Source organism: Atractosteus spatula, chromosome 6 (assembly GCF_055471065.1).
Source record: "Atractosteus spatula isolate fAtrSpa1 chromosome 6, fAtrSpa1.hap1, whole genome shotgun sequence".
In the NCBI taxonomy this organism is placed as follows: domain Eukaryota; kingdom Metazoa; phylum Chordata; class Actinopteri; order Semionotiformes; family Lepisosteidae; genus Atractosteus; species Atractosteus spatula.
In genome coordinates, this window is record NC_142711.1 from 23,798,136 (window position 1) to 23,870,224 (window position 72,089).

At 35.3% G+C, this 72,089-nt stretch overlaps 1 pseudogene; it reads left to right on the top strand.

Annotated features, from left to right (window-relative positions):
* The first annotated feature begins 3,554 nt into the window (after positions 1-3,554).
* On the top strand, positions 3,555-40,734 carry LOC148832686 (uncharacterized; annotated as a pseudogene).
* Positions 40,735-72,089: the final 31,355 nt, after the last annotated feature.

Genomic DNA, 72,089 nt, shown 5'->3' on the forward strand with positions numbered 1-72,089 from the left:
TCTGAAAGTAGAAAATCTATTTATCCTGTGCATCATTGGATGGCTTTATTGCATCATCATTGACATCTTCCCTACCATCTTTAAGACTTTTGTATCGTCACTTTTGTCTTTGTCACTGTTTATCATCACAGCTGCTAGCAAAAGACTGACCAACCTTGAAACTACTATTGCTTAAATTTTAACCATGTTCATATATGCCCCTGTCATGATCATTTATCGTCTGTTAGCACAAGCCACACACAAAAACTAGCCTGATTATTTTAAATTCACACTTCCTACTGTATATATTTAAGTCTAGATTATGGTGTCCTTAATCAAGACATTCAATGCTGATGGGTTGGATACTACTTCACAAGAAAGAGGATATAATAAAGTTTCACTCAAATGTGCAGTCAGATATGTGGTTTTAGAGGCTTACTCATAAGTTAAAGTAAACAATTGGAAAACTCCAAAAACACTCTGACATAAATAGGATACATTGTCTTTAAGACTGTCATTCGAGGTTGACCTCATTAATCTGGTGTCTGTGTCAAGAGTTCCTGGCAACATAGAAAGAAAAGATGTATGTTTGCCAAATAGCAACTGACTCACAGGTCAAGAGGGACTACATACTGTGGCTGGATGAAACACAATACAGATTTTGCAGTCTCATCATCACTATGATTAGCACAGAAAGACAGATCAAGTGGAAAAAGAATGTCATTCCTTCTATGATGGTCAGATATTCCTACTGAGATACGCCTGACCCTATTTAAACACTACAGTAAGTACCCTCTCTGTGTTATACAAACTAAAAAAAGTGTCAATTAAATACTTGTTGCAGAGCATTGAATAATTTTGATCATCCTATATTTAGAAAACCCTTATGAAATTATTTTGGAGAATTGTTTTTGCAATACACAATGTATTGATATGAACGAAGTTGGACTCAACCTTGTACCTTGTGGCAGTCAAATACTCCCTTTCAGAGATCAGTACCAGATGCTATGAAATACGAGATTGAATTTCAGTGTTTTGTAACATTTTGTATTCTTACATTTTACTTTAAATACTATTTGACAAGAATGTCATTATATCTCACATAGTTAGTCAGTGGTTCATCATTTTCTCTACACAACACTGTGCTGCAATACATGTTTTGTTTCTATATTTTGTCTTTGTCTGAAATCCAAATTTCAACAACCAGTGATCAGTAAACAATTTAGCTTTAATTTTAAAACTTTAAACCATGTATTGTACTGTACAGTACTGCACAGTCCAAAGACTTACTGGGAGTTTGCTTCTGAGAACGTTTACTGTAGTTGGAAGAAATACCACACGTTCTGAGTGGATGCTCCTGTAGCTTGTCTGTTCTCTAATATTTAATGTACCTAAACTACCTTTATCATAGAAACAAAGAGTTCTTTGTGTTATCTTTTTCTTCAGGAGGTTGGTGGCCTAATAAGTTTCAGAAATACTGCTCCACACAGCTGGCAAAGCTATTATTGCCTTAAAGAAAGAAAGGCATACTTTGTAAGACATTTTGTTTTTACTTTGTTTATAAAATTAATTGGTATATCTTTAAGCATATTAAGGTAATATACGTAGGTTTTACAAAATCTCATGTACAATATTTTACAATGTTGCAATGTAAATATACAATTCAATTGCTACAATGTGAAAATGATTTTACCTTCAAATGCTGTATCCTACTTTAATAATACGTCTGTATGTTGAACTCAGTGTAGCGATTATAAAAAAATCTAACTCTATATGTTCTCATTTTTATAAATGCAAACAGTGATAACATAAAAATGAGCCATCATTTTGTATTTCTGTACAAATCTATGGTAATTAAAATAAAGATAGTCAATCTTATAAACAAGATAAAAATTCAGAAGCTGTAGCGTTAGAAGTATTATTAATAATAATTCTTTGCATTAATATAACACCTTTCATAACAAACAATCCCAAAATATATGACATTACTCAAATTGAGGTTACTCAAATTATCCACCACTGAAGAACAGTACCCACCTTGGCAAAATGTGGCAATCATAATGTGACATTAACCTCACTACACAAGAAAAGTATTTGTAAGACCATCAAATTCAGAGACATATATATATATATCTTTTAATAAAATTGGGAATGTATGAAAAAGAAGAAGTGTTTCTCAGAGCAGATTTTAATTTTCCTCACACAAATTGAGCAAACTCGCTAGGAATGACCACATGTAAGTTTAAAATGGTAGATATGTGTAACACTTGATTTCTTTATCATTTTGTCAGAGCACCTACAGGAGAGAATGTCTGTATTGATATATTTTTTTCTACATCAAGCCGAGTTTGAGAGAAGAATTATGGAAATGTCATAAAATGCTCTAATGTGTAGTCCTAACAAAGGTTTAGAAATCCAGGAAAGCCAACAATGAGAAAGACAGACTTAAGAGAAGTAATAAGTAATAGGTTTATTCAATGCTGTAAAAGGAAGAAAGAAAACACAACGCTTCAGCCATGGAGCCTTCTTCAGGTGTGAGAAAGACAGGAAAGTAATGTAGCGGGAGAATAAAAGCTGGGAGAGAGGAGGAGGGAGGGGCAAAAGCAGGGGACAGAGAGAGAGGCCAATCAAGAGGTGTGAAGTCAGGATAGGTGTAGAGAGGTGTGAAATGAAACCTACAATGAATAGAGAGAATTTAGAAGAAAAGTAGTCTGTCGTTAAGAGAAGGGGGGAAGGTATGATCCAAGCTGCAGGATAATTTTGGTTTCTGTAGTCATTCTGATGTATGAGTTCGGAAAACTGTCTTTGAGAACACAGATGGAGAGATTAGAGTGGTCATGGCCGTCAGAGGTGAAATGAGAAACAATGGGCTTGGAGAGATCTTTAATCTTCACAGCCCTAACATGTTCTCTGAAGCGGTCTCCGAGTATCCTTCCTGTTTTGCCATTGTAGATGGCTGGGCATTTACTGCAAGAGATATAGTAAATGAGGTTTCTGGAGGTACAAGATGCCATCTGGGTGATCCAGAATTGTCCTGCGGGGCCTTGAATGAGTGTGGTGTTAGATGTGTACTTGCAGGTGATACAGCAAACTCTGTTGCAAGGGAAAGTGCCTGGTGTGGATGGTTGCTGAGGGCAGTCAAGGGAGCTGTGAATAAGAAGGTTCGCAGATTAGGTGATCGGTGATATGAGATGATGGGGCAGTCAGAAAAGAGGGCCCCAATGGAGGGATCATCCTGTAGGATGGAAAAGTTGTCATTAATAGTCCTGGGATAGGAAGTGTGTTGGGGTGGAAGGGAAGCACTTTCCTCCAAATCTTTTTCTAGATCTCTTCGTCATACCTTTTCTTCCTCCCTAGGCCACTTGCCCACTTCTCTCAATAAACCAGCATTCCGTCTCTTCACAGCTATCTGTTCCAAGATAAGGCTTTCTAACCACCTTCTATTCCTTTACAGATATCGTCGACATAATATCATCCCTAAAGGATTTTGCCTGAAATTCAATACCTTTTCTTTTGACTCTGATACCACCCAGAGTAACACTTAGAGACTTCTTAAACAATTCTCTAGGAAACTAATGCTCTCTACCATTTTCTCCCTCAAAAAACAGATTATCCTTACTGACAACAACATCAAAGAGGCTAAGGAATTTCTACGGCTGACAGCTCCACATCATCTTCCCTTAATAACTAACCTCATTAGATCTCTCAACTCTAAACTTTACCAGTTTCTCACTACAGAGAAGGACATAAAACTCAGTCATCTTCTACAGAAGAAAACCATCAACACCCCAAACATCTTCACCAATCCTAACCTTGTTGTCACTATACCTTCTGACTTTTTCCTTTTACAGGATGAGCGATCCCTCCTCAGCAAAGGCATCAGTTTTGTACCAGGTCCCAGGAAGCTGGACATCCCCCAGACCAACGTCGACCTTAACCGCTTTTACTGCAGGATCTGTCTCAGAGCACATTTTGCTGACGATTCCTCTTCACAGGCAGCTGACAACAATCCGGTTATTGATGTCATTAACAATATTAATCCTAAACAGAGCTGTTGGACTCCCCCCTCTAGCCGTTTTCCACCAGTCAATTATTTCATTAACCAATGCACCAATTAAGCTCCCAAGACACTCTCTATACCCAGTAAACACAGGTCCAATCTCACCCAAGGAGAAATTCAGGCGCTCCAGTCTCTCCGCAACAGAGATGATATTGTCATCAAACCAGCAAACAAAGGAGGCGCTGTTGTGACGTGGCGTAAGGACTTATATATCTTTGAAGCTTCTAGACAACTAACTGACACTTCTGCCTACCTCCCTCTCCAACAGGACCCTAACACTGACTACCAAAAGGAAGTGGTATCCACCATTTCCCTTCTTAACAGCAGTATCTCTTGCAGTAAATGCCCAGCCATCTACATTGGAGTAACAGGAAGGAAACTCGGAGACCGCTTCAGAGAACATGTTAGGGCTGTGAAGATTAAAGATCTCTCCAAGCCCATTGTTTCTCATTTCACCTCTGATGGCCATGACCACTCTAATCTCTCCATCTGTGTTCTCAAAGACGGTTTTCCGAACTCATACATCAGAATGACTACAGAAACCAAAATTATCCTGCAACTAGGATCACACCTCCCCCCTTCTCTTAACGACAGACTACTTTTCTTCTAAATTCTCTCTATTCATTGTAGGTTTCATTTCACACCTCTCTACACTTATCCTGTCTTCACGCCTCTTGATTGGCCTCTCTCTCTGTCCCCTGCTTTTGCCCCTCCCTCCTCCTCTCTCCCAGCTTTTATTCTCCCGCTACATTACCTTTGCTTACTGCCCTGTCTTTCTCACACCCGAAGAAGGCTCCAAGGCCGAAACATAGTGTTTTCTTTCTTCCTTTTACAGCATGGAATAAACCTATTACTTGTTCCTTTGGTGCCTACGCATGCTGACGCAACTACCCACCTGAACTATTTAAGAGAAGTAGAATTGTACAAAATAGAACTGAATCAGTAGAAAATAGATGCCAGCAGTTCAATATACTTTATTATAAGTACAGAATAAAATAATCTTAAGAGTAAGCAATTCAAAAACTAGAAAGCAGCCTTCCAAGGTGTTTAATAAATTAATAAATTTAAGAAAAGTACAGATAAAGAAAAATGTGTAATTAATTGCATGCAGGAGTAAAAAGATATTAAAAAGGCAAAGATAGACCACATTATTGCAATGGAATCTATAATACATTGTTTTTCAGGACTAAAACACCAGAAGTACAAAGGATAAGATAAATTGTCTGAGAGTTAATTTTTTTTTAATAGGATTTTCTTTAAACTAAAAGGGAAATGACTACTATATAAGATTCATATTTCACTTAGGTGTTTACCAAGTAAAAATCAGAAACATGTGTCAGGCTGAGAATAGTATGGAAGCTTATTAAAGCCATAGAGATAAAGAAAAGAGAAAATCAATGCATTTTAATGAGAAAATGACTGTGTTTATATGAGAAAATTATAACGTTTAAATGAAATAGTTAATTGAGTTTAAAAACATATTTCTGCAGCTTCTCATCAAGAATACCATATGTTTGAAAAGCGGTGTAATTTCTACTGGCGAAATGGCGAAAACACTACACATACAGTATGATTGCTGACATGGTGTTGTACTTCATGTATACAAAAGACAGAACACGTGATTTTTTTATCCAAAAAGAGGAGTGTGATGATATTCTACTGTTGTTAAAGTCAGTGCTACTTTGAACGAGACAATATTATTACATATATAATGCAATATATTCCTATATTAGTCAACGTTGTTCACAAATTAACTATTGCGTTTAAACATAATACTTTTTGTTGTATAAACACAATACTTTTCTCATATAAATGCAATACTATCTCATTTGCATGACGCTAATAAGCTTCCATAGGAAAGAGAAAATTCTGTATTAAATAACATTAGCATATTAGAGCCAAAAATGTTGTAGGTAAATAAACAAGTCTCCAGTGTCCGTATTGTACCAGTTATACTTAAGGAAACAAGTGATGTTATTCATTATTAATCATTCAATACACTTTCAACAGCTGCTCAAGACAGGGGTAATACCCATTTAGTGGAAAATTAGTAATGTAGCACTCATCAATAGGATAGGCAATGAACTTGAACTAATTTAGTATGCCATTCAATACATTTACAATAAATAATTAAGAACATGAATTAGAACACAATCATATTTATTATGTTTTGTGTGGACACATGGTCAGGATTGGATGTCTAAATGGGAAAAGAATGATATAGATGTTTTTAAACCATAAATATGCACAGTCCACCCAGTAAGAGGCAATGACCTTCTAACATATTTCATATGTAGGTCTTTCAACATTTGCTTAAAAGAAATGTAGTGACATACTAGAAAATTGTTAATGTTGTTCCCATCCATAAAAAGGTGAACAAAAGTAATGACTATACCGTATATGACTGAAATGTTTTATTCTATTACATGTAAGGTCATAGAATGATGATTAGAAGTAAACTAGGGAATCATCTGTAAGACAAAAGGAACCTAGAGTGTAGAAAAAATGAATTTAGAAAAAAGTAAGTCTTGCATAATTACATTTTTAGTAACAACAGTAATGGAACTATACAGATCAGAAAATATGCTACATATTCTTTTTAAGATTTTCTGAAGTTCGTTATAAGATTAAAATTATACGTAGTAGGCTGTCAATGTAGTACATGTTTGTGGATTAACAACAGATTAATGAATATAAAACAGAATGTACAGATAAAGAACAAATACCTTATCTGGGGTGATATAATAAGTGGAATACCAAAGTGGTCTGCATTAATACCATAGCTCTTCGTTAATCATTTTTTAATCATATAGATTAAAGTACAGTGAGAAAAATAGTCTTGTTAACAGATGATACAAAATAAGAGAATTAGCAAAAAACTACAGAAAGAAAAAATGAACAAAATTCTGATAGATCAAATTTAAATTAAAATTGTGCAGAGTTATTACATGCCAATAACAGATACATAAGCAGAGGATAGGAAATACTAAAGTTGAAGAAACTATCTACTGTATACAAAATATATGTTTATATTTACACACATCTTCATCTTCAATTTCATTTAGATGGCATGGGAAAAAATAATATAGAACCTAAAGAGTAAGTGTACTTTAAAGTGTGTATCAAGAAATATGATGTTGTGATGTCATAATGCACTAGTATGGCCCCATTTAAGAAAATTATGTACAGCTTTGGCAATCATTACAAGAAAGACATTGTTACTTTGGAATCAATACATTGAAGAGCTAGCAGATACATTGTTGGATTCAAAGAATGACACACTATGACAGACTCAAATATTTCTTTTTTTAGTCTCGATCAACTGAATACAGGGGCACTTTTTTCCACAAAAGATTTGTGAAAGTTCACCCAGCTACCCAGCTAAGCTACACAGCCAATGGCGTTGAAGCAGGCAGCAACATGTCAACATTTTGCTGGATTAGATCCTCAAATTCATTAACTATCCAATGAATGACCTTGATAAACTGAAAGGTCTCCTGTAGTTTATATTTAAATCTGCTATATGTCCTTACGAAGGATTCTTTAATTGTATATGAACAGAAATGCAATTTCTGGTTTATTTGAGCTGTATTCAAAGTCATAAATTAAGAAAGGGCCCTGCTATTTGTTTGTATTTCACAGAATTTCTTAATTACATTACAATAGTAAAACTGACACCTACAATGAAGAAAGATTTTTTTTAAAAGTCCTGCATTTACAAATGGACAAACAATACAATGTTATATATATATTTTTCTATCCATCCATTTTCTAACTGTTTTATCCAATACAGGGTTGCAGGGAAACCGGAATCTCAGCAAGCAATGGGTACAAGGCAGGATATACTCTGGACAGGATGCCAGTCCATTGCAGGACACACACCAGGGCCAATTTTCCCAGAAGTCTATTAACCTGCCAGTATGTGTTTGGACTGTTGGAGGAAACCAGAGCACCCAGAGGAAACCCAAGCAAACAAAGGGAGAACATACAATCCCCATGCAGAAAGCATCCCAGGAATTGAAGCCAGGGCCACAGCACTATTAAGCAGCAATGCTTACCACTGTCACCCTGTTAGTATTTGTTTAATATATTTAAATAATCACAGTCAGTCACTGTGACTTGAGCTTAACAGAAATGAACTCTAAAATGTTCAACAATTAATTTAAAGTGTTATAGTATTATTGCTTTTTCCAATTCTGAGTTCATAACTTGATATCATAACATTTGTGTTAGTGCTTAGTTAACAATATAAGAAAATTAGAATTATTTTTTAATGGCAACACAGTATGTCATTTTTCTGTCAGTGGAGAAGACAAATCACTCTGCAAAATAACACCAAAAAACATAGAGTGAAAAAGCAGCCAGTCAATTAATGAGCTGTAAAATGCACAGTAGCAGCCTATTATCACACTACCAGATAAAAAAAATGCATTGGATAAAATTTAACAAAGAACTCTGCATGGAGCCATGGTTCAGGGAATATCACACACTGAAGCACTGCTGTGAGATAAAAAAGAAGATGATCTCTTATCAGGCACACATAGCTAATACTTTTTCACTCCATGAACATTGCATAGTACATTTATTTGATACATATGTGATTCCTTTATTAATAATAATCTATTTTTCATTGTTTTTCACTCACTAATTGTTCTCCCCAGTGTTCCCCATGTCTTGGTTTCCTTTGGGTACTCCAGCTTACTCCCAAAGTCCTAAGACATAATTATAGGTTAATTAGACATTCTGGGAAAAAAAACTTTTAATGTGTATGTCTGTGTGTTTGTCCTGTGATGGACTGGCTGCCTATCCAGGGTGTATTCCGCCTTGTGCCTGCTGCTTGCTGGGACAGGCTCTGGCTCCCCCACAACCCTGATTTATATGAAGCAGTTAAAAAGTAAATGGATGGATGTGATTTCTAGAAAATTGTCAAGAAGCATGAAACTCGCTGGGGTTAGGGATGCAGCAGATAGTGACTTCCCCCTATTCTTTCTAAATGATGCACCTCTGTGAGAGCACTAAAACATTAGAAATACTGCAGAAGTATAGGAGTGGATAACAAAAAAAGCTTCTTTTCCCCTCAGTGGCAAAATGCAAAGTAAGTATTTTGAGGGGAAGGGGATAGGGAGTATGCAAGGCCTTTTAAAACTAAAAAGAAACATTTTTTTTATTCCAAGAAATTCCAAGAAACATTTCAACGAAAAAGATTGGATAGGCCTTCGATTGTCAGGGCAGTCTGCATTCCAATTATATTAATAAGCATATTACCATTTACTGCATAATTACACATGATTACAAGTAATTAACAGCTTGAATTTAATTTTGTCCAAATGGATGAAAAAACAGCTTAAAGCTATTTCAAAATCATACACTGTGTTATGCCAATTAGGATATTAAAATACTTTGAGCCCTTTTAAGTTTTCTTGTTTTAATTATGATGCATGCTTTTCATGTCTAATTTTCAGGATTTTATAATTTTTAGAATTTTTAAAGCCTTACTTTTTTCTTTATTCATCCATTCTTAACCAAAGAATTTAATTTGCTCAATGGACATCATTTTAAAATTAAGTTCATCAACTTGTTTCTTTCCTGTGTTTCAGAAAAAAAAATTCTTAACAATGATAGGATTGGGTTTCTTTCAGTTAAACGTTTGTGTTCTTTTATGCTTCTTCAGTGATTGAAAGTAGCATGAAAGTGTTCCAGATGCTTAACTGTGAGGGTCACTATTCTCATCACTGTGCACAGTTGTTTTTTCTTAGTCGTTAACTTGGTTGTCCTTAGTGAAATTATATACAGTATACATTCCTTTTTTTGGCTACCCTTCCAATTTTTGAATTGTTATTTAGGAACTAAAAGATTAGCATATCTCTTACTGAGACTTTTAACTCTCCACCTGAAATATGTTTATTCCCCATTGAAGAACATAAAACAAATACTCAATACTGCAGCAGAAGGGCATGTCACAACCTGAACTAACACTCATCAGTAAAGGCTCTGTGCCAGTCCTTTTAATGTACTATAGACATTGATTGAGAAATTTGTAAACACTGTTTGGAAAGTGTTTTGAGATTTACAAATAAAAGGGTAGTTTTGTGGTGATTATACCGCTTTCTTATAGTAAATTATGGCTTTATTGATGGATTTAGTTTCTATCATTAAAGAGGGGTGTGACTTTTCTGTTAAGAAATTTAATTTGTTGCAGTCATACTGCAAGTTATTATAATGAAAGTGATTACCACTGTGAAAGGTTTGGATGATAGCCAAATATGGTGTATCTCTCTATACAATATATTATATATAATGTGTATATAATATTATATATAATATATGACACTCAAAGAAGGCTCCACAGCCAAAACGTTGTGTTTTTTTCTTTCTTCTCTTTTCAGCATGGAATAAACCTATGACTTGTTCCTTATTATACAGTATATAATATATGTATAATGTGAATGTGCTCTATATATTATAGTATGCATAGATGTATTATAATATAATGATTTTAATAAATATTATAAAGTGTAACACCTCCTTTTCCTACTATAGAAATAGATTTAAGACCCAGGAGGGGGGACTGGGAAATATATAATTAAACTTATACTGCTTTCCTGGCTTAATTTGATGTAAAATGAATCTACTGTATGATAGGTGTTTAGGACATATCTTTACTACTCAGATTACTCTGGCACTTCATACTTAAATCATGTGTGCTCATATTCTTAAGAAAAATAATTTCCTTTTTCAGATCCACATGAAAAATATAAGAAGCAAGATATTTCACACTTGCTCCTACACAACAATTAGGTTCCATATACATAATACTGGTAAGTGCTCATTTTTCGTGCCAGGGCAATGCTTGAATCATTACATACACTTAGAACCCTATATAAGTAACTCTGAACAGTAAGCACAGTCCCTCTTGTCCTTACAGTCCCTACAAAACTTGAGATGTTGATCTATTAACTGTAATGAAAATAAATCTTGAAGAATAATTAAAGTAATCAACACATCACCTACTGGCTAATTATACAATACCCCCCATACCCATTAATGATAGAAAATTAGAGGTGTTTAAAAAAAGATATCATGCAGCAGGATTTAATCACAACAGACTGCTGTTCTGGTTGTCGGTGTGTCCCTGATGTTTTACTGTTGACAGCAGCAGACCTTGTAAATGTGTCAAATTAGACAGGCTCAATAAGTTAAAGACAGTTGCTGGTGGACCAAAAAATATGAATATAACAGGACACACTTCAGACAACAAAAAGTTGATGAAGCATTGAGTGCCCTTATCTTGATGGACATTTGTTTACATTTAATGGAATCATTACCACAGCAGGTAGCAGCTTAAATTCATTTGTAAACCAAAGCAGCCTGCAGCCCTCATACAGATGCAGCCATTCAAAGTGTGCGTCACAGACACGTACCGCAGGTGACGTCGCTCAGTATGACGCAAGATGACGCGTGGCACCGCAGTAAGTGATTGGTTGACCGACAGGGGCACTCGTGGTCCGTTGGTCTGTCGTAGAAAGACTTACAGTAAAAACGTCTTTGCTGTGCCCGTTGTAGATATTGAATTTACCAATGAAGGGAAATCTTAGTAGCTGAGCATAAAAAGAATAGGAGCATACTGTAACGCGTGTGAAGGCCATAAACGATATTAATTTTGGAACATAAACATACAGTATATAGCTGGTCTTGGTACTTTAAAGAAAAAAATACACACCAGTATTCCATTTCTCCCTAAACATTTTAAGCTTTGAAGTCTTTAACTAACGTGATACCGGAGTCAACAAGCATACTTTTAGAATTTGATTAAAAGGGAATATAATATGGAATCGCGTATCTAAGGAATTTAATAATGGTATTCGTGTGCTGCGACAGGGCTGTGTAGGGCTGTTTCGCCTGCCTGTTCATGCGAGCTGTGTTGTAGCCGACTGGTCTAGGTGCGTGCCTAGCAACTGGTAGGTTGTGTGTTCAAATCCAGCTGGTACCGGACTTTTCTTTTAACAAACATTTCTTCGAAAAAATAGAATAGCGATATTATGGACAATCAATTGACTTTTATATTTCAAAATATCGCAACATGATCGATATTTGCGATATTTTGAACATATCTTCCCTTCTGACAGCGGTTCCTCCTTCTATTGTGTGTGTGTGTGCAACAGAGTAAATTTTTATAGAGAAATGGAGGCTGGACAGTATGCGTTACAATATAAACATTTATATTGATTTAAATCGTGTTCTGATTTAAATCGCAAACGCGTGTTTAATTATGTGTTTTTTAATCATAATCAGGCTAATGCATTTCTACATTTTCTGTATGAACCAGCTTAGAGGTTCATACAGAAAGACAGCTTGTGTTTAAATTGAGTGTAAGGTAATTTATGCTTCTAAAGTCATGGTCAGCATTTATTATCGTACTGTGCTGTAAACTTTTTCTGTGCCTAGTCACATTATTTTATAGCGTTTTTATTGCGTTATTAAATCTGGTGGCGCTGTGTGTTACAGTAGTTTCGTGACTCCCATGTCACATGGTCTGTGATTGAATCCCATAGAACTATGACTTTATTTTTTAACAAACATTTCTTTGAAAAAAATGAAACGTTTCCCTTGGTCAGAGATTAAATAAAACCTCACTCGCACCAAACAAATTTATATTTCTAAATATCACAAAATACGTTCATTGTCTTCCAATCGAGTCGAGTTGACATTGGAAGCCTGCCACACCCGGACTCTTAAACCAACGCATTAGCACGTCAAAGCCCATCGAGGGTATTGAGCCAGTATTGGCTTTAGTATTCCCCCCCTCTCCCCTCAATTCAATTCAATTCAAGGTGTTTTATTTGCATGACAGATGGGTACAAGCAGTGTTGGGTATGTATATTGTAACGCTTACGGCAGACAGGCACTGTGTAAGAGCCGGCGCACCAGAGCAGCGCACCGAGGGAGCGTCTGCATTTCTAACTTAGTTTTTAAAATTAGTCAAGCAATATGAAGCATCCCCTTTTACTTTGTGCCTGAGCATAAAAAGAATAGGAGCATACTGCAACGCGTGTGAAGTCCATAAACGATATTAATTTTGGAACTTAAACATACAGTATATGGCTGGTATCGGTACTTTAAAGAAAACATACACACCAGTATTCCATTTCTCCCTAAACATTTTAAGCATCGAAGTCTTTAACTACCGCGATACCGGAGTCAACAAGCATACTTTTAGAATTTGATTAAAAGGGAATATAATATGGAATCGCGTATCTCAAGAAATTAATAACGATATAATTATATTCATGTTGCAAAAGAACTGCAACGGACATAAAAACTCCCTTGCTTTTAATAGAGCGTTCCATAATTTCTAACTACGAAAATGGCAGGTGAAAGGATTTGTAAACATATTTTGTTAAAGCAAGTCAGTTTTTTCCGCAACACACAAAAGACATTTTTCCAAGAAAGTTTAGCCTTTGTCACTAATGAAATCACTAAATAAAGACATAAATATAGAAATCTTAAGATTTGTTTTATTTAATGTTGGTAGCAGGATGAACTGTCAGAGTGTATATTTTGTCGCAGAGTTGCTGCAAGATGTTAACAGTGAAAAAGGTATTTAGAAATGAGTTATTTCAAGATGAAAATTTTCAGAATAATTGCAAATCTAGCAGGATAGAGAAAGCACAGAAAACTGGCAGTTAGATTGATCAGATTAGTATGAAAAGTCATTTAGCAAAGGGAATTAGAAGAGTGACAAACTAGTATACTTTAGATCTTTTTTTTCTGAACCAGGGACAATCTGATCATGTTTCCCTATAACAATAATAAAAAACTTTATTTGATATATCACCATTAAAGGTGGCATCTCAAAGCAATACAGTAGATGTAAAAACAGATAAAAGGACCACAGATTACAAAGTAAATGCATATAAGAAAGACAAGCAGGTAGAGGTGCTACCAAAATTAGAAAATGAAGCAGATACAGACACTAAGTCTTCTGAAAAGAAAGGTTCTGAGGTTAGATTTAAACTGGCCCTGGTGTGTGTGTGTGTTTGTGTCTGTCCTGTGATGGACTGGCGCTATGTCCAGGGTGTATTCTGCCTTGTGTCCGTCGCTTCATTCATGTGCATCCAACACACAGTTCAACGCTAGCAACTACACAAAATCTAAAATATGAGCTCTACTTGCCACTTACAGTACCAACAGTACCAGCTAACTTTAGTAGTGACATTTTCATGGATCTTTTTAACAATAAAATTTACAACATCAGACTTCAGACACAATTAAACAGGCCTCAAAAAAGTCTGGTACAAACATTTTCAGCATGGAATAAACCGTTACTTTAATGGTATAAACCTTAAATGGATTCATATTCTCAATAAGATTTGGTGCTCAGTAACATGACTTAGAAAATGACAGAAGACATACGTATCATGCTTATCCTTCTATTTTTCATAATCGTAAACTCCTTAAGGCAGTTACATTTTCTCTGTTCTGACCTGGAGTTACAGAGAAATTTAAATTCTAATAAGAGATTTGTAATGAGGAAAGTCATACCAATCACTCATACAGTACCAGGATTTGCAATTACAATACAAATACTTTCTTTCTGTATGTGTTTATTTTGCAGTTTGAGTCTATGGCATTCCTTTGGGGGTCTATACTCCAAGGCATGACTTTTTTATGTATAAACATCAGTATTTACTGCTATTAATTACTGTACGATTTATAGTTGAAATCTGAGCCTAGATATAAAGTTAGATATAAAGTTAAAATCTCGACAAAGCAATGTAGGAAATACAGAGAAAATAAATCCTTTCTGACATCTAAAATCAGTTTCGATCAAGGTCTCTAAAACGAACAAGAAAAAGAAGATTTTCGGAGGGCAATTACGCTGTGTTTATATAGAATAGGTGATTTATGAGCAATCTAATTTCTTGTTCGTTTAAAACAGTGAAATGTCAGCTGTAAAAGATCGCACCAGAAACAGCACTCTCTCTGCCTGTCATAGACGTTCAGGAAAGGCTGAATGAAGTCATGTCAAGTACAATAATTCGGAGATCAATAATACCAGTTGTAGGACAGTATATAAGGAGGATAAGGATTTTGAAGTTGACTCGAAATCTGATAGGTAACCAGTGCAAGGACTTGAAAACAGGTGTAATGCATCCCTGATAGGATTCTTGCTGTCATATTCTGAACATATTGAAGATTGCTCAGTGTGGATTTAATTTCCCCAGTGAACAGGATGTGCATTTATTAATTCTAGAAAAAAAGCCTTTCTTGATTTCTCTAGTTCTTAGTTTCTCTAGTTCCCTTTAAAATAAACTATTATTCCACAATGCAGAGTATTACATGGCCAGTATTTACACATGATATTTGTGATTTAAAGAAATTAACACAAGCAGCTTTTGGAGATTTAAGTGTTGGCTGAGTTATTGCAGGATAAAAGACTAGAGATGTTGGCAAGAAGAAGATAGTTTGGGGAAAGCTGAGGAATACACTTATAACAAGAACACTTCCTAATGGGGTTAGGCATACTTTTGATGAAGATGATGAAGTTAACAGACTATATGTTTACATAGATACTGAAATAAGGATTGTATTTTAGATTATGTGTAGTTGCTGGCATTGAACTGTGTGTTGGATGCACATGAATTGAAGGAATGGGCAAACATAGCTGATGCGGATCCACAGAGCCAGCATATTAAGATGTTTATAATTAGAGGCAATTTGTTTAAATAACTAGGTATGGATACTGATGTGCAAGAGAGGTGGAAAGGCTGTTTCCTTAAGCCAGCAGTATAAAATATTTTATTCTCAGTGAGATGCTGCCATTTCATAGTGGGTTTCTAACACTGTGTATAGTTCCATCCACACAGTGCCTTTACTTCCATTTCTAATCTCTTTATCCAGTACAGAGGATTTGGAGCCTATCCCAGTAAGCAACGGACACAAGGCAGAATACACCCTGGACATAGTGCCAGTCCATCACAGGACAGACAGACACAAACACACACAGACCAGGGCCAGGTTTCCCATAAACTAATTAACTTACCAGTATGTTTTGGAGTGCGAGAGGGAGTCATATCACACATATGGAGAAAAACCATGTAACCCAGAGAGAACATGTAAACCCCACACACACAGGATGGCAGGAATTGAACCTAGGACCCCAGTGCTGCAAGATAGCAATGCTAACCACTTTGCCACCATTATAAATGGATGAATATCTTAGTTATCTTTCTAGTTCACAGGTTTGCATGCATAATTTAATTTTGAAAGCCACTGAGACATCAGGTACTACTGTTGTATTTATGAAAAAGAAACAAAACAAAAAACATACTAACAACTGTGCCATCCTACTCCTTAGCTAATACATTTTATTATTCATAAACAGTTAACATTGTTAGCAAAATATTTTGAATTATATTTAACCCTATTTTTTCTTTAGTTTTGTATTTAACTTATTATATGATAGTCAGACTTAATGTATATTTGAACAATGAAAATATATTTTTACAAGATTTTACATTAAGCACTTAAAATTAATATGGTTAATAATAGTAAACTGTAACATGCTGTAACAAGATCGGTTAAACAGCGAAGAAAATGCTTTCAGAGAAAATGTTTCAGGTGTGAAGAACATAGATCTCCAATGCAATTTCAACCAAACCTGTTCCCACACACCCTGCCCCCACTACCATTAGAATATACACAAAGCACTCAAATCTTTCGAGCTAATGATCAGGTGACCCGAGAGAGAGCGAGAGAAACACCAAGGGGTGCGGAACCAGGGAACTATTTACATGGAAAACGGGCGATCTCCCCAGACTGTCCGCCCGTTTCACTGTTACCTGGATACCTCTTTATTTAGAACTCACTAACACTGATTTTTAGTTTAGAAGGATTCAAGTAGGGTTTTAGATGAAAGGCAGCGACCTTAATCAAGCCCAAATCACAATTGAACCCATTCAGAGCTTACATTACATTTTAGCGTTTCATTCTGAGCAGAAGACCCTCACACCTGAAGAAGGGGGAGGTGTTTTTCGCTGGAAATCTCGCCTGCTTCTACTTTACAACCGGAGTGCTGGCTGTGACGAATTAAACCGGTATTACAGGTTTCAATCACAGACCATGTGACATGGGAGTCAGGAAACTAACACCGCGCCACCGGATTTGATAACGCTATAAAAACGCTATAAAATAATGTGACTTGGCACAGAACAAGTTTACAGCACAGTACAAAAATGCTGACCATGACTTTAGAAGCATAAATTGCCTTACACTCAATTTAAACACAAGCTGTCTTTAGCCCTCTAAGCTGGTTCATACACAAATGTAGAGATCCAGGCTCAGAACACACAGCTTCATTAGCGAATACATATGCAGGACAACTAGAGAAGACGTTTTACAGAGGATGGATTTTTAGAAACATCCCATCAGTGACATCACTGAAGTCAACTCCTAGGTACTGTAACTGTCGTGTGGATAGTTTCACAAGAATCAGACAAAGGTTTAAGCATCGCTTGTTCTAGATAAAACTGCAAAAAAAAAACAACCACCCATAATGTACTTCTTTGCGGCTCTGTTTGCCCAAATCATATATTCACAACGTGAAATCTAGAACATAATATTACGTAACCAAAATCCGCAATATGGAAACAGAACCTGTGTAATTGTTGATAGATGATGTACTCGTAACATTTTTTCAAGACGAACTACAACATTTAAAAAATGACTTGTATGTACTTGATATCTCTAATCAATCCACGGGTCCCAGCACGAAACGAAACTAAAACGCATACCGTTTCGCGCTTCTTATTAGTTGCTCAAAAGTAATTTGACCGTATGAAATGCATAATATAAACCTAGAAACATATACGTGAGTAGTACTTAAGCACTGTAGTATCTGTGTTAAGACATCAGGATGTCTTCTATCTTCTTCAGGATGAATAAAGTGGGCCTATTTATCTATCAATCATATTTAAATAACTAGTGTTCTGTACCGTGGTACCCCTAAAAGTACCACACTTGTACCATACAACAGTAGTACCTGATGTCTCAGTGGCTTTCAAAATTAAATTATGCAATAAATAACCACATGTAAGACTCTGATGTTTAGGGAGAAAGTGGAATACTGGTGTGTATTTTTTCTTTAAACTACCAATACCAGCCATATACAGTCTGTAACGTAGGGATTTCTATACGTCTTTATTTAGTGTTTACATTAGTGACAAAGGCTAAACGTTTAGCTTCAGTAACGTGTACATATCTCCCCTTTTTATAAAACGACATGGTTGAAAACTGTTCCAGAGCCACTGTTGTTTCATCAGTGAAAAGTACATCATGAAATGCCTCTCCCTGTTCAATCCACTGGAAAAAAGAAAAGGAGCATAAAGCTTCTGATGGTCATAAACGATATTCATTTAGGAGCAGCATCAGAGGTATGTTTTTAACTGCACTGCATTGGAGAGAATACCATAGTGTGTTTTTTTCCCTGGCGGAAACTGGCTTCCAGAAGAATCAGTATGGCTCAGAGATTAAATAAAACTTCACTCGCACCAAACAAATGTATATTTCTAAATATCACAACATGATCGAATTTAAGTCATTTTAATAACAATGAATAGTCACCTATGCGTTACAATATAAACATTTATATTGATTTAAATCGCGTTTAAATCACCTTTATTTAAAACCCATAAATAAAGCTGATACTGTTTAGACTTCCAATTATTTAAAACTGTATTAAAGCAGCACGATACACAATGCAACGTAAATCGCTATCTTTGTCTTCTGTGTGATAATGTTCACCTCTCTGTCCAGCAAATTTACAGGTTAAAAACAATACTGTTAGGCTGGGAAAACGATTTTTCTCCCCCCCCCCCTCAAAAACCCAGTAAGTACAGTACTTACTAGTTAAAGGCTAGGCTCCCGACTACGGCGAAAGGAACCCTTCTTTCATTAGAATACAATGAACATATTTTAGCCCTGAATGAATAAATAGCAAACATGGTTTACATAAAAGACATTTTTCCAAGAAAGTTTAGCCTTTGTCACTAATGAAACCACTAAATAAAGACATAAATATAAAAATCTTAAGATTTTTAAAATGCATGACTTTGCTAAAATTTATTTGAAAATAAAAACAATTACAACCGCCAGGGGAGAGAGAGAACAGGGGAGGGATGTTGGTTTTGCATAAGGGGCGGGGCTATGGAAATTAGGTCTGTTTGGGAATGTGTAGTTACATGTTCTGGCTGTTTGTGAATTATCGTTGTTGAGTATGGAGTGTTGAGGTATTGATTTTGTGTAATGCTTTATGTTGAAAATTGAGGTGGATTTTGTTTATGATAAACAGGATAAACTGGGATGGGAGGAAGGTTTGGTTTTGCATAAGGGGCGGGATTATGATAATTGGAGGACTTTGCGAGAGTAAAATGGTTTGATATATTTGATTTTGTATTGTGGTTGTTATCTATGTTTTTGGTTGGTATTATGTTTATATGGTTGTTTTTGTTGGTTGGTTGTTATTATGGTTATTAATAATACGATCTATAGTTGAAATCTGAGCCTAAATAAAAAGAAAAAGCAAGTGATTAGGTTTATGAGCAATCTAATTACTTATTCGTTTAAAACGCTATATAAAATAAAGTTTATTATTAATTTGCTGCACAGAGCGGTGAATATTATTATGCATAAGACAAAGATAACGATCCTGATCAGTTTAGAAATCTGTGTACGCTGTAAGGTTTTTACTTCTTAAACTTTTAAAATACACGTTTTGAATAGAAAGAAATCCTCTTCCTGTTACAGTATGTATAGCAAACTAGCACGTCTTTTTTCTCCAATCAGAGGGGTGTCAGATGGTGTCAGCCAATCACCATTCTGCGTTGGGTAGCAACGGGTGACTGTTCTCAGGCGGAAGATGTAAACAGCTTAATGTTCGTGTTAAATAATTTTTTAAAATTCAATTAAACGGGCACAGTTAAGACATTAAATATACATATACATACTGTATACAGTACAGTTTGCATACGGTAATATGTTACGCGATTAAAAAATAAATAAATAAAACTGGAAGGTTCAGCACCAGCTGGATTCGAGCACACAACCTGCCCGTTGGCAGGCACGCACCTAGACCAGTCGGCTACAGTCAGCTCGCATGAGCAGGCAGGCGAAACAGCCCTACACAGCCCTGCCGCAGTACACGGATATAATCATACCGTTATTAAATTCTTGAGATACGCGATTCCATATTATATTCCCTTTTAATCAAATTCTAAAAGTATGCTTGTTGACTCCGGTATCACGTTAGTTAAAGACTTCGAAGCTTACAATGTTTAGGGAGAAATGGAATACCGGTGTGTATTTTTCCTTGTGATATTTTAAGCTCTAGTTGAATGATAGGTGTCGCATTTTAAATCATTTTCGTAGTTAGAAATTATGAAACGCCCTGTTAAAAGCAAGGAAGTTTTTATGCCCGTTGAAGTAAAACAAAATGCCTGACAAAGTATGGTTTGGACAGATTCCAAGTGCTTGTACAAATGTGCTAAAGAAATTATACTTTGAGTATACAGCTTGTCCAAAGTCATCCATTATTAATACTATTAGTAATATCTTCGGTAAAGGCTTTGATGCATAAATATTTCTGATAAAGGTAGGTTGTGTACTTTTGTCCAACTGAGCAATCTTGCTTTCATAAAATATACCAACATTTTAATGACTGAAGATTAACATGCTGTAATACACTGTTCAAAATTAAAGGCTCAAATGCTGTACATGAGAGGTTAAGCTCCCCCTGGCGGTTTTACAAGGTGACGCCGGATAGTTTCCGGCAGAGCGTCAAATGACGCGCGATTAACCACGTCACACTGCGTGACACTGCGTGATGCCGCGACACGCCCACCGGGGTATGCCGCAAAATAACGCACGCATTTTGAATGGCTGCATCTGTAGGTCATGAAGTAAACATGGTTGAAATCTACAAAACAGACAATACAAAGTGTGTAAATTGCTTTCAGGTAGATTTTAATAGTTGTCTGGGCTTTGGTATACTATTACCAAAATATAAACTATATTAGTCTTTGCTGTGTGACAAAAGATATATATTTTAAGAATTCACGTTTATTTGGTTGCAAAACACTGTAATTGGCTTATAGAGTTATGATAATGTACACCAGTATGTTAAAAGTTTTATATTTATTTGATATACACAGAACATAGTTGCACATAATAAACCTCATGCTTGTTTCTGTTTTATTCGAAAGGCTTTAATTTAATTGTTATTTTTCAGGGAGATAATAATCATATATAAATTACCAAATGAAACTGTTTCATTACTTACTCCTGACCTTTCTTTGTTTCTCTTCCCTCTGTGTACTTATTTATGAGAAACAAAATCACTCAATGTCTTATTATGTTTTTTTCTATTTGAAACAGATGTACCATAGTTGCAAATTATTCCATAATATCTTCCTCATTATCACAGGTTGTGTTATAATTATGACATGTATGCTGATTGTTTACATATTTTTCCATTTGGTTTCACCGGAACATCTTGATTGACATCTCAAGGTTTCAAATTAGAAGCTAAGTAAGTTGGTCATTTAAATTTACAAATGAACTTTACAGTTCATTGTGCAACTGTTTGTGTATTGTTTTTTTAAAAATGTGTTTCATTATTTTAATTGATAAGATCCTTTGGAGTAAAAACTTTTTGTTTTCTGAATATTAAATAAATCAATAACAATTTAAAGGTTATTTTCAGTAAATAGCATTACCGGATATTACCGATAAACAGTAGAACAACTGATTTTAAGGTTCAGTGGTCTTAAGTATAAAATTCGGTGATTTCAAGTATAAAATGATTTGCTTCAAAATACAACCAGCTAGCAAATTTCCTTGTGTGACAGGTTGTCATGGTAATATGAAAGAAAGGCGATTTCTGCTTTCTTTAAAAGTATGTAATTTGCTCTGCTTGACTGGGTGACAGTAAAGAAGAGGAAGCTTAACAGAAGTGCAGAAACAGACAACCTAATAGCTTCTAAACAAAGGTTATCTGTAAACATTCAGTTAGACTGCTGAAAATTGCTGACTTAGGAAATGTGGGTTGCTTTGAGTGGGCTACTATGGAAACCACAAAAACATTTTGCAATGACTTGTGATACACATACTGAATAATTAGATGAGGCAGCTCTGACCTACATAGTAGGTTCTGTTGTATATGGGACTCCACAGTAATTAATGGTAATTGATTGCAAAATTCCCTGCATTCTTATTGCAACATAGAAAGGAAAATACACATTTTAACCATGTAAATACATTCAATATTGTTTTCCAGTTAATGCTAAACAAACTATGTTTGCTCCCACTTTGAGAATTTCTGAGTGTTGACTAAATAGTGGTAATTAACAGCACTAAGTTCATTTTTACCATTCATTAATTTATTTTGTAGGATTTATAAACCTGTCTTGTCAAATCACTGTATGTTTTAGATTTGGTTCTAACCTTATACTGTTACTTTCTGTTGAACATGTTGTTAAGGTAATGAAGGGGTAATTAAACAAATTAATCGCTGTTTATGTTAAATACAGTAGGTCCATGTAAGCTACACTGAAAAAGAATTCCGTACTTTTACATATTCTAGTTAATTTACTGTTATATCTTGACATATTTATGACCTTGTTCTTACCTTATTTGACACGTAACATACAAAAATTCCACTTTGCCATTATTTATTTTAAAAAATCAGCCAGCATTCAATATCTTTGTGTGAAAAAGTAAGTTCTACCATCTCAATTAAGAGGGTATGAACAGTAGAATTAGGTGCACCGAAACGTGTGCAGATGATTAGTAGATTTACCATCTGTAAATAAAATCAGAAACTGTCAGAAACCTGGTCTTAATGAGAAAAATGGTCTTAAACTAAAGTTTAACCTAAACTAAGTTGAGTTTAAATTAAGAGTGTTTTAATCACACTGTATCTTTAAAAATACTATATTAGCATTGCCTTCAATCTAACTAACTGTCTCACTCCTCACTTTTGGCTTAAAGCTGACTCTTTGACCTGTGGGTGTTTATTTGTTGGCATACCTTCAGTATTTCTATGATATATGAACATTTCAAAGAAACAAGATAAAATGGGTTGATAATGCAAAAGCAATAGAAAATATCATGGAAATCATGTAGAGGTCTGTGTTAATGAAAATGTATCTGTGTAACAGTTTGTAGCCAAGCTGCACGTTTCAATAGGTTCTGCAGATCTGGGCTTATTACAAGAGTTTCCAATCCTGATCTGGAAAGCCCACACACCTACTGGTCTTCGTTAAAACTGAGCTTAATTATACAATTACAATCTGAATTGAACTAGCAAGTTACTTGATCGGAACATTTGCAGTTTTATTTCTTCTATTGCTCCGGCTCCCTTGCAACCCTGTATTGGATGCAGTGGTTAAAAAATGGATGGATGTTAATTATGAAATGCAAAAGGCAACCTCCAACATGTTAAATTAATCCTATTATTAATTCAATTAAGGGTTGAATTGTGTATAATAAAAACCAGCAGATGAATGGGCCTCAAGGAGTAGACTTGGAAAACCTGTTCTTTAAAAGATACAGGATAGTCTATTAGATCCTCCTAAAGACCTAGCTCAGGGCAAGTAATTTACTTAATTAGATATTTAATTAGATTTGTAATATGCTGACTTAAAGTTTTGGCAATATTTTCAGTAGGTTAAATTTCCAGAGTTTATGTTATTTGTAAAATTTGATAGTTAACTTGAGAGCTCTAGCAGTATAAGAGAGGATAGAAATATAATGGTTCTAGTTAATTAAACCTTTATTTGTTTGTCTTAATTAATTATTCTATTAATTAAATTAAAGATTTAAGAAAACAGCAGAGAACTGTTCTGCAAGGAAAACATCACTTGGGTCACCAGGATCAGGATTGGGAACCCCTGACCTACAGTACAGTAGATGCAAGAAGTGACCAACTACAGTGTATTGAGACCAACTACACTGAATTCTTCCCTAGGAAACCTTATAACCCATATTCCTTCTCTTACACTGAGCTATGGTATTACTGACAAAGGTTTATAAGCTGTGAACCTGTGTGTCATCCATGCTTTGCATATATTACCTTTGCATATGCAAACTGTCATGTAGACATTTCTTGACCCTGTAGACATAGTAGACATGTAGACATAGTGACCCTGCCTCACTATTAACCTTGATGGAGACTGTCTAGGTGGGGGTAATTGCCTAGTTGGAAACCACAGAAATGTGAGGATTTCCACTTTCTCATTGGCCAATAAATTAGACAATTGGCCATTTAGGGGAGTTACCAAAACCAGATAAAGTTTTACAGTGAAGAGCGTTGTTTATAGAATAAAGTAGTTTGTTGTTTTGAAGTTTCATAAGCATTCTCTGATTAAATTAATATCCACAAGTTTCTATCGCTACCTGGGGTATTCAGATCACAAGGTATTAAGCCTTTTATAATTTTAAAGCGAGTTGATAAGTAATAAGTAGTGAAAATTACATGGATCATGTAGTAAATTCCACAGTGTCTTTTGAGCTGTTATGAAATTAAATATGTAGGTGAAAGATAGGCTATTTTTAAACATAATGAGCAGTGTTATACACTTATGGTAGAATTAATATTTTTCACTAGGCTATTTTCAGCATGAAGCAGATACCTTCTTGTGTAACACTCAATAATCCTTCCTTGATGTTTACTTGTTCCTTTGCTTCCTTGATAATGTCTCAAATTATATTAAGTAATGGGTGTCTATTTAACTATTTCTGGTTTGTACAAAATCAAGTGAATAAGGTTTTGTATCAGTTTAGGTAACAATTATACACATAATCTTGAAATTGTTCTGTGCAAAACATGGTGGCTTCCAAAGTGCTAAAAATAGCTACAGTATATATAGCACAGTTGAAAATGTTTCTTTGATTTGCATATATCTTTTCCTAGGAATAACAGACCTGTGGAAGTAGACTTTTCTTTCATGCTGAAAAGAAGAAAAGAAGCACAACATTTCGACTGTGGAGCTCCACAGCTCTTTCGTCTCCTCTTTTTAGCATGGAATAAACCTTTACTTGTTTCTTTGCAGCCTAGGCACAGTGATGCAGCTACCTACCTGAGCTTTTTTTTTCACGGTCATGCTAAGGAAGGAATCATACAAAGAAGTTTTTTTCTGGAATCTTTCAGGACCATATCGACCATATCTTGACTTTTTGCTGCATGTTGTTTACAGTATATTTGGGCTGTGTGCTTGTTACGTCCCCATGCATGTCCATGTTTTTGTTTTGTTTTTTTCACTTCCTGTATTCAGGTACCCCCCCATTGGTCCATCACTACACCATCAATACAGTTGTGACATCATTAGCAATCAACTCAGCAACCGACCAATCAGCAACTCGATCTACAGTTTAAATACCGAAGAAGTTCTGCCCTCAAGAGCTTTTCGGCTTTGGTCAGCTTTTGGCTCGTGTTCGCATTTCCTTGCTAGTGTTCGTGTTTGTTCATTGTTAGGTTCAGCTTTGTTTGTTTGTTTGTTTGTTTTGATTACCTGTGTTTTATTACCTTGCCTGCACTTGTTACTTTCCTTTTTTCCTTGCTTGTGCTCATTTGTTACCCTATTCCTTGCTTGTGTGTTTTCTTCGGTATTACCCATTTTCTCATAATCATGCAACTGGTTCACTTGTGTCGTGTTATTGTTAACTGTGTCATCAGGTTATATTGTGCACATGTAGGTTTTTCTGTCTAGACACACTAGGTTAGGGGCGTGTGCCACTCGTGTATTTTGGTTCTGATTAGTTCAGTGTAGGGAAGGGCGCATGAAGATGCCAAAGACCCTTCTGATTTTTGTTTGTTTGGGTTAGTTAGGTTAGACCTCACTGTATTAGCTAGATCCATTTGGTTTTGTTATTTTCCTTCCTTTGGCACCGCTCAAGTTCCTTTTCCCTGTGTTTTATTGTGTCCTGTATACCTACCAGTCACTTATTCACTTTTTAAAAATAAATCACTTTTGCACCGAACTTTTGTTGTCACGCTTCCTAAGTCCCTCACCAGAAACCCACCTGCATCCAAACCCATCCTAAATGTTACACCCCTTTACCCCTAGACACCTGGGATTGTAACAGTGCTTATAAACAAAAAACAAATGTTACTGGGAATCTACTGTACATCCTGTTATATTTTGTTAAAATCCCTATAAATAGTCAAATAAAGAAGCAGTTATCCATTCCCTGTACATTCCATAGTGTTCTGGCAAGTCAAGATCAAAAAAGCTAATTCTGTAGTCACACCTGGTGCAATGGTGGGCAACCTTCCAGGCTGGCAGGTTGTTCCAAGTCATCCTGCCTCTCTTTTAACTTAGGAACAAGTAATAGGTTTATTCCATGCTGAAAAAAAGAAGAAAGAGAACACAACGTTTCGGCCGTGGAGCCTTCTTCAGGTGTGAGAGAGACAGGGTAGTAGGCAAAGGTAAAGTAGCGGGAGAACAAAGGTTGGGAGGGAGGAGGAGTGAGAGGCGGGAGTAGGGGACAGAAAGAGAGGCCAATCAAGAGGTGTGAAGTCAGAATGGGTGCAAAGAGGTGTGAAATGAAACTTCCAATGAATGGAGAAAATTTAAAAGAACAGTAGTCTGTCGTTAAGGGAAGGGAGAATGTGTGATCCTAGCTGCAGAATAATTTTAGTTTCGGTTGTCTTTCTGATGTATGAGTTCGGAAAACCGTCTTTGAGAACACAGACGGAGAGATTAGAGTGGTCGTGGCCATCAGAGGTGAAATGAGAAACTCTTTTCTGATCGCCCTATCATCTCATATCGCCGACCACCTAATCTGTGTAACCTCCTTGTTCACAGCTCCCTTGACCGCCCTCAACAACCATCCACACCTGGCACTTTTCCTTGCAACAGAACTCGCTGTATCACCTGCAAGTACACAGCCACCACCACATTCATTCAAGGCCCCTCAGGACAATTCCGGATCACCCAGACAGCATCTTGTACCTCCAGCAACCTTATTTACTGTATCTCTTGCAGTAAATGCCCAGCCATCTACATTGGAGAAACAGGAAGGAGACTCGGAGACCGCTTCAGAGAACACGTCAGGGCTGTGAAGATTAAAGATCTCTCCAAGCCCATTGTTTCTCATTTCACCTCTGACGGCCACGACCACTCTAATCTCTCCGTCTGTGTTCTCAAAGACGGTTTTCCGAACTCATACATCAGAAAGACCACCGAAACTAAAATTATTCTGCAGCTAGGATCACACATTCTCCCTTCCCTTAACGACAGACTACTGTTCTTTTAAATTTTCTCCATTCATTGGAAGTTTCATTTCACACCTCTTTGCACCCATTCTGACTTCACACCTCTTGATTGGCCTCTCTTTCTGTCCCCTACCCCCGCCTCTCACTCCTCCTCCCTCCCAACCTTTGTTCTCCCGCTACTTTACCTTTGCCTACTACCCTGTCTCTCTCACACCTGAAGAAGGCTCCACGGCCGAAACGTTGTGTTCTCTTTCTTCTTTTTTTCAGCATGGAATAAACCTATTACTTGTTCCTTTGCAGCCTACGCATGCTGACGCAGCTACCCACCTGAACTACTCTTTTAATTTAGTCGAACATACAGTTCTATATTAGTAGAAAAAATAGTACAGTGAAAATATATAAAGCAAAAACAACATTAAAGATGCTGTGGTTTGGTCAGATTGGAGCTATTTCATCCTTCATGAGCTTAGACTCACAAATGTCAAAAGGTTTAGTATAAAATATATTAACTACATGGGAGGAGTCCTCTTGGGAAACTTTTCCACTCCAGAGTAATTAATTGTGTGTGCAATATTTTGCCTGGAGGTCCATAAACAACATACTTATTAAAATCTAAGCAAGCATACAGATTTAAGATAATTTAGACATGATAGATATGTCCATGTATTGTAATACGGTATTTTGCCAAATGACTCAGAGCATTTGTTACTGCCCTGTATAGCTGCCTGAGGGAACTGTACAAATTACCAGTCTTCTTGTGCCAGTCAATTACAATGTTTTTTTTAAAAAAGAAGATGTTTTGAAAAAGAGGGAAGTACTGTATCTACGGGGCAAAGAGTGCACAATTGAATGAACATACAATTACTTAAAATTGGTTTGACAAATAATTCTAGATGAAAGAGGACAAAAACACTGACAACAAAACTGACTGGCATACTGTATAGCTATTGTAAATTGTGGATGAAGTTATGTACAGTATATATACTGTATCTTCATTACAGATATTTTAACCTTCACTCAAGAAACCTCTTCTGAATTAATTTTATTTTGTGTTTGCCATAAAGAGGAACAAATCATAAAGATTAGTTGTAATGTGATTTTAAGAGTTTGTGATGTTGTTCATAAATCTCATCCATCCATCCACTTTCTAACCACTTTATCCATTACATGGTGACAGGGAAACTGGAGTCTATCCTGACAAGCAATGGGTGTAAGACAAGATACACCCTGTTAGGGGTGCCAATTCATCACAGAGCACAAATGCAGATACACACACTCATCCCTAAAGACAATTTTCCTGGAAGCCAATTAGCCTACCAATATGTCTTTGGACTGTGAGATGAAACCAGAGCACACAAAGGAAACCCATGCCAACATACAAACTCCATCCTGGGAATAGTAATCCAGGGCTATGAGGTAGCAATGCTAACCACTGTGCCATTCCTAAAGAAAACAACAATTATGATTATATAATGAAATGCTATAGATGCTTTTGTAATAATGATTTCAGAGTATAATTCTATTTACATGGTGTTGATTCTGAGGACTCAGACCTAATGAATAGTAAACACCATTTCAGAATGAAAGGACTCATTCTGATGATAATTAGCCACATACAATGTGAAGAATTCTTTATGTGATGGAGATTTTAAGGATAGGGAAATATGGGAAGAGTCTGCTCTTCTGAAACTCAGCAGTGGTCCTGACAGGTATTCCCCCCCACCTCACACACACTCCTCTGTGGAATCTAGCTTTGTTTCCATGGAAACCCAGGCAAAAGAGATAGGTTAACTGAAAGGCTAAAGTGACCTAATTTTTAAAAAATGTTTTTCTAATTCTGCTCTTATATGCTAATCAATACATACTCTATCATTTATTTTCTTATTCTACTATTAACAGTTTTGTTATTTCAGTGAAAATCAAATTAATTTCTTTGTTTTTTCAGAAAGTGATTAAGATACTTAATATTATTGCTACCCAAGACATGCCATATGGAGAACCATAATTATGAATTACATTAACACTATATAAACTCCTATAAAATCCTCTTACATTTTACTGTAGTGTTTTAAAGCTGTTTAATGAGGGTTTTTTCCTCACTTTTCTCTCTTATACTGTACAATGAAAGAAAATTTGGTGTATCAAACCTAACTAAAAAGTAAAAATTCGTACATTTCACAATGGTCTGCAACACTGCATTCTTAACACTTTTTTTATAAAAATAATTGTCATTTTCATAAAATGCATAATAAAAATCTGTAACTACTTTTCTGTACCAACATATATCAATTACTGTATATCCACTTATACCAAACTAAATAATTACACACACACAAATGCAAAATACTATACATTGGGTATTGTGATTTTTTTAGGTTATTAGGCATGGAATTGCACAAAAAGCATTGAATGCTTGAATACAGGTCTCCTTGCTTGAAGATCTAAAAAAGTGAGATCGTAAGGCACTGAAAAATATTGAATGAGTTTATTTAGAAAAGCCTTTTTAACCTTGGTTCAAATCCAAAGAACTCCGCTAAGCTCTGTGGAAAAGAGGGGCTCATTTATACTTGGCACAAAGTCTCCACTTGTGCATTATGGCCACGAATCACTGTTTCATCCCAACCTAATTATCATACCAAGTCTCAATCAAACTTCACATTTTGAATGCAAATTAACTCTTTTAAAATATTTTTCTCTCTTTTGCTTTTCTAAGACTGGGACACCATTGCTGTGAATTCATTAGTATAGCATTCCTAGGTCTCTCAAATCACAGCTTGTTGGCACTATTTTAAATATCAATTGATATTTTTGTATAAACCCCCTGGTGATAATGTTCTCTCCAAGTGACTTACAATAAAATGATTGCTGTTGTTAATGTAGTAGAGGAGAAAAAAAATGTTAACTTACAATCAATGTTTAGAATACAGCTTTAAAAAAAATTGTTTATAGACACTATGAATTTAATGAAAGGCTTACAGCTAAAATTACTTGTGATTTATCATGACTTATTCACTTAAAAATAATAACAATGCTATTTAACATTGATGTAATAGATTTAAATAGCTCAAGGCAAAAATACCTCATAGGAGTATAACTACAATGACAAAATGTCACACATTTCTATTTGCTTGTCTTAAAACTACACTTTTAGCTTTCCATAATTCAGAAGATTATAATTCCCTATTTTACTAAAGTTTTTAAAAATAATTTCTGTTCTGGTGTTGCAAAAATGTCATAATATTACGAATGGTATTTTAACTTCTGATATGATTATATTTATAGCAAAATCCTGTAAAAATCCTGTATCCTGTAAAGTACTTTGAGAAGCCACCTTTAAAGGCACTATATAAAATAAAGTTTATTATTATTATATTATTAAAATGCAGCTCTGAAACAAATTTCAAAATACAATCTTTAAGAATAATATGTTATGCGTCTATCTCATATGCCAAGTGTAACTCAGAAATCATTCTTACTTTTTTATTGTACTGTATACAGTATATGTCTATTGTAATATTACAGGAAAATAATAAAGAATGTCATTTAAAAAAAATTCTAACACCTCATTTATTGCAAACAGATACACTATGTGTGTTGCAGAAACATGGATTTGACTTGGATTAAAAGTTTATACTGTATCATTATTACACATACAATATATACAGATGCAGGAAATCAATTAAACTGAAGCAAAGAAAACCTGCCTTTCAATTCACACATGTAGTATTTTTTTCCTAATACGTTGTAATCTGTACTGAATTGATTTGGGGTCTGGTGATTATGAGTTGCTTCCATTTTCATTTCACCCTTGAACTTGTATTAGCCCACTGTTGCCATCAACAAATAAGTGCTATTCAGTCTCAGTGTTGAGCTATATATATCTTCCATGTTATTAACCTCATCTATTCAGATAGCATCTATGCAGATAATGGTGTATAATTCTAGACCCAAGAAGACAATTTAAAACGCTGTCTATTTCAACAGGGGATAGTTCAGATAGGAACACTGGACCACAGTTTAGGCAGCCCTTGTCACTGCAAGTCCAAGATGTGGAACATAATGGTGATCCTAGACAAAAGAACAATACAGCGTCAGGCCTAAAATAATGATAGGGTATAGATTGCAAATGTTTCTGTTTATTATGAATAAATATTAACAGTTTAATAAGTGTTGAGTATTTGCATTTGAATATTCATTTCTAGAAATAAAACAAAATAGCATAAATACAGAAAGAGAAATGGATTCGGACCCACACAGGCAGTGAACAACAAGGCACACAAAAACAACTGTAAATATTAATCAGCCAGAATATTTTCCTTTATTAATTGTTGCCTTAATGTTTTCAGTTTTTACATTTTCCTGCTTCAAGGTAATTGCTAAAGAATGATGTAGACTGTAGCTACAGTATATGTAGAGTTCTGCTCAAGGTAAGTGGTTTTTGATTAGCTTTCTTAATAATCCTGAATGGTCATTCATGGTTACAACAATAATTATTGACTTTAAATGATTGCTATTGTGAAGCCTCAGTTCTCTTTTTTTAAAATGCATTTTCCTGTACTTAACAAAAAAAGATTCAAACCATATTTTGATATTAACAACTGAATATAAAGTTTTAGAAACATAGTTTTTCACTCACCAAAAGTAAATATTTTCAAAAATGGAGACACTTTCAATAGTTACAAGATTAATATATAGTTGGAAAATATACTGTATGTATATACTGTATACCTGTATACAGGTGGGTACCTGCGTCAGCATGCGTAGGCTGCAAAGGAACAAGTAATAGGTTTATTCCATGCTGAAAAAAAGAAGAAAGAGAACACAACGTTTCGGCCGTGGAGCCTTCTTCAGGTGTTTCAGCCTTCTTCTACACCTGAAGAAGGCTCCATGGCCGAAACGTTGTGTTCTCTTTCTTCTTTTTTTCAGCATGGAATAAACCTATTACCTGTATACAGTATGCCAGAAACTATATTCAGTGCACTTTTATTAATCAAAAATATTTAATTCAACCAAATGAACATGCACAATTTAATCAACATTTGCTGTTACTAATGCAATATATCAAGATTCTCCCTGTGGTTGTACATAAAACAGGTAGGGGTTTTTCTGTTGCATTTATGTTAGAAAAAATCTATATTTATATTAAACTGTTTTTTTTTTACAAATTTGGGGAAAAGATTCAATGCAGGGTGGCAGAAGACAATAGGCCCCAAGTAGGATATAATCTGTATGGGGTATCAGTCCATCACAGAGTGGACATGCACACGCACACAAAGGAAGCCAGTTTACAGAGGCCAATTACAACACGTCATCATAAAACTCCACATACTGTACATGGCATCTCAGCCTTGAATCAAACCCAGGACCAAATGACTAAACTACTGATTATGCAACTTGGCAGAGGTGTACATATTCGGTTATCCACTGTTATGACCACACCCTTCACTTTCTCTGCATTCAGATGTGCTGTTAAATGTTTCCTGTTCTGAGGGTGTTGTAGTTAAAATAGATAGGTATTTCCTTAAGATGGAGATCAAGACTACTAAATCCTGGATATTTAATAAGTCCAATAAGATCAAGTCTGTATGTAATTTAAAACCGAAAAAAAATCCTGAAACCTGGAGAAAGAAAATTAAATGGTAATTGCTATTGATTACCTCTGTGCATATGACCCCATGGGCTGAGCCTGAATTCTTAAATCATCCTAAATTATTGAACTTGTTAATATAGTTTTCTGAATGGCCTCAGAGAAAAATAAAATGAACAACAGCTTAATAAACTTCACAGACTTTTTCTTTGTATGAAATAATAAAATAAAAATTATTTTTTAATAAAATTTTAAAGCTAGGTTGCTTCAGGCTTTCCATATCTGAACTTGGGATAATCAGATTCTAATAGATTCAATCTCTTGATGAGTGCAGAAGAGCATCCTTGATTGTTTCAATTGAAGGTCCCTCTAGAAGGCGATGTGAGATGATAATTCAGGAGTTTAGTGGCCAGTCACAGGATGTTAAAAAATAGTCCAATACAATAACAATACAAACTAAGGTTGCTGCTGGAAGAGGTGTTAGTGGGGCCAGCAGGGGGCGCTCACCCTGCAGTCCAGGTGGGTCCTAATGCCCCAGTATAGTGACGGGGACACTATACTGTAAATAAGTGCCATTCTTCTCTTCAGATGAGACGTAAAACCGAGGTCCTGACTCTCTGTGGTCATTAAAAATCCCAGGGTGTTTCTTGAAAAGAGTAGGGTTGTAACCCCGGCGTCCTGGCCAAATTTCCCATTCCTCCTAATAATCCCCCTCTATGAATTGGCTACATTACTTTGTTTCCCCCCCCCCACTCCGACGGCAGGCGGAGCAACGTGCCGGTTGGAGTATTTCTCGGTCGCAGTTAATGGCAACGTCAGCTCAAAGATTTGGTTTAAACCACCAAATGGAGACTGGTGTGCCAACAAGCGGACCCTGCTGATGCGGGATTAACGCTAGGAAAGAGAGAGAGACGTGTAAATTATTAAAGAACACACTCCAGAATACAAAATTTTCTTTTAATATTTATCAGGTACTATTCAAAATTGACATGGTTGATTAATCAAAATGAGGAGACTAATACAGTACATGAGTCATTTGAATGATTATTTTGAGTCTAGTTGAATAAAACCTTCAGGACACTTTAAGACTCATTTGCAACTTGGAGGTTAGGGGTCGAATACATAAAGAACCTGAGATATACAGTATCTGGGTTGCAAAGATACATAGGGTCCTAAAATTGCTGTGCAAAACAGAGACTTAGATTAAACATAATCTTTTAAATTATACAATGAATTTTCCTCGATACAACCATATGCAGAATTTCTATAAAACAGAAAAGACAATCTTTTGTGCATGTTTTAATCTTTAATAAGAACATAAGTGGTTACAAATGAGTGGAAGCCATTAAGCCCATTTAGCATGTTTCGATAAAAGCTAGTTGATCTAAGGAGCTCACCCAGTTATTTTTTCTTGAAAGAAAAAAGGCTGTTGGCTGTAACAACTTGGCTAGGTAGTTTATTCTGTATTCCCACAATCATTCAATCCTTTCTCTGTGAAGTTTACTTTTATATTGCTGGGGGGGCATACTTTTTCATGATATCAGAATGTGGAGATATTCCAGGTTACAACAAATAATTAAGTTTTCCTTGACATGTCTTTAACCTTCCTTAGGGTCACCATCCTTATTTTCAAAGTATTAATTCCATTATACTGTAAGCAGTTGCATAGTAAAAGCTATAGTTCATAAATTTAGAATAATACTGTAATTCTGTTAAATTGCAAATGATGTACAGATGCAGCCATCTAAATTGCCAAAGTCTAAAATGTCAAAAGTCATGTCTGCAGGAAGCTCTCTGCAGTAATCTAGAGCCCTTTCTGGCATACTGTTTTCAGCCCTTCATTGCTCAAAACAGTTCATTAGGTGGCACTTGTGTTGTGGTAGATGTTACTGAAATGGTAACTTCATTTAATCTGTTTTATCTTATAATCATATTTCCTGAAAATATTACATTGTCAATGTAACAGATAGTGTACAGTGTAGGGGTCTCAGTAACATTCCAGGAACTGTGCCATGAAACTTGGCCTGGATATTTACATAACACACCAGGACTTTGTGAAATTGTTGCTGTGTAATCAGTGGTCATACTCTGTGATCGTTCACAGGTGCATTGTTCTGATGGACATGGAAATATTTTTTTTTGTGACTGTGCTATGTATGCACCCTGGTCAATATGTATCTGCTGGGTTCTGTGGTAGGGGAGAATTATGTGCTGCTTGCAGTGAGTCTGAAGGTGTCTGTACTGTCCTTTTGTTTGGCTTTTTTTCTTTTCAGTCATGTGGAGCTGAATGATTGATACTTGGAACAGAAAACAATTTCCAAGCAAAGATAACTGGTCTTCTGAAGAGGTTATACTGAAGAGCTGCCTAACCAGGTGACTACAAAAGAAACAAAAAAAAAGATTAAACTGTTACAAATGAATCTCTTTTTCTACTTCCTAGACCCCAAACAACATTTATACAGTAAGTGCTACAATACATCATTACACATATAATACTGTATTGTGGAAAAAAAAACAGTAAAACAAAGCCAACACAAAAGCACAATATGTATATCTACTGTATATACAATATGTGAAGCAAGATGTAATTTCTTTTACTTAACACTTTTCAAAAGAATATGAAATGTGTTAAAACTATATGAACAGAAAATATGGATGACATACCTCTTTATAAAGTGGTCAGCTATTGTTAGTGAAAACCTCTAGCTCTTTTTGTTCCTTTGGTTTTAAAAAATTTTTATTGAACTTTTTAGATTATAATGAGGTTTATTTTTAACCAGTATAGGAAGAAAGTTAAATGACCACTCTATTACCTTGTATTCTACAATACACTTTGAATTGTATAATACACATATATGCTGTATATAGATTTGACTTTGCATTTGTGCATTTCTAAATGAAAAAATTAATAGATCACTGAAAATCTAGAAATCATAGTTTCTTAGAACACACTTTTCATTGTCTACAGACCAGATACAAACAATGAAATTAGAAAAGAACTGCGGGTAGAGTTTCCAGTCATCTCAAGGTCTTGCCCTTATAGATACAGTGAGTACATATGATATGTTGCATAACAATTATAAAATCTCTCAGCTTTGTGATTTGCTGAATTTGCTGATTTCTCTGAAGCAAATAAACATAAAAACATAATAAAAATAATTTGGTTTACCATGATAGTAAATTAATTGTGTTTGCTTTCAATTAATAACTGCAACAAGAATAAGAACAACAATAAAATTAATTATTGTTGTTGTCATCATCATTTTATCTGTCTGATTGAAGCAACACTTGCTTTAGCTAATGCATCATGTTTGGTTATGATATATGCATTTAATATATTGCCAGCAGCCCAACACCACACAAAGTTTCTAATTAATTATATTTAGGGATTGTGAGAATATAGAATAGTGCACATAAAATATTACTTTGTCTCCACCTAGTGTTTGCTTGGTATTTTAATTGACTTAGTTTTCAGTGGTAGTTATTATATTTAAATGTTTACAGAATATCAACCAATACTTTAATTTCAACAACAATGAATGAAAGATTTTCTGTATGCATGTATACTCTATAACATACAGTAAATAGTATAATGCCCAAAGTTTATTAAACAAATTAAAATATAAAATAGTAGAAATGAGGACACAGAGATGTTACACAGCATTTACCTCATCATCATTAATGGCCACCCTATAGTTACCACAGATTCCTTCAAATTTTTGGGAATATACATAAATGACATTCTTAAATGAACCACCAACATAAAACATATAGTTAAGAAGGTGCAACAGAGGTTTACAGTACTTTTTTAGGCAACTTTAGAAGAACAGTGACCCAGCAACTTTTCATTGCTTTTTATCAGTTTTACACAGCCATAATTAATAAGTATTTTGACAGCTTCCATCACAGTTTGGTATGCAAAATTGGACAAAAGATTGTGTCCAAAGCCTCAAAAATAATAGGCTGTGAACTCTCTTCCATTTTATCCCTTTACACAAGCTACACCTCCAATCATGCTTACAAGATTACTGTATTTCAGACACTTCTCATACAGCTCATAACCTTTTTCAGCTCCTTCCTTCGGGAAAACACTTTTGATCCTTTCAAGAACTGCCCACTTCAACCTTAGATTCTTTCCCACTATCATTTAGCATCCTCTAAACAATTCTGTTTGACAAATGTAAGGTACATTTTGTAATTGTGTTTCACTTGTTTTTTCATTTCAATTTGCATTTTTTTAATGTTGTATGTGTTGCATGTCTGCTTCATCAGTGTTCTCTTTCTATACTAAAAGCAAAATCCACCGACTATTGTTGGGTTGCAATAAAGATTTCTCTACTATTATTTGTTGCAGATATTTTAATATTAAAAGTAACCATTGATAGGAGTTTTTAAAAGTAGCACAATTTGAAAATGCTTTGGTAGCATTTAAGACTATAGTGCTATTATTTATGCTTTTCAAGAACCAGGATACCATCACCTAAGTTGCCAAAACCCAAAACAACATAACAATGGAACTTTACATAAGTGTCATTGTGCAGTAGATACAAATAGGTCTACAGTATTTTTCACCTTAAGTACAATAAATGTAATAAATCATTGCCATCATTATCAAATGTATCAATAGATAGAAAAGGTTAATGATGTATAGTAAATCATTATTTAGCAGAATGTCAAGTAGCTTTAAATAATTTTGCTACAGTAGAAAACTAGCAAACAAAAAATTGAAATTGTCTTGAGCACTAGGATATCTAATTCTCAAAAGGAAGGATCAACAACCCATAACTACTCAGTGTAATCATTTGTATGAGTTTCAGCTTTCCCTGAACGTTAAACCTGCATCTGCCCTTCATAATGGGCTAAACACCAAAAGAGATAAATAGACCTGATCCATAAAATATAGCTTCCTTTGTGAGTGTGATGTTTATTTAATATGAAGCTCCTGAAAATAAAATGACATTAAAAAATGAACATAACAATTATTTAAAAGTATTTTTAATACTTAAATATTTAAAAGCATAAGATATAACATACATTAACATCTACAGTGTTATTTAGGAACAGAGATGGGAAGAACTAATTGAAATGAATTCCATAGCCAAAGTAATAAGAAAAAGAGAATTTAGCAGAATTCTTGTCGGACATTTGCCTAGCTTGTCACAAGCATCAAGATATAAGAAAGAGAAAAGGTAAAGGATATGTTTTATGGATTAAAAAGAAATAATCTCCATTTTATTTCTTAATTTATTATTATAGATGCTTATGTGTTTAAACAATAATAATAGTGGTTGGCATAAGCAAGTAATAGCTTCCCCCTATGTTCACAACAGTACATAAACAGCAACTAAATAGCTACCTAGGTTGAAGAGGACAGCCAACAATTATTCTAGCAATGTTAGAAAATTAGCTCTCGGAAAACAAATGTAACAAATAGACATGTATATATTAATTTGACCACTTTATGACTGTATGGTTTGTGAGAACTGAAATGTACAATTAATGCTAAAAATATGTGTGTTCTGCTGCTGCTGTGGCATTTTTGTAGATGCCTACCACATTCACTCTATGGTACAACTGCTAGATATTAATATAGACCAAGATACAATGTATCAATGATTGTATGTTGGTCTTTTATTTTTGTAAATTATGTCACACAAAAATGTAGAAACTCTGTACCCCAAAAAACATTGTATAATCCACCAATCAAGTTTGCCATGGCTTTTTCTTTCTGGAGATTTGAAATCTGGACCCAAACAACAAACCAACCAATACTACTTTATTATTTATAACTTGATCCTGGATTCCATACTCTCACCCTTGCCAGAAAACCAGAGCACTGGGAAGCAATGTTGGGCAAGAATCCAAGGGGGAAATATGCAAGGACTCTTTTAGCCTTGGAACTGTTTCAGTTACAGTGTAGGCATGTAATACTTCCTGTATTGCCCAAGCTCAGAAAATGGGGCTGAGGCAACAAAATTGTCAATGTCAGAAGAGGCAGAAAATACATGTACCACCTGGAATATCTCAAAAGCTATTCTGCTTGGTCCCCATGCCATTTCATTAAGGTTTTGTTCTGTCAAGATATGTGTGGAAGCTGGTACACAATAGAAAATGACACAGCTATCTAAAATGTCTGGTACATTCTCCAAGTCTTCTCTGGGGCCCAGCTAATTATGATGGGAGCAGGATATTGATTTTTGGGAACTTCTGGTCATGACCTGAAGAAAGGTAAATGTTATAAGATAATTGTGAAACACTGGAATTGATGCAGAAGATCATTCTGGCACTTATAGCTGTGACTGAGCAGCTGTTTTAAAGATGAAAAAAAAACAAAAAGGTCTAAAGGTCTAAATATTATCTGCCTCATCACTCCTGACTGGGTAGCCATGTCCACAATCATAACATTTCTGCAGTCAAAAAACACAACAGAGAATATCCAAATTTGGAGCATACTGTCCAGACAAAGACAATGACAATGACCAGCCACTACATCATCCCTTATCATCTGACCCAAAAACACGAACTGTCAAACTCTGGATATGGTATCAAGTGAAAATACAAGTGAAAACCAATAATGGAAAAGTAAAACTCAAGAAAAAAGGAGTTGGTTATACACTGCCTTGCAAAAGTATACTGGCCCTTGCACAGTTTTCACAGTGTGTTGCTTTTAAACTTGTAGTCATGACTTTGAAATAGAAATATATATCTGGTATAATACAAAAAGCAAAAACCAAAAGAAGGATTTTCAGAAAGACAGTTACTGTGAAATGAAAATGGAAAAGTTATAATTGCATAAGTATTTAAATTGTGGCAAACCTAAATTGATTTAGATGCACAAAAGCACCTTAATAAGTCACACAATTAGTTAAGTGGTCTCTGTGTGCACTAATAATGTTCTCATGATTTCATATAACAATTAAAACATCTGTTTCTGTTAGGTTCATTGGTCAGGTTGTGGATTTCAAATAAGACCTCAAAGAAGGAAAACTAAGAAGCATTTAGAACAAGTCAGAGAAGGGTACAAAAATATCGAAGTCTCTGAATGCCCCTGTTCATACCACTTGGTAAGACCCTGACAAATATCAACAATGCCTGTCAAGAAACACTTGATTTTATACAAAAAACACCAGAATTAGTTTGACTAAATTACTTACTGGATGATCAAAGAGGTTATTGACCTCAAATACTTGGCTTTCTTTGTATGACAGAAAGACCAAACTTCAAGCAGAAAAAGTGAGGTTCAAAGACAAAATTTCTGATACATAGAACAGGTGGAGAATAGACAAGGCAATGACTGTTCAACAGACATAAGGTCCATGGTTTGTTTCCAACCACAAGGACTGCTTGCAGTGTGGCTACCCAAATACTAGTCCATTTGAGTCTGAAGGAAAGGGGATACCTCATAAAGGGAATGAAAGAAATCAATGGCAGTAGGAAGGAGCATTTTGAAACATATTCATAAATTAATCTACTGCCAACAACATTATATTCTATTCCTCAAGTAGGGATTAGCTTCTACCTAATGAGGATTTGAAAGGCACCATACAAATGAATAACAGCAGGAGGAGGCACAGGAGAACAAAAGCAGGAAGTCTGGAATAAAGAGGCAATGTCAAATAATTTCAAGAATGCCATAATTTCTGCAATTAGTAAGAAAGGTGATTAGTATTATTAAATTAATATGAAATATTTCCTTGTGAAAATTACAGAGTACTTTGTCTGCTCCCTGTTGCAGGCAAGATCTGTAATGATTGCTCAAGGAGGCAGCAGTCCATGTTGAAGACAGGATCCTTTTGCTGGAGATGCATGGCGCTGAGATCAGGGAAAATGGAGTGAAACAGCGAGGCTGTAGGAACAGGTAGACTGGCAGGCACGCAAGGCATGCAGATGAAGCATACCGATGGGACACAGCTATGCAACCAGGAGTAGACTAAAGGGCAATCCAGGTAGAATGATTGAGCAGGTAAGAGGTCCAACAATGAAGAAAGGAATTGGAATCAGGCAGTCCAGGTTGACCATGAAGGAGACTAAACAAAGGGTGATCTAGGAATCAGGGTTGGGAAACAAAGCAGAGAGTTAATGTAAGGAAGAAAGACTAAGCACATGACAAAATCCATGCAAGCACAGAAGAGATAAGCTGAATTTGAGAGACAAATGCCATGGTTAAGACGCCTGCTGCAATGATGGCAATCCTCTCAGTAATCAGGTAAATGTGATTAAATTACAGACTGATGGCATAGACACCTTGCCCAGTTGTATTGTCACGGGAACAGCTATACTGAGTGATTGAGTTGGTGACTGTCTGACAGCTGCAGTGTTACTGGAAGTAGAAACGGCAATCACCCAAGCGCAATCATTACAAGAACATTACGAGAATTCTCCTGTATAGACATATTTGTCTTGCTGAAGACCTTTTCCCAGAATCCTATTGTGAGCTCAGAACCTCATGGTCTGACTTTTACAGGTCACCAATTACAGTAAAAATGTCCAATATCTCTATTTAGCATTTTTTGACTTGGCAAAAATGTTTGGCTCACATGAAGTTTGAATGTCCTCCAAAATTTGTCAGCATCTGCCACGTTCTTCAAGATTATATATGTGTGCACTAATCATTACAAATGGATCCAGACCGCTTTGAAGTTCAGACAGTAAAAAATAGTATCTATCAGTCATCTTTAACACCATTTCCAATATTTCCAAGCACCGAATGCCTGGTGTCTGCCTGTATGATGAGCCTCAAGGAACACAGTGTGTGATTCTGTGAAGATTATTGTTATTGCCAGATGTGCTGGTTGTGTTAGGATGGAGAGAGAACTTTAAGAAGGGGAGCATCTCTGAAGCATCCCAAGGAATTTGTTTTGTACAACGTATGCAGACTGGAAGACTAGGTACATTTATTTTCCTTCTCCTGGGCAACTACTTTTCCTAAACAAACATACTTAACAGTAGTGCAAGGAAGACATGTTTTTCATGACTGGTTTGGACTTCACTGACGTATGCCTTCGTTAATGATAATTATTTTTCTCCTTCAAAATACTCCACACAACTTTTAAGGTTTAAATGCGTGTCCCTTCTCTTCCATTAACAACATGGTTCTTCACCCAGTCGAAGAACCTTGTTCTTTGGGACTATAAAATTGAGAAGTCCAAATTCTCTATAAGACTAACCAAAATAAATGTGTTACTGCAGCTTTAAAAGTTCTGCTATTAATGTAATTATTATGGTACTCAAAATTACACTTGTGCAGCTATGATTTAATTTATTATGATTTTGATAATGATGTCACTCATTTTTTTAAATGTTGCATATTACATTGGTCTTTAGTCTAAATTCTCTGATACTTTTACAAATCCATATGAGACATCTGACTGATTTATTTCACATTTGCCCTCATTATTCCAGTTACTAAAGAACTCCTGGAAGGTTCTATTCTGGATCTTGCCTTTCTTTTATTTATATCACAGTAACACAGAAACAGTAACATAAATTTGATAAAATCAAATTTATATTACCTAATCAAAATATTTTTTTTTACTTTAAGTATAAAATAAAATATTATGTTGCAATCAGTGACAATTTATAAATAGCAAGGCATATTGATCATAGCTTTTATTTAATTCATTTACAAGGAAACCAAGTTTAGACATAATTTCATAACCTCCTTTATCAACCTGTCTTCTAGGTATACACAAATGTCCCTTCTCCCCATCTTGGAATATGGTGATATTATTTACCTCTTAAAGCTGTTCTTGAAAAATTTGATGCCTTACACTTCAGTGATCTTTACTCTTTAATTGATTAACCTTCACTACAAACTAGTGGAATGCATTCATGATTTAGGTACATTTAAATCTTTAATTGAGTAGCATTTTTCTGATTTATTATAGTTTTTTTGTGCCATTGTTACATTTTAATACTTGAACCCATTAGGATTTTTACAGATTTTTCATATTTTAAACTAAAATGATATTAGATATTAATCTAAGTCCTAATAATACAGGAACTTAACTGGATTAAATAAATTACACAAACATGGTACTCTTACAAAATGTATTTATTGTCACATGAATCAACATTCAATATCCAAGTGTAACAAAGTAGGTGAACCTTTATATTCATTAACTGGTGGTACTCCCTTGAGCAGCATTGACTGCTACTGTACATATTCCGGAATGGTTGATTAGTCTCTCACATCAGTTTTGAAGACCCATTCTTCCTTACAGGTGTCCTTCAGTTCTGTGACCTTTGAGGGCTGCCTTACATGAACAGCTCAGTCCAGGTCTTGCCACAACATTTCAGAGGGGTTTAGCTCTGGACTTTGGTTGTCTATTGTAAAACAAGGATTTTCTTCTTCAGCAGACAGATTATTTTGTAGATCTGCTTGTGTATTTAAGATCAGTGTCTCACTGTCAGATTCACTTTCAGTGGATAATGGATGGAAGGCCTGATCTTCTCTTCTGGAAGCAACTGATAGAACGCAAATTAATCAAACATAATAATAGTGTTTTCTTCACTTTTATGATGCTGTATATCATAATTAATTAAAAAGTACATTTTTAAGATTAATGTAAACCAATTAATTATATCATAATCTACAAATAACGATTCAGTCAACTTAATCTTTGGAATGTGAAATAGAAGAATTATACTGGTCCCTGTTGGCCAGTCTAACAGACATTTATTACTATAAATAAATATTGAAAGAATAAGAAAATCTCATAAAGACACACAAAAAATCTCAATGTACAGACCATCGTAATGTAAAAATTGAATGTGGGCATGACAATCAAAAGACAAGCAATAAATAAAAAATATGTATACAGCATATCGTATACTGTATATCTAGAATCAGACAAAACCAGCAGGATATATTACCGATTTCTGATTTCTGCAGAAAATCTGATAATAATAATAATAATAATAATAATAATAATAATAATATATTGTATTATATTAATTACATTTATTTTACAAATTAATAGGCATTGCAGTATTTATTATTTACTGTTATGTACAGTATGTAATGAACCATGACCATTTATGAATTAACTTTGCATCAAATTACTGTATGGCATTTCAAATAAATTATGCATATTCTTATTTTGAAAATATGTCATTATAATTACTTAAATTATTTGAACACATACTAAATTAAGGCTACAAAGGATGGGAAACTATTTGGCTTACCTTAGTTGTTTGGATGATAGCAGCTAATTGATATGAAAATCTAATCTAAGCTTCAAAACCTGGACAGGTAACGTGTAAAAGACTCCCGCAATCTTTTGTGTAAAGAAGAGATAGCTTTCTTGTTCTTGTGATCTGTGTCTGAATGAAAGTATTCTGGTTTCTGCTTTATCAATCTTTTGAGTCTTCGCACTCTGATTCCAGATTCTGACATGCAACATTTTTACCTATTATAAGGTGTTATGTGCCCCTCATCTCAGTTTCCCTCTCAGCTCCAGAAGCTCTGTAATATATCAACCATTGATTATAGACTTTACAAACCAGTAAACACAATGATGTACAGTATTAAGTTTTTCAACATATGCTCACAAGAGGGCAGTGTTGTCTGCATTTTTTTATTTTTGTCATCATTTTCTAATAGACATTATAAAGAAGTAGAAAAAGTCTGGATTCTTTAATTGTATTCCAGAATTAATTTACTCAATTTTATTCCATTCATAGATTTAATCATGGAAGAACAAAAAATACTTTCTATAAAAGATTTTTGCTTATTCAAGAGATAGAGAAACTCCATGCAAATTTAACGGGTGTTTCTACGAAACAATGCATTTTTTATATGTAAGAGTGTAGCCCAGTTGGCCCATTACCTGACCGGATGCAGGAATTAATTAATTGCTTACACTTATAGAGTGCTTTTCTGGACACTCCACCCAAAGCACTTAGAGGTCATGGGAACTCCCCTCCACCACCACCAATGTGCAACACCCACCTGGATGATGCAACAGCTTGAGGCCAGTAAGCAGCTTAACTCCTTGTCTATGATAGAGACTTCAAAAAATATTAGACAGTTTCTCAAAGAGGAGCTTGCGTTTTTGTGTTGGTATTTGTTTGGTTTGTGGTTTTTAATTCCCTACGGTGTAAATAAAAAGCACTGATGTTTTTGAACCTTACAGCAGTTTTTTTTTGTATGTCTGTTGGCCTCGACCTGTTACAACATGCCCAAGGGGTTATCACAATATATAAAGAAATTAGTTTCTATAATTAACTAGCCTGAAAGTTTCGAACCAAACAAAAAGAAACATATGTAGATATAAGAACTATTTTTTCATATACTTTCAGGCGCTATTGCCTTTTACAAGCACTTTCGTTTGCAACTTATCCCTCCCAGTTTCAGGCTGAGGGCCTATATTGTGGAAGTATGAACTTGATGGAAATAACAATGTAAAAAATTCACAAAATTTTATCTCTAGACCTGGAACTGAGCTAAAGCTTATTGTATCTGGGTGATGGTCAGAGGCAGAACCCTGCTGAGATCAGGATCTCTGGTTTGAATTTTTGTGAATGGGGCCCTTATCTAGTAGAATACACCTGACCTTATCAGAATAAATATCCTTATATCATAAGGCATGGTACACCATTTAAACAATAACTCTGTACAACACATTTACAGTACTTATATCTTAGCTTTAATTATGTGTAACTTAAAAATTGGGAAAATATAATTCATGAGAATTCATGTGAACAAGCATTTACTAAACATTTTGCTTTTTTATTGTATCATAGAATACATATATTCATGGGCAGAGGGAATATACTGTATGGTCACTTTTGGAAAGAAAAGTAGGAGAGAATGGAGTGAATTTGACTGATTCTTCAAAGCATGGTAACTTTTCAGATGACCCCATAACTGTTCGTTGGATGTGTTTAGCTATTAATTATGCTAGTTACACATCCCCTGTTGTGGTGAAGTATGTTGTAAAGTGAAGTTAATCTCTATATATGTAATCTAGTTCTGCATTGCTTATCACAACAAAACATAAGTTCCCTGTGTTTATGAGTGGAAAAATGTAGCTGCCAGCCTGACTACAGCCACCAGAGAGCAGCAATACCTTCTAGAAGAAATCCTTTAATTCTCCTACCTGCGGACTTTCTCATGAAAATGAACATATGCAGTCCTTAAACACTCACAAATGTACTCTTTTACCTGGGGAGTTTTTAGAGGTGTAGAGAAAAGAGAATCATGGTCTACAGCAAAGTTGTAGCCAAGTCCAAGACTACTGCCAAGACTATAACAACCAGAGTTGAGTCATGTCCTAACGTCAACCAAAAATTATAGTTGGAATGAATTGTTAGCTTTATTTAAAAAAAATATTATTGTCAATGCTTAAAATGAATTATTAATAATAACCTGTACAATCACTTAGGAAAGCTTTTCAGACCTTTGGTTTGTAAATTTACCTTTTCAATATGAGTGATTTTGTATAACTTTACAATAGTTTAATTTTCATTAGCTCCTCTGTCAGTTTATTCAGTGAGCTCTCTAAAACTCAACACATACACATTTCCTTAGAGTTGGAATTATATCCTCTAATTTCTAGTATGGTATCCAGGACATTGTCTGGTATGCTGTATAAGAGTGTTTGATAGGGATAGAAACAATAGAGTCAGAAATTCTGTGGTGGGGTCAGCAGAAGAATGTGAAATTGAATGATTTCTTGAAAGAGCATCAATATTGAAATGATTCACTGAAATTGAAATGGAGTGAATGATTTCTTAAATGATTTGTGCAGCATCACCATGGTGATGTAAAGTTCTAAGACTTATTTTTCTTTGCATCCAGATGGATCACTGTCTACTGGATTTTGTTTTTCACAAGTCAACGAGTGGTTTATGATCAGTTATCAAGGTGAATTTGGCTCCTACATAGCAATTCCAAAATATTTGACATACCAGAGTTCCATATTGTCAGTGGACAATTTTCATGACTCTCATATGCAATGACTTTCTTTTGATTCTGTTGGACCTGACCTAGTACAATACCAAGAGTAGGGTTTGATGTACCCATTCAGAGAATGAAAGGTTGATTAAAATATGGAAAGGCCATCAAAGGAAGCTGGTATTATTTTCGTACTTATAGAACTTTGGGATTTTTGGATAGAGTTTTAGAGTTTTAGAATATGGACCTAAGAAGGAATTACACAAAACTTCCACCAAAAGCTTCTACAATCTCTAACTACCAGTAACAGCTGATTGTCATTAATCTGAGGAAGGCGATGTGAGTCATTTGTGGCAACAATTAAGTTTCCAGTAGTCAATACAGAAATGAAAGCTCCCATTTTGTGGGCTAACACAATAGGCAGGGGTGGGAGGGCCAGCCTAATGGCTGTCTAATGGGATTGGCTGTAACTGTGCTGATGGAAAATTTCACCCTTTTTGGGCCTTGACTCTTGCTCTCGCTGAAGAAATAAATGTACAGTACAATCTGAAAGAAAAGTCTTGCCTCTCTTTGTAAAACAGAGCACCTTGAGAGGACATTCTTTCTGTTCTATACATGGATTTTGTCAACAGGCAATTCAATCAAAGAACAATCAATAAGGTTTCAGGCATTGAGAGCATAAAACTGACCAAAACACACATCATTCTCTTCTCATCATTAAAGACAAGTCATATGAATATTTATGTGCACTTTTACTGAAAATCTTCTTTGCCACCATTAGAATCATTGGAAGATGGTTTTCTAATAGCACCAAAAGTCAAATTATGTACAGATATTGTAGTAAGTGGTATTTTGTAGATTGATTTTTCAAATTAAAATGTTATCTATAAAACATAAAGCTATTATTAGGTTCACTAGTTCATTAGTACTGTTGCTGTTCCAACTTCAGTAACTTATGATTCACCTTGGTAATATAATCATCCAGTAAACATATAAGTGCTTTCAGTGCAGAGGAAGTGCTGCCTATCTCCTTTCAAAGACATAGAAGGTAAGTTATTCAGAGTCTCTAAACCTTGCCCATGTGCTTGTGCTTGCGTGTGTCCTGTGGGGTACTGGCAGCTATGAAATAATCCAGGCTTGAGGCCTATATTTTTCAGGACAGGCTGCAGGATGTTGTGACCAATAAACAGCTTTCTCACAGTAAACTAGTCAAACCACATTTAGAACAGCAATTCAGATTTACATGAGAAGCAAAATACAAAGAGAGCAGCAGCCATTATTTATTCCCTTTCACAATAATCAGTCTCTTTAAAATATATATTTTTTTAAATTTCACCCTTGAATATGAAAACTTCAAGCTTTTACCATTGTTTTATGAACAAAACTAGTACTGCTCACTTTCACTTCTAATCAAGTACAATTCACTGAAGTATGTTTTTTATGTACAATATGAACATCTTATTAAAATGTTATTTGGAGAGATAACCCATACAGAGGAATGTAGAAAATACATATTCCACTGTCCATCTGCTGAGTCTCGTAATGCACAGTGCATAGCATATTCTTGCTCTCCCTAAAGGGATAATTTCATGTTCCTTTATGATAATGATATGGAAATTGAGTACACAGGGCATGTACCAATCATTTGAATTTGTTTGATCATTATTAGATGCACAGAAGGAGGTAGCAGTGGCCACCAGACAACAAAAATAAAGTAACTTGCAATTGTCATATATAATTTTCTTTGAGGCTGAGGTCTGCAGTTTTGTAGCTTAGTGAATCCTTTTTAAAAGACAAAAGACCTTAAGGGGAGTTTTATGATGTGGGTAACTAGTTGTGAACAATGTGCCAGGCTGTCATCTTGGTTGAAGAATGAGATTTGCTTGACTTTTTTTACTCTTAATTTTCTGTTGAGATAAGCATGGGGTTCTGATCAGATCATGGGCTCGTTTTCAGGTTGAGGATTTTTATTAAAGCAAGCTGAGAAGGACATTGGAGGTATTGATTCCTGAATGAATAAAACACACTGCAAGATTCACATTCACATAGCACCAGAGAAGCAAAGAGTACTTTTTTTATCCAATGACTTCTTAAAAATGTGACATAAAAAGTAATATGTTGCATTACTGGTTAGCAGCTAAAACAAAAAATGGAAAAATATTACAGCAGTTTATCCATTGTTTTGTCATGTCAATAATCATAAGAATAATAAAAAACTTTTTTAAAAATTTTGAGGTTCAAGAGGTCTGTTTAAAAACATACATACAGTAACACACTGTAATGTCTGCAGATGCAAGGAATACTGATGCAAAGGACTGAAAATTAAAACAGTTTTGCTTACATCATTGTAATGTTGTCTTCAATATTAACTAAAAACAAGCAATTTAAATAATTAAATAACTATCACTTGCATTTCAGTTTTAATTCAATATTTACTTCGAAAATCCTATACCATTAACAGGTTCACCCGTTTTCCATGATAAAAAAGCATGTAATATTGTTCTTCTGGCACAGTGATAAAGCAGATTAGTCATGTAACAAAGGGTAAAATAAACACAATCAGATTTTCCCTCTAGATAATGGAGACAAAATAATGCAGTCCTGGCATATCTTTATTGTTGATTTTCATCTTCTAGTTGTAAGAAGAGCACATTCCTTATGTAAATAGCCAGAGCAAAGATTTTCAAAAACCTGTACTGACTATCTCTATATTTGTACAACAAAGACTAGATTTATTCTTATTATGACAGTGGTCACAGCTGTATACCTAGCCTATGCTGATTTCTTTTTAATTAGTTTTGAAAACTTCAAAGAAGTGGTATTACTGCTGCCATTTTTACGGACAAATCCCACACAAGCCAAGATAACATTTTAAGTAATTAAAGACCAACAGAAACCACGATAACATTTCAAGTAATTAAAGGGCTACTTCATATTATGGCTTTTTTGAGATGTAAACAACAATGACAAAAGTTATAATACAAAAGACTGAGTACACAATGAAAGCTAATCTTCCACTTCATGCAACAAAATGTGTGTTAAATTTGAATGTAATCAAGTGGCTGAATGGAGTGGTTCAAATGGTAAAGGTGTTCACCTGAGCACAGGATGAGCTCTGTGATCATAGGCTTGAGACTAGACCATGTCAGTAGACTTGCTACGTGGCTGGTGAGGGATGCAATCTTCTCCAATTGGTGCTTAACCTCTGGTACTCTGCAGTTTTGCTTTTGACAATTCCAAAGGCAACACTGCCCCTGGCTCGAAGGTGGGCAGGTCAGAGAAATCCACCTACACTTCCTTATTCTCCTCTGTGTGTGGTTGTAGCATTTGTAGCTGCAAGCACTGATATGACAAACATAACTGGTTATTCCAAATTGGGAATGTGAATGAAAAATAATTTTGATTGTAAATTTTAAGAGCAAAAAAGGTAGAAAAGTAGACTGGCAGTTAGGAATGTTGTCTCACAGCTCTTGGTTTCTGAGGTTCCTTTTTGTCTGGTGTTTGCAAGTTATTCCCATATTTACATTGGTTTTCTCCAGTGATGTAAGATAAATCATTGCAGCAAATGGAGTAAAACATATTTGGAAATCACAAGAAAGTTAGTATGCCAATTGGTGAGAATTTATTTGATTTCCAACTGTATGAAATGTAGAAGTGTGAAAGTCGAGATAAAGACCAGATCCAATATTACTAAACACAAATAAATAAATCTTACTGTAGTGTATTTGCACTTAGCATTTTAGCATTGTCACAACAGCACTTACTTATGCTGCACTGACTATTAAAAGAAAGGTAAATTCAAGGTTGCATGTACGTATTCAAATATGAAATGTACATTTTCACATTAAGTTCTGGTTATCGTAAACTAAACTGGATATTTGAACTTTCTATCAAGCTTTTTAATTTTTAATTCTTTATGCAATCATTAAAATAAAGACCATTTCATGTACAGCAACACGTTTGCATTTAGTTACAAACAGTTGCATTTCACTAGCTTCAACTAGTAAAACAGGAAAAAATTGCATTTATATTATTTCCTACATTAACTTTTAATTAACAAAATATTTTCACTTAGTTAAATGTTTTAAGTAATTTGTGTACAGTTTACTGCTATCTATTTTGTTGATGTTTTTTGTTTTATCATTTATCTTGTATGCTAATCATTACAATCACTGTATAAAAATGCACAATGAAAATACAACCACATAAACTTCACATTAATAACTAATTTGTTCAATATAATTTATGTGAGCAGATGTTTGTTGATTATTTGAGTAGTAAAGTCCCTTGCGATAAAATACGTTTCATGTCATCTGATTTTATTAAAAAATGCCAAGTACGCAGTGTTTAGTACTTGAGTGGAGCTAGATATGCTGAATTAAGTTAAGAATCTGTAAAAATAACCATTCATACAGGCACAATATTAATTAATTCAAGAACGAAAAAGATATGACTGTTTGGGTAATGATAATTTCCTAGCTGGTAATGTCATGCCTGAAGACAGCAACAGAGAAACCTACTCAGAAAACAAGATGTTCTGCTTCAGTAATCATCAGATCTCAAGAGAATTAAGGACTTTAGCTCTTTAAGAGACAAACCGTATCTTACAAGGTAGAGAGTCATCTCACCTATCAGGGGCATTCTATCTCATCCATCCGTTTAATCTTTCTCCGAATGAAGTTGTTAAAGTGTAGGGAATTCAAGAAAGGAATAATTCCCGTCTTCAGAATGACAATAGTTTTATCATCTACATACTGTAAAAATGATTTTCATGCTTGGATATCGTTCAGGGGTAATGTTGATATCTGAAAGACAAAACCACTGTTTTCTGATCAACAGACAATATCTAAGACATTAGTCATTGAATGAATGTCATTTTTCTCTTGATAAACTATATCTGACTTATTGTACTACACATGCTAATTGGTGGTTTTGTAGAAAGGAAATGGTTTAGATAAGAATCTGCTTTAATGAAATAACAGCTATGTTTCAGTTTAAGGACAACATTACTTCTCAGTGAAACATTGCTGGTACAATAATGTTCTGTTCCGCCATAGAAATCTACGAAACTACAGATACGTGATGAAAGTTTTGGGATTGCAATGGAATGCCCTCAATAAAAATGTGGAGGCCCTGCTGTGGCCAGCATTTATTGCTGGCTTGAGTCTATTGGAATAGCTGTGTGACCAACACACCTATGACATCAACATGAAACAACTGTGACCAGTCTACCTTTCCCAGATGACTACAGCTGCAAAGGAAAAGAGTTTTGGTATCCTACAGCAGTCTGTACATTACATTACACAATAAAAAATGAACTATTCAAGATTCAAGATTTTTTATTTGCCATATACAACAAGTGTATTGGAATGCTTATTCATTCAGTTGTACCCAGTAACAGTAGAGAGAAAAAAATAGGCACAAAAGACAAACAGACATGGACAATAAATTTAGACAATAGACGTTACAGCCAGTACAGCCAAGATAGGACAGTGCAAACAGTGCAGAACCTTAAAGTGCAGGTGCTAATTTCGGCAGGTGCTTATTTGAGTTGTTTATGATGTGGACTGCTTTGGGAAATAAACAGTTTCTGAACCTATTGGTCAGTTTTCTGATACTGTGATACCTCCTACCAGAACCCAGGGGTGAAAACAGATCTTTACCAGGGTGAATTGGGTCCTGAAGTATAGCTCGAGCCCGGTTGTGGCAGTAGTAGAGATTTATCCTGTCGATGGAGGGTAGCTCGGTCCCAGTTATTTTCTGAGCAGACCTCACAACCCTCTGTATGGCTTTTCTGTCCTGTACTGTGGCTCCACCATACCACACCGTAATACCACCGTTCAGGACACTCTCAATGGTATTATGGTGAAAATTGGTGAGTGTTGTCTTTCTCATCCCCCACTTCCTTAACTGTCTCAGGAAGTGAAGGCGCTGGTGGGCTTTAGTGAGGATGGCATCAGTGTTCTCTGGCCAGCTCAACCTCTCAGTGATCTGGAGGCCGAGGAACCTGAAGGTGCTGACAGTTTTGACTGAAGGCCTGTGAATGATGATGGGTGTGTGACATCCTCCATGCCTCCTGAAGTCCACAATAATCTCTTTTGTTTTGCCTATGTTAAGTATGAGGTTGTTGTTGTGGCACCACTCCACCAGCTCTGCTACCTTGCTCCTGTAGGTGGTTTCCTCATTGTTGCTGATAAGACCAATTACTGTGTTGTCATCAAATTTGATTATGTGGTTGCTGTTAAATCTAGCCACACAGTCATGTGTAAATAGAGAATACAGCCATGGGCTCAGGCAGCAGCCCTGGGGGGGCTCTGTGTTGAGGATCAGAGGGGATGAGGTTTTGTTTCCAATCTTCACCACTTTGTTGTCTGCCTGTCAGGAAGTCCAGGACCCAGTTGCAGATGGAGTTGCTCAGGCCCAGACCCCTGAGTTTGACCACCAGCCTGCCTGGCATAAATGTGTTGAAGGCTGAGCTAAAGTCAATAAATAACATCCTGGCATAGATGTTCCTCTTGTCTAGGTGCTCAAGAGTGGTGTGAAGGGCCAGTGAGACAGCATCGTCCACTGACCTATTATTCCTATAAGCAAACAGCAGGTGGTCCAGGGAGTCTGGGACAATACTGTTGATTGTCCCATCACCAGTTTTTCCATGCACTTCATGACTACTGAGGTGAGTGCCACCAGAAGTAATCATTCAGACATGACACCTTGGTCGCTTTAGGCAGTGGCACGATAGTAGTCCTCTTGATGCACAGTGGGACAGTAGACAGAGATAGTGACATGTTAAATATTACAGTGAAGACAGGGGTCAGCTGTGCTCTGCATGCCTTTTAAACACAGGAGGGGATGCCATCAGGGCTGGCAGCCTTGCGTGGCTTCACCTTTCGGAAAGCTCCTCCTGTTCAGACAGCTGCAGCAGAGCCAAGGCTCTCCAGAGTTGAAGGCCACAGACCGCTCCTTCAGCTTGGCTTTGAATGTTATTTTTTAACCATGGTTTTTGATTGGGGAATGACTTAATTCTTTTAGTTGGAACTCAAACATCAAGACAGTATTTGATATACTGTGTAACTGTCTCTGCAAACTCGTTGATGTCTGTGGCTGAGTCTTTGATCACAGTCCAGTCTGTGCATTCTAAGCAGTCTGAGAGCTGTTCCGCCTCACTGGTCCAGCGCAGCACGGTCCTCTCTGCAGGGGGTGAGGCTTTTAGTTTCTGCTAGTATCCTGACTGCAGCAAGACGGAAGCATGGTCTGATTTCCCAAAGTGTGGTTGGAGCACAGCCTGATACACCTCTTCAATGGTGGTGTAACAGTGGTCGAGGGTGTTACAGCCTCTGGTCAACATACTGGTGAAATTTTGGCAAACCTTTCCTAAGATTGCAGAGGTCACTACACCATAGAAAATTAAAACGCACATGAATATTATGCACTTGTACCTTTCTCTTTAAAGTGTACTGTATGGAGGTGTGTAGGAATGTACATACAGTATGTAAACAGATAAGGAATCATTACTGGAGGGTCAGTCTGCAATGGCTCCTGTGAGTGACATAGAGAAAAGAGACCCACAAAAATTGCACACCTCTTTACAACTTGTGTGGATAAGGCTATAAGACATAAATGCAAGTGCATAGTGAATATATTTTAGTGGTAGTGTGTGACCTGTCATTCCTGTAGTCTAAATAAATATTATTTTTTAAAGGACTTGGCAATTTCAATCAGTTGCTTTTCCATTTTAGCAGTTCCTAAATTACACGACTTTGTAGCTTTTTATGATTTTGGCTTATTTTTATGTTTATTACTAAATTATTAGTAACAGGAATTGTCACATTACCATAATTCTTTAAAAAATCTTGTACATCAAATGTAGTAGGTTCATCTGTATAGGCTTATTAGTTAGAAAACAGACTGGGGCTATGAGGTGCCACAAGAAGCTGCACATGGCCCATTGCTTTTGACTTTATCCCTCTCATAATCTTTATACCATTGTAACACTTTACAGATGGTGCACATACTGTAACATCTGGTGCTACAAGAAGAGCTGTCTCAAAGAAAATACAGCATAGCTTTGATCTGGTGCGAAGGTGGCCAATTGTGATTAAACTGGTATTAAAATCAGTAATAAAATTAATGACTCATATGTCTTTAGGACTATGATTACTCCTAAAGAAAGTACCATAAATGAATTTGCACAGGACACATTACATTTTCAAATAGATACTGGAGAATATTAATAGACAGAACTGTTGCTCAGTTTGTTCTTTATATGTGAACATGGTCCTGAAAAAGAACAGAAAGTGTTCAAATATTTGTTCTTAATCAGAATTGAGTCACACAACTTTTTTAGCTTACTATATCAAAAAAGGTTTTAATTGGTCTTCTCCTGATTTCCATTTACAGTTTACATAAATCAGACCAAGTACAGTATGTGCCACAATTTCCTAATTTTCTCATTATTCATATTGGCAGCCTGGATTTCAAAGCACTTAAGGGCTAGAACAAAATGGATATATTGTATCCCTTTCTCCTTAACTTTATGGCATGTTTGGTTTTCAGACATTTTGATGGTTTCTAAAATTAAGGGTATGAGGGGGAAATATTTACAAAGTTCCCCTAAAAAGGGACATGTCTTGTTTTCAAACAAAAACCTTTTTTTAAGTTAACATATTATTTGAGTACCTCAGGACCTCACCTGCAAGCATTGTATGTAAATTAACAAAGACAGAATAATCACATAGAAGATTTCAATAGCATAAACATAGTATAGTTTATGTGATGTTTACATTGAAATACCTTGACTGCTCTGGCAGATTTAAGATTTTTGTGAAACAAAAGTTAAATTTACACAAGATCAATATATCAATTATTTCTTACAGTTAGACATTAGAAAAAAGATCACAAAGGGCCTGTAATAAAGCAGTAAATTATTTCTTTTCAAGAGAAAATATTTTTATTTAAAAATTATCCCATGAGCACTTGATGTAACCAGTTTTGTTTTATACTGGAAAACTTAAAAAGGATTGAATTCTTATGCAAATAAATAAAAAAACAGATTACTAAATTGTGGCAGTTGATTATGAAGAGTAAAATCAAGCAAAATAATAGATAAATGAATTCCTCTGCTGAAGCAATATCCTTCTCATCACTTGACACTAAAATTACTGTCATGGTCATCATCATACCTTAAAGACAAACAAGAAGAAATTTTTGACTTTATACTCTAGACTTTAGAGATTATTTTTATTTGATTCAATCAATGATTGTAATTATACCATCAAACTAATTCTTCAACATAATTAACTTTGCCATTCTTCTTCTAAAAGCTTTGCCATCCTCCGTTGCTTTAAAACGTTGGACACACTCATTTCTAATGTACACTAAAGTACTTTGATATGTTTACTTGAATCCTTTACACAGTCTACCTTTTGCCTAAGTTAAATAACACAATAGTTAGATTTAAATATTCAATTTAAAAATATGAATTAATAACAAGACAATATGAATCCCTAAATGTCTCTTACAGTGTCCACATTTATGAAATTACAAAATGATGCATACACATTTGTTTTAATCTTAATATATTTTTCAAAAACTGAAAACTCAACCTGCACACTTCTAAGGGTAGGATGAATTACAGTAAATGTCAGCAAAAACTGAGATATCTTAATTGCTTAAGTTTTTAATATAAGGTGGAAGTAATTTTAACAGACATTACAAACACAAGTCTTTTTGACTTGTTCAAAGTCTTGTTGCAGATTTTGGCCATTGTTTCTGACAGATTTGTTGAAACTCTTTCAATTTGCTTGGGAATCACTTTGTCCTTGTGCTTTGGGTCCTGCTGAAAATTGAGTATATGTTCCAGTTTTAGGTCTGAAGCAGGTTTTCCTTTTAGATTTGCCAATAATTTTCTCCATCTGTGCCAGGCTTCCTAGTCCCTGCTGAAAAGAAGCAGAATTGTAACAATGCTACCATCATCACGCTTGACAGTAGGATTGGTACTGACTGATGTTGGTATGCATTGGATGTAATGCATTTATACAACAAAATTTAAGATCTTGTTTTGTCTGACCACAAACACTTTTGCCACATACAGTATTTGCAGTATGACTTCCATTTCCTAATGATTGACATCACCATGCACAAAGATATAGTAAGGGTCTTTGAAATGGTTTTATACTGTTCTCCTCTCTGTGCCTTTATTCCTGAGCTACTTTGAAAACTGAGTGACTGTGGTGACTGCGAGACCTTACAGATACAAATGTATTTATTATGAAACCATGTGAACCACTATTATTGTACTATTATTGTACATAGACAGAGACAACTCACCTAATTGTGTGGCTTGTCAAGGTAATTCTGTACCCCTGAATTAATTTATATTTTCTATACTGTACACAGTGAAGGGTTTGAATGCTTATCCAATCAGGATTTTTTCTCTTTTTCTTTGATATTAATTTTCTGTTTATCTCTCACTTTTTTTTAGTTTTGAATGTGTGGAGTAGGTTGTACATATACAGTACAAATATTGATTGTTAGTGTACTACAACAATTGACTGCAAGCTTAAAAGGAACAGAACATGAAAACAAAGATGCAAAGATCTGAATACTTTTGCAAGGCAATGTATGTATGTTCTTTTTCCATGTCTTCACTTTCCATACCATATATTTGAAGAAAGAATTGACATCCAAACTATACTTCATGTAAAAGAAAACAAGGATGTTGTAAAAAAATATATATCTTCATGTGATGAGTTAGGTTATTGCTCTTCTGGAGCATACCATATCCTGAATCTATATTATTAATAGCTGCAACAGAATATATTGTAACGCATACGGCCGACAGGCACTGTGTAAGAGCCGGCTTATCAGAGCGGTGACGTCACCGCCCTTCCCTGTAATAGCAGGACCACAGCCACTGGGCTGAGCAGAGATCTCCCTTTAGCTCACCAAGTTGGGTCCCTGTTGAGTGATGCCGGAGGCCTGGGTTCGTGTCCCTGATGGTGTGGAGCTGACCTGTATAGGCAGCAGGCAAGGGTGCCCACCTGAACCCTGTTGTGTTACATTGGTGTCAGAGCGGGATGGGATAGCCCTTTGCTGAGGATGGCGAGTTAAGCGGGGGAGAGTGTAACGCATACGGCTAACAAGCACTGTGTAAGAGCTGGCTTACCAGAGTGGTGATGTCACTGCCCTTCCCTGTAGTAGCAGGACTACAGCCAGTGGGCTGTAGAGAGATCTCTCTTTAGCTCAACAAGCTGGGTCCCTGTTGCGTGATGCGGGAGTCCTGGGTTCGCGTCCCCGACGGTGCGGGGCCGACCTGTGTATGCAGCAGGCAAGGGTGCCCACCTGAACCCTGTTGCGTTACAATATACAGAATCTATATACTTATATATATAAGTTAAGGGCCATTTGCTTTAGACCAGAAAGTGCGTAAATTAGCTTTATGGAGTGTATATTTTTGTGTGGACTGACATTCTACATATCAGCATCTTTGCTCATCATGACAAGGTACGATGTCATGGCAATAGGACTTGGAATAGTCATACCTTTGTCAGGCAGGAGTTCAAAGACAGCATGTCTTGGAATGGGGTTATTCCAGCAGTAGTGGGGGCAAAAAGCAAATTATTATGCAGTCTTGCATATTGATGTACAGTACTTGAAATGGAAACAACAACTTAATAATCTTCAGGAAACTCTGTCATGAAGAATTATCATTTTTTCAATTTACAGTTTAGCGCGCAATTTACGAACTCTAAAATTGTTTAAGAACATACAATCAAATTAAAAGTAGGCTACTCCATACCACCCACTCAAGTAGTTTTAAAATGTTGTCCTATATTTTTAAGTTTGTTTACTACGAAGGGTGTTATGAAAGAACAAAACTGCCATTTCAAGAGTCTATGTTTACACATAGTAAATGCTGGTCATGTACAGTATCTTATGCTCTGCTTACTGTGCGTAATAACACAGAATTCCATGAAGTCCACAAAATTGAGTGTTTCCTTTTTTCCAGTAGAAGGCAACATGCAATTGACAAAAGCACACACAAACATTTTAATACCTCACTTCCTTTTCAGTTTAGATTGAAATCAGTGACCTAGGTCAGGCAAACTCTGATCTGACTCAGAGTTGGACCTGGGCTGATTTTATTACTTCTGACATTTCATAATAATGATGTATTTTGAAGCATTTGCTACCAAACTGCTGAGGTTGCTGAAATCAACCAACAAAACAACAACAGGAATACACTTCCACTGTATATGATTTTGCTTTGAAAATGCAACATATAGTATGCAATGTGTCCCTTTTTGAAAGTTCTGCAGTGTCCTTGATTGGCCTGGAAGAGAATACATAGTTTTTTTGTGAGATCGTATCTAAGTTATATTTTAATGCATCCACTAAATGCTCAACACATTTGCATATATAATGAATGAACTCTGTATGATTTTTAAAATCACCCACAAGTATAACCATCAGGCAAAAAAATTATACGATTTCTGCCCTTATCGTCTTTTTAAACTACTGTATGTATTACTACCATGTATTCTTGGAAACTGTGTAATTTTAGAATGACTATGTTTTATTCAAATCTGTGAACCCCAGCATCTTGTTTACTGAACAATTGCAGCATAGTTCAGGCTCTTGAATTTACATTTATGGGATCCTGGAACAGTTCTTGTCAACATTTTTAAATCTGATAAATTGTTTAGTGTGTACAACCATTACTCACTCGTTTCATATCTACGCTGTGGCTCATTAATCTCAAAACCAGGACAGCATACAGTATTATTGTTTTTTATTGTTATACTAAACAAAGTACCTTATACTGAGATACTGTAAAACTAGATAACTGTTTGCCCTTAAATTTGATTAAAAATGTTATTTGACATAAAATGTTTCTAATTTCACATACACCTGAAGATTAAGAATGTAGCAGATGAAATGGGATAAATTAACTTGAGATTACATAAAAGCATACATTTCAATTTAAAAACTGTCCTTTAACACAATTCAACCTACATGTGCTTGTTAACTCACCTAAGTAAGGTCTACTTATTCATAGTTCCAGGGTCCTGGGTTCATTTACAGCCTTGGGCACCTTCTATGTGTAGAGTTTGCATATTTCCCCTAAATCCAGGTTCCTTCTTCCTCTAAATGATTTGCAGGATAGGTTATTTGGTTACTTTGAATTATCCCTTCCAGGGATTAATTCCTGGAGGAAAGGAGGTGAGCACTACACCTCATTATTCTACACTGTCAGGAGTTGGTTTGGGGCTTCTCTGCTCTACACTCAGAATCAAATCCACTTTTTTAGACAGATAATAACACAGTGCACAAGTATACGAATATACTGTACTTGTTATGTATACTCATATGTGCTGTAGGGATCATTATAGAGTATTGTGTCAAACTGTAGTCAACACATTACAAAAAGGGAACTGCAGCTCTGATTATTTTTATAATTCCAATCAACCAGAAGAAAAACAGGACTCAGATGTAGATGTTTGTCATCTAGATAAATCTCTGTTGTGCTAATGTTGTTACCTTTTTTAACTTAATTCAAATAAACTACTGATGCATACAGTACCTTTGTTAAAGAAAAGTGTGATGTATTACTTTTTTCTTCTGCATGACAGGCTAAATTTCTATATTCATGCCTTACACTGGTGTAGCAGTCTTAACTTATTATTCCAATTCTTAAAGAATATTGTATTTGAGTGATTACTGAGATGGACAGTATGACATTGTTTCATAATACGTTATGTCCTATGCACAAAGCAAAAAATAAAATAAACAGTTACAGTATATAAGGGGGAAACATCTGTCTAAGTAAAGTAATCTGATTAAAAGGATGGTGTAAAAATAGAGATATATCAGATAGAGATAATGATATCGGATATCCTAGTAACAGGACAGATACTGTGAAATCTAGACCAATATTCTGGTTTTCATTTTATTTCGCCATAAGCTCTTGATGTATTAAGATGACATAATAATTGATACAATTCATTAGTTTGTTTCCTCTGTTTACACGTCCTTGTGCACTGTGGAATTTGTTACCAACAACCCTAAAAAAGGTTGTGGTTATCCATGATCAGGACTGGGTAGCACCCTGCTTAACTCCCAAGTACAGCCATTTCCTTTTCCATCCTTTCCTGAGCTCTTCCTTAGCTGAGATTGGTGTGTGAAGTGAGATCTTAAACTGGGTATCCAATTCTCCCTTTACCTGCAGTAGGAGAGTACAGTTAAAACTAAATGTTCTTTGTGGTATTTTAATATAATTTAAATATATAAAAAAATGTATAGGTGTCAGACTCCTGTATTGCAGCACTGGCATAAGAACAGGGAGTTCTGTAGTTCTTAAACGCCCTTGAGAGATATACAGTGGTGTGAAAAAGTGTTTGCCCCCTTCCTGATTTCTTATTTTTTTGCATGTTTGTCACACTAAAATGTTTCAGATCATCAAACAAATTTAAATATTAGACAAAGATAACACAAGTAAACACAAAATGCAGTTTTTAAATGAAGGTTTTTATTATTAAGGGGAAAAAAATATCCAAACCTACATGGCCCTGTGTGAAAAAGTGATTGCCCCCTAAACCTTATAACTGGTTGGGCCACCCTTAGCAGCAACAACTGCAATCAAGCATTTGCGATAACTGGCAATGAGTCTTTTACAGCACTGTGGAGGAATTTTGGCCCACTCATCTTTGCAGAATTGTTGTAATTCAGCCACATTGGAGGGTTTTCGAGCCTTAACTGCTTTTTTAAGGTCATGCCACAACATCTCAATCGGATTCAGGTCAGGACTTTGACTAGGCCACTCCAAAGTCTTCATTTTGTTTTTCTTAAGCCATTCAGAGGTGGACTTGCTGGTGTGTTTTGGATCATTGTCCTGCTGCAGAACCCAAGTGCGCTTCAGCTTGAGGTCACAAACAGATGGCCGGACATTCTCCTTTAGGATTTTTTGGTAGACAGCAGAATTCATGGTTCCATTTACCACAGCAAGTCTTCCAGGTCCTGAAGCAGCAAAACAGCCCCAGACCATCCCACTACCACCACCATATTTTACTGTTGGTATGATGTTCCTTTTCTGAAATGCTGTGTTACTTTTACGCCAGATGTAATGGGACACACACCTTCCAAAAAGTTCAACTTTTGTCTCGTCAGTCCACAGAGTATTTTCCCAAAAGTCTTGGGGATCATCAAGATGTTTTCTGGCAAAACTGAGACGAGCCTTTATGTTCTTTTTGCTCAGCAGTGGTTTTCGTCTTGGAACTCTGCCATGCAGGCCATTTTTGCCCAGTCTCTTTCTTATGGTGGAGTCATGAACACTGACCTTAACTGAGGCAAGTGAAGCCTGCAGTTCTTTGGATGTTGTTGTGGGGTTTTTTGTGACCTCTTGGATGAGTCGTCGCTGAGCTCTTGGGGTAATTTTGGTCGGCCGGCCACTCCTGGGAAGGTTCACCACTGTTCCATGTTTTCGCCATTTGTATATAATGGCTCTCACTGTGGTTCGCTGGAGTCCCAAAGCTTTAGAAATGGCTTTATAACCTTTTCCAGACTGATAAATCTCAATTACTCTGTTTCTCATTTGTTCCTGAATTTCTTTGGATCGCAGCATGATGTCTAGCTTTTGAGGATCTTTTGGTCTACTCCACTTTGTCAGGCAGGTCCTATTTAAATGATTTCTTGATTGAGAACAGGTGTGGCAGTAATCAGGCCTGGGTGTGGCTAGAGAAATTGAACTCAGCTTTCCAAAGATGTGATAAACCACAGTTGATTTATGTTTTAACAGGGGGGGCAATCACTTTTTCACACAGGGCCATGTAGGTTTGGATTTTGTTTTTCCCTTAATAATAAAAACCTTCATTTAAAAACTGCATTTTGTGTTTTCTTGTGTTATCTTTGTCTAATATTTCAATTTGTTTGATGATCTGAAACATTTCAGTGTGACAAACATGCAAAAAAATAAGAAATCAGGAAGGGGGCAAACACTTTTTCACACCACTGTAGGTGTTTGCCCTCTGGGATGGTGTAATAACCATTTTGAGTAAACCAGATGGGTATTCTAAACATTTTGGCCTGTGTACAATTGAGGTGCATTGTCTGATGTTTTGTTGGTATTCTGGGACACAGTCAGGAGCCCCTTGACTAAGGGCTGGATCCAAGTAACCAGTAGCATGAGCTGATCACTGCCAATGAATACTATATGTGCAGCTGTAAATGAATATTATGACGTTGTTAATGGAATATAGTTTTTAATCAAACACTTGTTGTTTATTAATATTATGGACATTTTCCAGTTAAAAACCCTTCAGAGGTATGCTTTAATTTCATTTAAGTAATGCAGGTTCAATAATAATAAAAATAATAATTCCTTACACTTATATAGTGCTTTTCTGGACGCTCCACTCAAAGCGCTTTCCAGGTAATGGGGACTCCCCTCCACCACCACCAATGTACAGCATCCACCTGGATCATAGATCATAGATGGGGATTATTAGGAGGCTATGACTGGTGAAGGGCAATGGGAAATTTGGCCAGGATGCAGGGGTAATTTTTAATGAACACAGAGAGTCAGGACCTCAATTTAATGTCTCACCCGAAGGACGGTGCCTTTTTACAGTATAGTGTCCCCATCCGGGGTATTAGGATCTACATACACCGCAGTGTGAACGCCCCCTACTGGCCCCACTTACACCTCTTCCAGCAGCAACTTTAGTTTGTTCAAGGAGGTCTCCTATCCAGGTACTGACCAGGCTAACATCTGCTTAGCTTCAGTGGGTTGTCAGTTGTGAGTTGTAGGGTGATATGGCTGTTGGCAAAAAGACACATGGAAAAATAACATAAATCATTGTTTACTAGAAAAATATACATGGGCTCTTAATGATCCATATGGAACTGAGATAAAACATTTTGAGTGTTTTTGAAAATGATGTGTTTCTTTAGGTGGTGGCAGATAAATGATATCAATATGTTTCTGATGTCAGAATGCCCATAATATTATATATAATGTACGTATTAAAAATTAAAAAAACAACTGGCATGATAAACAAAATGTTCATTCTATTCTAACTAAGCATATCCTGTCTCACCATCATAATGAGCATCATCTCAGGATATTAAAGAGAACAATCAGCACAAAGGAAACAGTGTCCTAATTGCTTATCTCAATGTGAATTTCAGTTATAGACTCATTAAAATAAATGATCCCAATAAGTAAATGCTTTATAAAAAAGTATTTTACTGTGGAACCTGACTGGTTCAAGATATACAGTATGCCTGATCAAGCATACTGAGAGGTTTTAAACGTAAAATAAATAAACTTAGGAGCAATAGCATTTGTACAGTATGGTTTTTAATACCTATTAGTATAGTGTATTGTTACAAATGGAGGTTTATGAAAATGGTGAAAATCATAAACTGACTGATCAGTTTAGTCAATAAGTAAAATTAATATTATTAAACTCCAAATTGTGATTTCTCCAGAATATACCCAAGTGGTTGGTATACAGTAATTACAGGCACACGAATTCCCTTTTTTGTTGAAAAGAGTAATAATCCAGGAACACTTGTTTACAAAAAATATTTATTAACAAGGAAAATACAAACACTACCCTTCACACAACAAAACATACTGTACAATATACATGTTTACAGTATGTACAAACAAGGCATTCCAGAGGCCTAACTTTCTAATCACCCAGAAATACCCCCAGACTGCTACTAAGTATTGAACTCTTAAATAATGTCCACAGAGACCACAATAAGATATACAGTGCCTTCTGAATAAATGGAATAAACATGCAGTTAAACTTTCTCTCTGTCTAACCACAAAATAAATAGGAACCTATCTTCCTATTCCAAAAATGCACCCACAAGCAGCAAAGACATTTCTAAACAAGGTACTGTATCTTTTGCCCAGGAAACTCAAGTTCCCTAAAAACACAGAATAGCAAACTCTCTCTCTAGAAAATTCAAATACTTAGCTCCAATCAGGTTTTGTTTGGATGATCATGAAGTAGGGACTCTTACCTGGCACAAGCTTCAGTTCCAACTCATCCTGACTCCTCTCTTGTGGTCTGACCTTCTTTTTCTCCTCTCCTCCCTTCTCCTTGTCCACTCTCTGCTGTTCTTTCCTCTCTCTTATGTCTTTTCTCTGTGGTCTTAATGTGATCTTATATGGTGTGTTTCTGTACTGTTCATTGACACTATTTAATTAACTAGGTAGACCAAGGTAAACTTTGCAATTGTTACTGTGGGGAGTCCTCATATCTCAGCAAACTTCCCCCCTGTTTTGAAGCTAGAAGTGTTTGCACTGCCAGTGTCACCCACTTTATCTAAGAGATACTTCCTAGTCACCCCTAGCTGTAACATTATGCATGTCAGACTATATGGCAGATGCAATTACTAAGTTGGAAAAACATTGGGAAAGAAAGAGCTGTATAGAAGTCTTACACAAAAGAATGCTGGAACAAAGTGTTTTAATAAACATAAGAGGTCATTATTAGTATTTGATGAATAACCTAATAACCAATTTTAATTTGTGCTAATAATAACATATTTAAATTTATTTTAATCTTTCTTCTCTAGAGAGACAATTATAACAGGAACCAACCCTCATGCTTTTTACCATATACTGTTCTTGAACTGTGCAGAAATCACCAGAACCAGCATTTCATGACACAAAATAAAAACAAATGACATAAAGTAATAAAGAAGGTGACATGAGGAGAGAGAGGACCAGGATCTAATTTTAAGCTTAAAGTCTACAAATAGAACTACACAGCAGCAAGCAAATATGGAAGTTGACGATTGGCTACTGGGATTGAAAATATTTGGTGTGGCAATGTGGAAGCAGCACAGCATGGATTAGTCCGCAAATTGCAGACCAATATCCTTGCTGTCAAACATATTGTATCTTAGAAAGTAAGACAGGGAACTTCCTACCAATGCAAACATATAATTCAAATCTCTAAGCTAAGAAAACCCTGTCCTGATTGTTTTTCTCATTTCTGTTTGAATGTGGTAGGTACAGTAAGACACATATTTTTTCTCATTCTTACATTTAATAATCTTGAAATAGTGTTAATTTGGTGGTTCATGATGCAAGATAGTTATAACTATGTAATATAATACATTCTTCCTATGTACATTATTTGCATTAAGTATTGAGTAGCGAATTTCAAACTTTTTTGTACAGTCCTCAGACAGACCTCTTAGCTTTCCTACTGCACAAACTGTCTATGTTTTTGTGAATCTTACCTAGTGAATTGTCTGTACATGATATCGGATTAGAAAAATGCCTTACAAACCTAAACAGGCACTGTTTTATATACAATTTAAATATAAGATATCTGTTACCTTTATCTTAGTTTGTAAATACCTTTCTAAATTGTCGTGTGTTTGGAGGTACTAGCCGTACCAATTTCTTTAATGAATGATTTAATTGTGATGACTTAATTAGACTTAATTGGTGTCAGAATTATTTTCCATTTACTTTACCACACCCTTTAATTTGTAACAATATGGTATTCTTTTTAATAAACCACCACTCTTTATGTTTTTATCTACCTGTAATTGATGGATATATTTCACTGATGATTTTGATAATAAATTATGGGCATTCTGACCTCAGAAACATTGATATCAATTATTCAACAAAGTGGTATAGTATGGTTAATATTCTGTTAATGGAAAATATTTTGATAAAAAGCTTGAGAGTCGTGTCTTGTTGTGGTTTCATTGTATCTTCATAGTGTTTATTCACAGTGGGGTCACCATGAGCTTATGGCCAGGTTATTATGCTTCATTCATAGTTGAACAGCCTTCAGCTTGTTGCAATATGATGTGAACTCATGTTCTAAAGGTAAAAAAATGTAGATTTTGGCAATTCAAATCATATACAGTATTCCCAATAGTGCGTTGCTTTAAAATGTAATAGTGAAAATAATAGCAATTCGTTAAAATAGTGTGGTTTAAGAGTTTTAAAAGAGGATGCGACATAGAAACTTTTTTGATCATTTACAGATGCAGTCATCTAGAATATGCATCAAAATTCACACCAAGCACATTGTAAGCACAGTAAACACGTTGCAGTATATTACATTCTTGTCTGGCATACCGCTTATAGCCCTCCAGTGAATGCTAGGTGGCACTTGTGTTGCATTACATGTTACTGAAATGGTAGCTTCATTTAATCTGATTTTTCTTAGTCTAATAATTATATTTCTTTAAACTATATTTTATATATTATATATTATATATAATATAAAATATAAAATATAAAATGCATAGCCAAGGTACTGTTAAAAGATAGATAAAACTTTATTTATCCCCAAGGGAAATTGAGGTGTTACAGCAGCCCAGTTCAAGACAAGCAAAAACAGACATCAGAATAGACTAAAAATTAAAATATGTACAGCAATACAAAATAAAATAGAGTTGGGTGTGTGCAAAATATGCTAATAATCACTGTAAACCAATAAAATATGTGCACATAGGTATATACAGAACATGGCTGTACAGTTTTTTTGTTAAAAGGATAAGCTGAAAAAATGAGAAATTATGATGGCAGCGCATACAAGTAAAGTTAGTGGGGAACTATATTATCTGTAAGTTATATAAGTAATTTTATTCAGTATACTGTATATTGAAATGATTGGAAACAGCAATACATGTGAATAAATTAGAATAACTCCTGTTTGGCGATTTTACTTTTTCAGCCTTTTCATACAGGGTGTCTGGTTAATCTGATTACTGTGTGTTGATTATAGCTGTAGACTTGTCTAGTTTACTTCTCATCATGAGATCCCTGTAAGGTAATTGCAAAATCAAAGTTTAACTTTAAGTTAAACTAATCGTATTTCTGGATTCCTTAAGAAAAGTGACTGCAGGAACTTGAAACATCTTTGACTCATGGAAAGGGGACTCCTGTTGGAATTGAGTGTGCACTGAAGAGAACATCTGACAGATTGGTCAGCCAAGAAAAGACTATTCTAACTTCCCATCATTTGTTCAGGGCATTGAGTAATGCAGAGCCCTCTGTAAAGCTGTTTTACATTGACAAGTACATTACGGACAAAGCCACAGTACTGCACTACAGACAGTACCAGTTGTACTCTCTACAATACAGATTCATCGACACATACTGTATTTCACAGAAGATTACATATGGAGATGTGAGCTGTCTGTGGTCAACAAAACAAGCACTAGAATGTGTTCATTTCAGCTTTCCCAATCAGCCTTCTTCTACTCGGTTTTCTCCAGAGCCACGTGTTATGGAATTATCTGTTCCTTCTCTGATTAATACCTCAGTGGAAATAGCAACTTATTTACTATATAATGCATAACGTATAAACTAAGGTATATTTCTAAATGACAAATGCTTGGTTTAGTTGATCCAAGCATCTGACATTTAGAAAGAAGTTTATTTTAATTTTTGGGGATACATAATATAATTGTAACAATGAGGAAGCAGGAGAATTTTGTACAGTCTGATGTCATGTACAGTAGCTGGGTAAAACTAAATCATCCTATCCATTGATTGTCTATGATTTAATATAGAAACTTCACACAGAATGTGATTAGAAATGTCTGTTGTATGTGTGCACTAAATATATAGAGTGTATATGAAATCTCATATTTATTTAAACTGAATACAATGTTTCATATTCAGCAGAACATTGCTGTTTTTAACAAATAATCATTAGCCTTTGAGGATCCATCAAGTAAAAATCGTGCACACAAATTTTAGATTCACAAGTAAAACTAAAATATTAGCACTGAAAAACATTATTTGATAAGGACTGCATTTTATTTTAGCTGTTTCTGTTTTTTCAGTAGTAATTGGCTTAAAATAATACATTAAATTTTATTGAAAACAAATAAACTAAAAAAATCAAACAAATAGAAACAGTACAGACCAAAACAAAGCAGGCCAGTATTAATCATGGTGGAGCTATCTTAATTTGAAGCCACAAAAGGTAAATTTAATACTAAGCAAAACAGCTGATTGAAATCACACATAGTTTTGTTTTACTTTTTCTACAGCATTTTTTCTAAAATATCATGGAAGTGAAAAATAAGAGATTGTATTTGTTACATTTCTTTCATGTATAGTACAACAGTCTCATTTTCACTTTGTGTCTGGTACCTACAGTATACATTTTCTTTTAGAAAAACAGGATCGAAATTTGCACTTTGGGAAAAAAATGCTTGGAAATTACATTTTCAGTCTCTTTTCTTCTTAAATATGTAAATATTTTAAATATTCTTTCACCATAGCCTGGCCAGAGAAGAAAGAAATCAGGTGCTTCTAACTGTACTTACAGTACCTCTCAGGTATATTCTTGGGGTATCTATATAATTTGGGGGTTATGATTATTTATATTAATAATTGATTATCCTCTTGATATTCTGTTTTACTAAACCCCCATTTATCACAACATAGTATGACCATTGAATGGACAAATGTCTCAAAGTGAATCCTGAAAAATCCATTTAACCTAAAATGATAAGAATTCATCCCAATGCATGCTAATACATACTGTATATATATTTACAGAACAGGGTTGTTAGCCTTGTACCCAACCTCCAACATGGAGGACCTCTTCCCCGATGTGGGACACGAACCCACTAGGTCTAGTGTCAGCATTGTGGCGCAGTGGATAGCATTACTGCTTAACAGCACAGGGGCACTAGGTTCAGTTCCTGGGGTGCTATCTGCATAGAGTGTGGATATCCTCCTTGTGTTTGAGTGGGTTTTCTTTAGGTGTCCTGGATTCCTTCTACAGTCCAAAAACATTAATTGTCTTCTGGGAAAAGTGATCAGTGAATGGTGTGAATGTGTACGTGTCTGTGTTTCTGTGTTTTCCCTATCCCATCAGGGTGTATTGTGCTCGTTGCTTGCTGGGATAGGTTTTGGCTTCTCCACAACCCTGTACTGGATGAAGTGGTTAAAAAATGAATGGATATAGGGGTCTCCTTTGTTGTGTAGACTTTTGGCATGATTATAAGTATGTTCAGAATGTTATGGACATAGAATTTTTAGAATAGGGAGATAGACCCTCATTCTTTCTGGATTTATGGGAAGGTAGATCCCTGTAATATGCTTACTTACTTTAAACATGGTGATGGTATTAAACATGACACTGTAGTTTTACATTATTTCTCTGAGAGATTCACATTTCAAAAGGAATAAGCCGAATAAGCAGCATAATGCGGCACTGGAAGAAAAAGCAATATAACACTTGAAAAACAGTATGCAAATTAGCACCTGTTTCTGTTTGATCTACTTGACTTTTAAATAAACACGGTGTTGCAGAATGTAGTCAAGTGTTTAGGGAGATCCAATCTGCAGACAATATAATGTGTTGCAGAGACTCTAAATAAGTTTCATTTTCAATAAGTCCCCTGAGCTAAAATAAACATAAGTAAGTACAGCCTTAAACAGATTCATACATTGCTCTTCTACAATTAGAATTAGCGATCCTTTTAAAATGTAACAAAACACATAAGCTTGGTTTGATTTTTTTAATAAAAAAGTAAAATATTTCCATTAAAAATGTATTTCTTTGGCAGTCTTAGTATGTTCATTCCTGGCATTAGTAATGCTTCAGTTCTGCAGCTTACATAAACATTCCAAATGTGTCCATTTATAAGATTACATTTTAATACTCAAATTTTGTAAATTACTAAGATTACTGAAGCATTTCTGTTTCTGTTTCTTAATTTAAAAAGACAGCCAAAAGGTTTTGCACTCACTTTTAAAAAATATCCTTGAGCAGTTGATTAGGGACTAAATGTATTTCCCAAATCAATTTGGTTTCCCTTGATTTTTCTAAACTTCTACCCACCCAATAATTAAAGAATCATAAAGACACTGTGTTCCAAAGCTTTATAAATTAATTCCTCCCCTGGAATAGCAGCATATTTAAATGCACGTTTCTCATTTTATAAGACCCCCTCCTTTGAAGGCTTTGCAATTGTTTTAAGTTCAGTTTAATTTAGCCTGTGCCACTTACTGGGAAATAGACCTACTATTCATATATATTTTTTTAACTCTAGTTTGCAAAAAAGTAACAAATCTGATTGTTTTGTAGGAGTGGATATATTACATTAGACATCCTATTGCATGCCTTTCTCTCTCTCCAGCACATTTTAATTTTATACCTGTTGTTTTAAAGTGTTTTGAGATAATTGTGACATATTGTAACATGCTTTACATAGAATAAAATTATTCAAATTATTTTTGAGTGGAAATCAGTAACATATTATTTTTTTAAGGATCAAGATTTTATATTAATAAGATAATTGTGTCTTATCTTGTGTATTCTTCTTATTTATTGTTGTATTCTTCTTATTTATAGTTTTGTCATCCTGTAAAGCGCTTTGAGAAGCCACCTTTAAAGGCACTATATAAAATAAAGTTTATTATTATTATTATTATTATTATTATTGTGAGGAATTTTGGTTTTCTTTCTGTAGCTGGTCACCAGAATTGTTGAGATTCTTTAATCAGATGGCAACCACATAAAATTGCTTACAGCAGACAAAGGTTAGTTAGTTACTATGTTTTTTATATCAAATCAATCCTTTAAAAAATTACATGGATGCAACGGCATACACAAAATGATAATCTTCACAGAACATTTAAGACTAGACCCCCAGCTATTTGTGCAACTCCACAAGAGTGAAATATATAGTCAATATTCCTGAGCTGCCCTAAGTAATGCCTTGTTACAAGGGACCCATTTCCCTTTTTAATATTCAGAAAGCCATCTGTACCATATGCTACTCCTAGGAAAGGCTGAGATGTTTCCAGACTGCCTGCAGGAATACACTGACAGTAAAATCACATCAGTTTGTGGGATTTTGAAAATGTAAATTCTCACATATAGGTGTCCTTTACCTATTCCCAGATCTGTCATCACAGACCAATAAACCTTGAACTGATGTCTTAATTTTATGTGAACCACAAGGGCATAGCTAAAGAAAGTAAATAAAATTATGCTTCTATTCAGTTCTTTGATGCCTTTGTTAAAATCAGACAATGAACATCACCTTCTCATAAACACTGCAACTGTCAGTAAATTTTCACAATTAGGCAATTGGTTGGCTTGTCTTACGCAATTATTGCTCAAATTCACTCATCAGGATGGAAAACCACGGCATTTCTCTATCTCTCTGAACTACACAGTTCCACTGGACCCAGACATTGCAATACATCACATCATCACATTATTTTCCATAACTGCTCATCAAATTCAGGATCACAGTTGCCTGGAACCTA